General features: G+C 52.0%; 3 protein-coding genes across 6 annotated transcripts; 1 reads left to right on the top strand and 2 right to left on the bottom strand.

Annotated features, from left to right (window-relative positions):
• The first annotated feature begins 11,728 nt into the window (after window positions 1–11,728).
• EXTL1 (exostosin like glycosyltransferase 1) lies at window positions 11,729–27,180 on the top strand. The gene is made up of 11 exons (XM_047727559.1): window positions 11,729–13,604; window positions 19,225–19,315; window positions 19,584–19,691; window positions 20,745–20,864; window positions 21,466–21,598; window positions 21,796–21,902; window positions 22,699–22,788; window positions 23,580–23,666; window positions 24,037–24,197; window positions 25,435–25,606; window positions 25,763–27,180. Exons 1-11 carry the CDS (start codon window positions 12,832–12,834, stop codon window positions 25,931–25,933), a joined length of 2,013 nt encoding a protein of 670 aa, XP_047583515.1. The 5' UTR covers window positions 11,729–12,831; the 3' UTR covers window positions 25,934–27,180.
• A 1,109-nt stretch (window positions 27,181–28,289) lies between these two features.
• On the bottom strand, window positions 28,290–35,749 carry SLC30A2 (solute carrier family 30 member 2). 3 transcript variants are annotated; one of them, XM_047727562.1, is made up of 8 exons: window positions 35,569–35,749; window positions 34,691–34,911; window positions 33,847–33,993; window positions 32,972–33,125; window positions 32,083–32,239; window positions 31,249–31,354; window positions 29,990–30,124; window positions 28,290–29,501 (listed from the first exon to the last, which is right to left on the bottom strand). In XM_047727562.1, exons 1-8 carry the CDS (start codon window positions 35,616–35,618, stop codon window positions 29,356–29,358), a joined length of 1,116 nt encoding a protein of 371 aa, XP_047583518.1. In that variant the 5' UTR covers window positions 35,619–35,749; the 3' UTR covers window positions 28,290–29,355. The 3 variants fall into 3 exon arrangements, with proteins under 3 accessions (XP_047583518.1, XP_047583517.1, XP_047583519.1); XM_047727561.1 differs by having other exon boundaries at window positions 28,290–29,496; XM_047727563.1 differs by having other exon boundaries at window positions 29,450–29,560.
• A 5,701-nt stretch (window positions 35,750–41,450) lies between these two features.
• Window positions 41,451–52,948, bottom strand: TRIM63 (tripartite motif containing 63). 2 transcript variants are annotated; one of them, XM_047727721.1, is made up of 9 exons: window positions 52,643–52,948; window positions 51,615–51,787; window positions 49,375–49,543; window positions 48,517–48,612; window positions 47,066–47,299; window positions 46,283–46,305; window positions 45,861–45,985; window positions 43,342–43,419; window positions 41,451–42,046 (listed from the first exon to the last, which is right to left on the bottom strand). In XM_047727721.1, exons 1-9 carry the CDS (start codon window positions 52,799–52,801, stop codon window positions 42,036–42,038), a joined length of 1,068 nt encoding a protein of 355 aa, XP_047583677.1. In that variant the 5' UTR covers window positions 52,802–52,948; the 3' UTR covers window positions 41,451–42,035. The 2 variants fall into 2 exon arrangements, with proteins under 2 accessions (XP_047583677.1, XP_047583676.1); XM_047727720.1 differs by lacking the exon at window positions 41,451–42,046 and having other exon boundaries at window positions 42,900–43,419.
• Between the last annotated feature and the right edge of the window lie 15,839 nt (window positions 52,949–68,787).

Here is a 68,787-nt window from a genome sequence, read left to right as displayed (position 1 = left end):
CTCATGCACGGATCACTGGTTACTTAAATCGCTTGGATCTGATGGGGTCAGAAGAGGATCCAGGTTTTGTGAGGCTTGGTGTTTATCCAATTTGGGGAGACCCCCTTTAAACAAAAAAAGAATTTTCAATGTCGTACTTTTTCAAACATTGTAAAACATGTGGCCACGTGCACACATTGCTGGGCCCCCTTCCAGGGCCTCGGAAATGACTTGAAAGCTTAAACTTCATTACATTCTCTACAACTCTGACCTTGGGAAGAGGCAAAATTATGCAATAGCTTCATTCTTTTCAAATCACTGCCGTCAAACAAGCTCTCTCCAAATACCCTTGTCCTGGCTGAGATCTGCTTGAATACTCTCAGCTCTTTCTTGTCTTACAGGCTGGAAGTTAGTGGGCTAGTGTAGGAGGAATTGAAGGGTCCTGCTTTGAATACAGCCACATCTACTCTTTTCAGCCTTGGGCCCTAGCTGGAGTCCAAATGAATCCAGCAAGGTCTAACGTCTTGTAAACAGATGGAGTATATGCTTCATAAAGGTCAAAAATAGTAACTGTCCTTCTCTCTTATTGTTAATATAATGATTCTTCTCCCATTCAAAAAGATATTGAGGGGCGCCTGGGTGGCTTAGAGGGTTAAAGCCTCTGCCTTCGGCTCAGGTCATGATCCCAGGGTCCTGGGATCAAGCCCCACATTGGGCTCTCTGCTCAGCAGAGAGCCTGCTTCCTCCTCTCTCTCTGCCTGCCTCTCTGCCTGTTTGTGATCTCTGTCTTTCAAATAAATAAATAAATAAAATCTTAAAAAAAAAAAAAAAGATATTGAGCCCCTGGTATGTCCCAGGCACTGTGTTCAGCACTGGAGATCAAGTGGTGAATCGAGAAATTAATTTCCTACCCACATGGTGCTTTCATTCTGTTTATTATCTGAGAAAGACAGATAATAAACAAACATTATAACCAAGATAATTACACGCTACATTAAGTGCTCTACAGGAAACAGACAGGATGCTTTGATGGAGAACAATGGTCCAGAAAGGATTCTATGAAGAGCTGACATTTATGCTGAGCCCAACCACACCTACCATTTCTTAACTATCTACTATGTGTCAGACATGTCGTTAGGAAGTTTTGAATACTTTACTTCATTTAATCCCTCTGGGAAGTATGGCATAGTCTTTCTGTTTTTTCAGACAAAAAAAATAGAGGCTCAAAAGGTAATAGGAGTGTTGATGCCTGCCTCTTTTTTCCCCTCATCCATTCTCTGAGGTCCCTTGCCAATGTGGTACTTTCCAGCAAGCTGAGGGCCCATCCACTCGAGCTCCTCCTTCTGCTTGCTTCCTTGCCCCAAGAGCTTTCTTGGGCATCTGTGAACCAGGAAGGGTGAGAGGGTGTCATGTTCCACACCTCAAGGGCGACCTTCAGCCATCAAGGAAATCTGTGCTTCCCCATCCTGAGCCAAGGTGATTTTGAGGTGCATTTCACACTGTGTCTCAGAGAGTCCCCAGGGGGACTGAACCCAGTGCCTGATGGCAGCAAGCTTCCCACGATTGTGCCCCGCCCATATTAGCTCCTCTCCCGCCGGCCTCATATTCTCCATGCCTTTATTTCTGCTTCTTGAAATCACCTCCCAGGTAGACTACAAGCACCTAAGTCCCAGGGGTCTGCTTTTGAGGGGACTCAAGCTAAGACAGAGCCTAAGTGATTTGCCCAAGACCACCCAACCAAGTGGCAGAACTGGAATTGGAATTCAGGTTCACGTGGATCACATTCCACAGTCTTCAATGAGCCTGAAGATGGGACCCAAGCCCCTTTAGCCCCACCCGACACCCCTCCCATCCCGAACTTCCCTGCTCCTGTCCAATCTCCTTGTTCTCAGCCACCTCTTGTTCCGGGCACGGCAAACTGCTTGGGGGACATCGCATTCCCCAATCCGGCCACACCCTGTCACCCTCTTTGTCTTTGCAAGTGCTGTGTCCTCTGCCATGGCCACCCATTGTGGTCCATCTAATGTCCATCTTCACCCATCCCTGCGCCCTCCACCTGATGAACTCCAGCTGTGAGTGTCCAGCGCTGGCAAGAATCACATCTGTGCCAAGTGCCACATAATGATCTCATTCCACTGACACGATCATTCTGAGAGGTCTGTAATGCCATTGTCAGTCGGCCGATCAGGAAACAGGGTTCACAGAGGCGGGATGATTTTCCCAAGGTCTTACAGTTAATGACTGGCAAAGCCAGGACCAAAACCCAGATCTACCTGTTCGGCTCCTATGCATGGTACCTGGCTGGAGGGAACGGATAGGCATTGGGGTCTCTGAGGTTGTTCCGACATTTCCCCTCTATCAGACCTAACTCTGCAGCTTAAGGGACAGCCCCCAAGACAGTGGCTAGACCGCCGGCTGAGAGGGGCAGAGACTGTGGAGCCCAGAGGAAGGAGGCCAGGCTGAGGGGATTTCCTGTAAAGGAAGAAGCTCGACATCTTGCCCACCCCTACCTGGGAGGGGAAAACTGGTGAAGGCATTACCCTTTCAATTTCCTGGCTCCTTCTATGCCTTCAGGTGTTTACTTGGCCTTGGCAATGGCCTGCTTCCCAGAACCTCTCATCAAAAATGATTCTTGGAGGCTAGGCCAGTTCGGAAGCCCAGAGGTCAAGGAGGTCCTAACTTCCCACTTTCAATCTTTTCTTCCTGGCCCCCAGCCTGGTTATCATCAAGCCCATCAAATGTCTGGTAAAGGCTGGCCAGCCTGCAGAACACGAGCTGGCCTGGTGAGGACCAAGTTCTTGGCAGCTTTGGGAAAATGGGAGTGCATAAAGATGGATCCCTTACTAACATAAGTAATGCCCTGTCAGTCCCTGCTCAAAATTCTTCTAGGACTGCTTTCTGCCTCCATGACTAAGCCCTGCATCCTCACCAGAAAGCCCAGAAGCCCTTCAAGATCTGAGTCAATTTCCTTCAGCCAGTCAGATTCACCCTTCCTTCTCCTGCAAAGAGACTGCCTGCTTCCTAGACTTGCATGTGCTCAGCCACCTCCATGTGATTAATGCTGTTTCCATTTGTGCCTACTGCACCAGTCCTATCTGCTTCCTGTCCGGCCTTCCAAACCCAGCAGAGACAAATATCACTTCCTCTGGGGGATCCTGATTGAGCCCTCCTGTGATTTTCGGTGCTTCCCAAACACGCATCGGCACCCCATGACAGGTCTGTGTCCTCATATGGCCATGGGCTCCTTGAGGACAAGGATGCCCTCTTATTCCTCTCTGTGGGCCTAGCACAGCGCTGGGCACAGTAGGTGTTGTTTAAGAGAATGAGTGAATGATTAAGAGATACCCAGAGCAGGGAGTTAGAAACACGAATAACTTCGGGGTCCATGCAAGTCAAACGAATTGGTGTAAGACGCTGTGGAATGGGAATGATGGTGGCAAACTGGACAGAGTGATTTGCCTAAAGGAATTTGAATTCCATGGAAGGAAATAGGAGAGGGACGCCTGGGTGGCTCAGTTGGTTGAGCCTCGGACTCTTGATTTCAGCTCAAGTCATGATCTCAGGGCTGTGAGATGGAGCCCCAGGCTGGGCTCCACGCTTAGCAGGGTCTGCTTCTCTCTCTTTCTCGCCCTCTGCCCGTCCTGCCACTCGCACGCTCAGCCTTGCTCTCTCGAACAAATAAATACTTAAAAACAAAAAAGGGGGGGGCACCCAAGTGGCTCAGTTGGTAACGTGTCTGCCTTCAGCTCAGGTCATGCTCAGCTCATGATCTTGGAGTCCTGGGATGGAGGCCTGCTCAGTGGGGAGCCTGCTTCTCTCTCTCTCTCTGCCCCTGCCCCACCTTGTGCTTTCTCTTGCTCTCTCTCCTACTCTCTAAGTACTTAAAATCTTTACTGAGAGTTGCTGGGGGGAGGAGGAGAGAGAGGGTGGTGGGGTTATGGACATTGGAGAGGGTATGTGCTATGGTGAGTGCTATGAAGTGTGTAAGCCTGACAATTCACAGACCTGTACCCCTGGGGCTAATAATACATTATATGTTAATAAAAAATAAAAAAAAAATTGAAATCTTTAAAAAAATACATACATTAAAAAAAAAAAAGAAAAAGAAAATTGGAGCATGAAATTCAGCCTCTGTTAACAATGGCAACAATAGCGACTAATTATAAGCTGACTCTGCCCCAGGAAATAAGTTGCCGTGGTTCAGGGCACCAGAACTCTGGAAATGGGCTGCCAGGTTCGGGTCCCAGCCCTCCTGCCTGTTAGTTGTGAGACTTGGGTCCTGTCACTTAACCTCTCTGAGCCTGTGACCTCACTTGCAAAATGGAAATAATAATAACACCTCCCTTCAGAGGCTTGTCGTGAGGATTCAAAGAGTGAAAACACGGGAAGTGTGAAATGGTATCTGGCACATGGGAAACACCCAAGACGTGCTACTGTTATGATTCCGTGATGGCCAGGATTCAGAGAAGGCTTCTCCATGAAGGCGACATGTACACAGAGCCCTGGATGGGGGAGCCCCTGCTAAACCCTGGGAGAAGAATGTTCGAGGCAGAGAGAAGAGAGAAGGAAAGGTCCCAAGGTGGGAAGTGGCTTTGCTGGGTCTGAGAAGTAGCAATCAGGCCATGGGCTGGAGTGCAAGGAGTCCAAGATACGGGCCGGGCCGGAGACAAGGTCCCGGAGGGTGGCAGTGACGACATCACACACGGCCTATTCTAGGCCATGGAAGGAAGCTCTGATTTTATTCTGTGTGATGCGAACCACAGGGTGGTGGGGGGGGGTTGTTTTAAAAAAGGTTTTATTATTGAGGTATGGCAAAGCCAACAGATTCACAGATCCCAAGAGGAGGGGCCATACCATGCTCCAGGGGATCACATGGGAAAGCACCAGCTCCGTCAGGAGGCAGAGGGAGCAAGGGGGAAAGCCTGGGCAAGAGCCTTTATTGCAGTTTCTGTGGGAGGAATGGATAAGGTAGGGGAAGGTGTGAATAACGTCAGCAGGCTCTGAGACAGAGGGGCGGTCCCCCCTGTTGTCAAGCACTGTTCCTGGGGTGAATAGGGTAAGCAGGGAGTGGCCCTGAGCTCTCCAGGAGGTGTTTGGGGGTATGGGCCCTGGATTGGTCGGCTTGCCTCAAGGCAAGCTCAAGAGTCACTTGCTTATTATCTCCAGGAACCGGCTAGCCTTGGGAGGGGCAGTCCCTCCAGGGTCAGCAAGTCACCCATGTCAAAGCATCAAAATACAGAAAATAAAAACACATGGTTAAATACAGAGTTACCAAGGAGGGATGAGGTTTACACTTTAACAAGATCCTCTGACTGCTGTGAGAAAATAGAAAATGTGATCGCAGGGATTAAATGAGGCAACGTCTCCATGTCTCTATGGGCCCAGCCCTCACATGGGCTCCCATCCATTACAGCCATAATCATCGTATCTTTAGGAATGTCAGCTGAGCCAGGCTTTGGAGGTGGGGCCAAGACTCCCAGAGAAATGGGACTGAGCCCCCTTCATCTCCTCCTTGAAGCCCACCTCTTACCTGATCCTGCCCCTAGCTCTCACTCCTCTGCTGCGCATCTCCTCAAAGAGCCAACAGAAAGCTGTGTTTACTCTGCCAAGTGGCATCCCTAGGGAGGGAGGAGAGGAGAAACAAATCCTCCTGCCTTGGCTTTGAAAAGCAGGCTGTTAATTACCTGGGGTTCCACTGCTATGTAAACACTTGCCAAGCTGGCCTGTCGGTTAACCCCTTGGCACCCAGGGCTGAGGTCGAAGAGTCTGGGTGTAGGCTGATCTGGGACCCTCGAGGAACTTGAGGAAGCTGAGCCCGGCTTTGGAGAGGGACTAATTCAAGGGAAACATTCAGGAGGAGGGAAGAGAATGACTCTGACCAGGGTTTGAAATGTACTTTATTTGACCAGTTTGGTCCTGCCGTCCTCCAGCGTCCACCCTGAGACCCCTGTCCCAGGAATACAGGCCCCAAAGGAATGGCTAGGGCCAAAAGCTCAGCCTGCAGTTTCAGGCAAGGATGGTGCCCTGTTGGTGAGAGGTTGGCCCAGCAATGGCTGCTCACCCAAATCCCTTCTGGCTTTCTCCAACTTCGAGACACCTACTGTGTAAGAAGCAGAGACCCACCTCCGCGGGGTGGGGACCCAGGCCTGGGCTATGTCTAGGTATGGCTGGTTAGAAGGTAGCCTTGGCTGACAATAATTATTTACATGTGCGTGTGCCCTTCCAGTTGGCCAAGACCTTTCCCAGGCATTGTCTCCTTCAACCAGCTTCGCAATAAACCTCCCAAGCAGGAGGGAGCGGCTCAAATCTAGGCCCTGTTACTCACTAGCTGTGTAGCCCTGGGGCAATCATGTCACCTCTCGGAACCTCACTAATGGGGACAACAGATACTCATGCGGGCGATTTTACCATGATGCTTAAATGGAATCATGGATCCAAAGAGTTCTGTCCGTGCCTGGCACTGGGATCAAATGTCCCGGCCCCTCCCTTAAATTCCCTTGAATTCCTCTCTTGAATTTTACCGAAGAGGAAAATGAGGTTCACTGAGGTATCAAATTATAATCTTCCAAGTTTTTATTTTTTATTTTTTAAAATATTTTATTTATTTATTTGACAGAGAGATCACAAGTAGGCAGAGAGGCAGGCAGAGAGAGAGGGGGATGCAGGCTCCCTGCTGAGCAGAGATCCCAATGCGGGGCTCCATCCCAGGGCCCTGAGACCATGACCTGAGCCGAAGGAAGAGGCTTAACCCACTGAGCCACCCAGGCGCCCTCTTCCAAGTTTTTAAAGAAAATGATCGTACAGCTGCATAGCGAGTGCCTGTCAAAGTTGTATTTCTCTCATTCATTAGGAAACTATAGGATGACAGAGCTGGTTCAGGGGACCAGCTCCTGACAAAGTCAAGTGCTCTCAGGATGAGAAAGGAAAGGATTGGGCTTCCAAACTGTCAGAATCACTTCTCAATAAGAATTCCAGATCTTTTCTTTTTTTTAAAGATTTTATTTATCTATTTGACAGAGAGAGATCACAGCAGACAGAGGCAGGCAGAGAGAGAGAGAGGGAAGCAGGCTACCTGCCGAGCAGAGAGCCCGATGCGGGGCTCCATCCCAGGACTCTGGGATCACGACCTGAGCCGAAGGCAGTGGCCCAACCCACTGAGCCACCCAGGCGCCCCAAGAATTCCAGATCTTTTTGCTTGAAAACCCTAGTCCTACTACTATATTAGGGTGATGGAGAGAAACTGAAGGTCCAGAAAAAGGATGTGACTTGTCCAAGGTCACACAGCTATACCTAGGGGAGTTGCAGAGGCCAGATCTGCATTCCCTGACTACCATCCCTGGGGCGCCTGGGTGGCTTCCCTGGGTCTGCCCCAGGTCTGTGTTCCAGGTGCGAGTTCTCCGCTATGGCTAGGAATCGCTCTGCATTGTGTGGGGGTGGTGGGGAAGGCCTCAGGAGGAGACTCACTTTGGAGCTGGGTCATACAGCCCTGTGGGGATGTGCCGCCGCTTGGGGGTCATCAGTGCTCAGGCAAGTGAGAGTTGAGACCCTGGAGCCTTCCATGACCTCCAGCCCCCCACACGTGTGAATTCTGCAGTGAGATACCCAGAAAGCTCAGAGCTAGAGGAAAAAACAGCAGCAGATGAGAAGCAGCAGATGGTTGCCATGGTGATTACCTCCTGGAGCGCCAAGTGTCTTTCTTTCAGAACAGCAATGGAGGTGCAGCAGGAGGAACATGGGCACTGGGGAAAAAGTCTAAGTCTGCACCCTGATCTACCCCATATGGACAGCTTGGGGCAGGCCGGCTCACCTCCCCGGGGGTCCGAGGAGGACAGAGGATGCATTCGTCAGGTGCTGGCTTTGTGCCAGGCATGGGAGGTTGAAAGTTGTCCCTTCATGATCTCACTGAATCCTCTTCCTAGAAAGTGTTGCAGGAATGTGCTACACTCAGCATTTTGCAGAGGCGGAAACAGCAGCACAGAGAGGTGAAGTAACTTGCACAGGAACACACAGCTTTAAGAGCACCTGAGTTAATGCTCCAGGTCCCTTTCTCTTGGAAGACTGGATACATTCCTTCTGGAAATTTCAGTCCCATTCCAGAGAAGGAAAGACAGGAGGGAGGCAGAACCAGGGTGCAAAGAGGGAACACTCCAGATCAAACACAGTGGTGTTAGTCCCCATTTTCTGCCTGGGCACCTTGCCAACACGAGACCTGGCACCTCAGGCAGGGAGCACCCCCGGCCCAGGCAGCACCCCGCCGCCCCAGGCAGTAGGACACACTGTAGCCCCGAAGCAGACACTGCAGTGCTCCAGCTCCAGGGATGCTGTCCAGAGCACCTCCTGGTGTCCAATCCACTCATGGGCGGCTTCAACCCTGCCCTGCGGGAAACAAGAGGGCTGACTTCTCCCAGAAGCCTCCCTGCTGTGAACCAGAGCCCTGGCCTTGGCCTTCTCCTCCTCCTCCTCCCTCTCCCTGCGGTCCTTTCCTCCCTGCCCTATCTCAACCTCCTCTCTCCAGAGTGTGGGTTACTGGGCTGGCCATTGATCCCAGCCCAGGCGTAGCATGGGAGCTTGGGGAGGCTTTGATGAGCCCTGAAGAGCTCCACAATGGAGGCCCGGGAGCTTTTGGCAGAGCCTGGTGATGTATTTTTAGAATGAGCCCTGCTCAGTCCTGACTGCCAGGACGGCCTGCCTTCTCTTCCTCCATCCAAGCCACAGGACAACCCTGTGAATCACAGACCAGACAAACCCAGGGCCCAGGAGCCTCCCCAGGCAGGCTGAAGGTAGGAGCTGGCTTGTGTGTATGCAAGTGCGGACACGGGCAGGAGCCAGCCAGGGTGCCCAGGGCTGGGGGAGCAGGAACAGGAGTCCCCTGCCAAGCCCCTCACCGGCTGGCCTTGGCCTCCTAGCCCTCCCAGCTTTGTCCACCAGTCGGCTCATTCAGTCATTCAACAAGTATTTGTTGGCCATTTATTACCCTAGTGCTGGGATGAGAAGGATGAATGAGACAAAATTCCTAGTCTCAGAACCGGACCCCTGACCTTCTCCCCCGCCCCGGTTCCCCACTCCGGTTCCCCATCTCGATGGATGCAGCGTCCTGTGGCTCAGGCCGAACTTCTCATCCAGTCCAGCAGCAAATCTGTCCTTTTGCCCTAGCTCAGAACATACCCATAATCCAATGACTTCTCACCCCTTTCGCCCCTGCCACCCTAGTCTTAGGCACCATCAGGGCTCCCTGACATGGCTCCCCTGGGCCAACAGGGCTCCCAGCTTCTGTCTCTGCCCCTGCAGCAACTTCTTCCCTGGAATCCGAGCCGAGCCTCAAAAACAAGTCAGGTCCTGTCTCCCACGTTGTCACACATCCACAGCCCCCCAGAACCTGTGCCCTGGCCTCTCCCCACCCTACTGAAGTGACCTGACCTTGCACACACACACACACACACACTCCCTCACCTCCAATGTCAGCTTCTCTGTGCGTCCCTCAGTGTGCCCCTCGTCCCTCCAGACTTGTCCCATCTAACACTGCAGCTCCTCCCCTTCTCCACAGCCTTTCTTGCCAAATAACACGAGATAATTTATTTACATTTTGCTCATTGCCGATCTCCCCGCCCGGGAATGTGAACTCCATGAGGGCAAGGTTTTGTCTGCTTTGTTTCCTTCCCTGAGAACCCACCTGGCCCACAGTACGGGCTCAGGAAGGAGAGTCGTGGAATGAGGGAATGAATGACTTGTGGGGGCGACAGTCATTAAAAAAAGGCAGTCCCTGCCTCCACTTTAGCCGTTTCCTGTCTGCTCCACATAGGTAGCCACAGTGGTTCTAAAAAACATACTGTGTCCTTCAAGTGTTAGGGCAGGTGTGACTACATGAGGCAACCCCTTGGGGAACTCCCATCCTCCCCTCCCACCTTGTCCTGTAATTGCCTGGATCCTGGTGTTCCTCAGGGATGCTGCCTTCTGCAAGAATGAGGTTGTACCTAAATAAAATATTTTTTTTTAAAAGGGGGTGCCTGGGTGGCTCAGTTGGTTAAGCGATTGCCTTCGGCTCAGGTCATGATCCTGGAGTCCCAGGATCAAGTCCCACATTGGGCTCCCAGCTCAGCAAGGAGTCTGCTTCCCCCTCTGGTCCTCTCCCCTCTCATGCTCTCTCTCATTCTCTCTCTCAAATAAATAAATAAAATCTTAAAAAAAAAAAAAGAATGGGGTGTATCTGTCTCACTCAGGGGACAGGATGGTGCAATGGGTGACGGAATGGACTGCCCGGGTCCAAATCCTGGCTAACATTTGGGAATTTAGGCGACTTACCTAAATTGCCTGGACCTCTGTTTTCCTGTCTATAAGATGGGGATAATAACAATACCTTCCTCAGAGTCCCCCCAGGAGAGGACCCAATGAACTAATACACTTGCACTTGGGAGTTGTATGTGGGACATAGTAAGTGTAAAAAGAAAGGTAGCTGTCATTGTTCTTCAGGGTCGTATCTCCAGAGCCTGGTACAAAACCCGGCCCACACTGAGTACTTAGTAAGTACTTGTTGGATGAATGAATGAATGCATGAATGAGGACAGGGATAGAAGGATGAAGAAGTGGCATGAGAACCTAGAGGAGGGCCCAGCCGCAGCCCGAGGAGAGTCAGGAAGGCTTCTTGTAGGAGGGGAGATGATTCCTGACCTATGGCGGGGCGGTGGGGGGGGGTTCACTGAGCAAGGTGAATGTCGGGAGCAGCAAACAGCAAGTGCAAAGGCCTCTCTCCCCTTGGGAAAGCCTGGTTCGTGCGGGAAAAGTCAGTCCAGGACTCAGTGATGGACACTGTTGGCGAAGAGGCCAGGTTTCCCCTGTGCTGGCCATTTTGAGGACATTCTTAGGTAAATGAACTGTGCTTTTCCTTCAGACCTGCTGCCCATGGACGACAAAACATTCCCACGGAGGGCAAAACATTCTCCCTGGTCAGATCAGTGGCCCTCTGAGATCAGGGCAAGGCAAGCAAGGAAAGGAGGTTGCCGCTTGTTGGGGGACCCCATAGGATAGGCCTGGATTTAACCTGACAACCTTCTCACGGTAAAGATCTTCACCTCCATGTGGAGATGAGGGGACAGAGGTCCCACTTCATCCAGCTGAGAGGAAGAGGCAGAGTTTGCTCTTGTCAGCCTGGTCCAGTGTGGCCTCCCTCATCAGACTGGCATTCCTGGTGGCCAGGGGTTCGTGCCTCAGCGATACTTCAGTGGGTGACATCCCCCATTCCTAACCCCCCTGTCAGAGCACAGACTAAGGAACTAAGCAGGGGAAGCCCTCAACAGCCGTGGTCTAATGGATAGCCAAGTTCATTGTCAGGCAGAACTCTCCATATGGACTGGAGGGTGAGCATCAAGACCTTCCCTCTAGGGCTCCTGATGAGGGCAGACCTGGACACCTGACCCGCGGGTGACAGGAGTGGGCCTGAAAAGCCTGCAGCCAGATGACATTGGGGGGCGGTGCTGAAGGAGGAGGGGCTAATCCTGGGAATAACTGGGAGCTTCTTACCCAATACCACCCACCCCATCCCGCTCCCACCTACCCCTCTCCCCATTCGACACTTCACTTTCCTCCTCTGTGGGCTTTCTCGTCCGCTGACTGATAGACTCCGCACACTCGCACCACCAGCTGCGGTGACCGGTGGGGACCTCTAAGAAGAAGGGCCTGGAGTTCAAGGTTCAAGTCCCCGCCCTGCCGCATCTTTGTCATCTTAGGAAGATACCACCCCTCTCTGAGCTTTGCTTCTCTCCTTGTGAAGCATGACATGGCTAAACCTCTGCCTTGGAGCCTTGACGTGTGAATTCAGCGACAGGCTGGGATAGCTTGAGGCATCTGAGAGGTTTGGGTCCTGCCGGGGAGAATTACTGACATTGGAGGAATCTGGTTTGGAAAGGGTTAAGTGGAGACCCCGCCTCCCAGGCAGGAACGAATCAGGGCTGGCAGGGGTGGAGCCAGGCTGGAAAAGAGATCCAGTCTGGCCAGATGCTGCCTCGAGAGGGAACGGGAGAAGACGCCAGTTGGGCAGGGGGCTGCGGGACTGGGCGTGGGGCAGGGTCCTCGGTTTGTGCCCCGTGATAGCTCCAAGTCAGAGAGTGCAGGACCAGCTGCTAGGGGTGAGGGAGGAGGGGACCGAGCTGCCTGCGTAGGGGACAGCCGAGAAGTGGGAGAGGACTAGGACCCAGAGAACTCCCAGCCCCCCAGGCAGGGGGCACCGGCTGCACCCAGGCCTTGACCTCAGCCGGCCCTGATAGCCCACATGGGGTGTGGGGTCTAATTTTAGCTCCAGCCGTAGGGCCCACAGCCCAGGAGTGCCAGCCAGTGGGCTACTCAGGAGCTGCTCAGGCAAGGGGAGGATTGGGGAGGTCAGCGCCCCTTCTGTCCAGCCCTGCACCCTGGCCAAGCCACCTCCTGCGAGAGCCCTGACGGGTTCCCCATGGCCTGGCAGACTGCCCGCCTCTCTGCTGAGGCCAAGGTCAGGGGGTGCAGCCAGGAGGGCAGAAGGACGTGGCCTTGCAGTGTGGTCAGGGGATTGCATCAGCCTGAGCAGTGCCCAGGGGCAGGGGGCCCTGCTGCAGGGGCAAAGCCAAGCTTGGTTGTCCAAAGGCCAAGGAAGCAGATTCCTGACTGCAAGAAGACAAGGCCACAAAGTCGGGTCCTACCTGGCTTCCAGGCGCCTGGCTGGTGACTTGCGGTTTGACCTTACACAGGCCGCCGGTTCTCAATGGGCCTCAGTCTAACCATCTGTGCAATGAAGGCGCTGAACTAGAAGGCAGAGCCCAGCTCCAGCGACTCACCCTCGAGCCCCTGCTCCTCCTGCTTCCCCCAGCCCTGGCCACGGGTGGCCACATGCAGTCGTGGAGAAGAAAGTCCCTCTGGCTGGCACTGTCGGCCTCTTGGCTCCTTGTCCTTCTGAGAGTCTTCCCCCTCCTCCGCCTGACAGTGCCTGCCAGACCCCGGGCGGGTGCCCCCCAAGGCTGGCCCCGCTGGCTGGACTTAGAGCTCCTGCAGAGTTTCTCCCAGCCTGGGGAGCTCCCAGAAGATGACCCTCAACCTCCTCCAGCCCCCCGTGGTGGCAGCTGTGACTGGGGAGCTTGCTTTGATGTCTCCAAGTGCAGGGGTGGTGGTCTCAAGGTGTTCGCGTACCCAGTGGCTGGACCGATCTCTGACACTCAGCGCGGGATCCTGGCTTCCATTGAGAGCTCCCGCTTTGGCTCCGTCAGCCCCAACGAGGCCTGCCTCCTCCTCCTCCTCAGCCTGGAAGCCCCGGCTGGGGAGTGCAGCCCCTTGCCCCAGCAGTGGAACAGTGGAAGGAACCATCTGGTCCTCGGTCTCCACCCAAACTTCTGCCCCCAGACCTTCCAACTGGGACAGGCGATGGTGGCCAAGGCCAGCCCCACAGTGGACACCTTCCGGACTGGTTTTGATGTGGCCCTCCCGCTTCTCCCCGAAGCCCACCCATGGCGAGGTGGGGCCCCTGGCCAGCTGGGACAGCACAGCCCCCACCCTGGGGTGCCCCTGCTAGCCCTGGCAGAGGAGAGGGGCGGGTGGCGCACAGCAGGCACTGAGTTCTCTGCCTGCCCCCGGGATGGGCACTGTAAGCAGGACCACGGACCTGAGCAGTAAGTGGACCTTTACCTCTGCCACCCCGGGGTGGGGGGTGGGTGGAGAGGGTGTTGGGTGGGAGGGATCTGCAGTGGGAGTGAGCCCAGAGGCCAGGGTAGAGGGCGGGATGGAGATGGGACTGGAGAACCAGCTAGGCCTGACAAACTCTGGCCCTAGCTGTCCCAGGAGAGAGAATCAGGTTAGACCAAGAGAAACCCCACTCAGAAGGTCCTTTGTCACACGGGGTATCCAAAGTAGGTTTGGGGGTTCTCCCTTAGGGGTCTGTAAACACAAAAATATGACTCACTCCTACTTACTCTTTTTCTCTTGTTCCAATTCCTCCTTCCCTAATATTTTAACATACATGTCTGTTGGGCTCAGTCTGTGCTAAAGTATAAATAATGGTTATAATAAAATAATACTAACTGCTTTCATTTGTTTGTGTACCAGACACTAAGCTCAGAGAGGTTAAGGAATTTGTCTGAGGCCACCCAGACAGACAGGACACAGCCAGTGTTGAAATCCAGAGCTGCCCGTTTCTAAAGCCTTCAGCGTTAGAATTCTGAGTTTTAACCAAGGGTGTACGATCAACCCATCAAATGCCTCAGAGCCGTGGAGATTAAGGACTAGTCACAGATGGAAGCTGCTCCTGTGTCTAATTTGGAGAATTAATCTCTTAAGGAAACAGCAAATATGAATGAGGTCAGACCAGCAGAAGAACTTCCCACCAGCACGACTGCCTGGAGACATGTAAGGGGCATGGTGGCCTGTGGGACATGGAGAGTTGTTCAGAAACTCCTGTCCCTGGGTTAGTTGGAGTGACAGGCCTCAGGTGATAAAGCAGTTAACCCCTAAGTACCCAAACCCCTCTGCGCCCCTGGAAGGCTGGCAGTGTCCGAAGAGTGGTTGTGCAGGCCGGTATTCCAGTCCTTTTGAGGTTGTCCAGGCCCCGAGCAGCAGCAGGTTCCTTCTCCATGCGTGGGGCAGACCTGAGTTGGAACCTGTCACTCTGGTGTCCTTCCCTTGCTCCCTCCCTCAGGTATCTCCCTGTTCTCTGCTGGAACAACATGGGCTGTTCTCAGCTCACCACTCCTGTCCCCCACGGGAATTCTTCATGTGGCCAAGCTCCCTTTTTGCCTCTGCCTCTCAGGGGCTTCTCTCAGCCAGAGGGCTCTCTTGGGAATGCAATTCCTCTACCCCCTCAAGACACACGGCCTCCAGGGAGCCCCACAGCCAGAGGTAGGAATGCAATGGCCTCTTTAGCCCACAGGCCCTGCTGCCCGGACCCATCCCTAGCAGGCCTCCTCCTCGGAGTGATCTGAAAGGTCGGGGATCACACCCCGACCCCCACCGGCCGCGCCAAGCCCCTGAAGCTCAGAGCTCAGACAGAGCTTACCTTCAGTGAACAAGTTTCTCTTGTTCACCATGGCCCCTCCTGACCTTCCTAATTAGACTTCTAGCTGTTCTTGCTTATAGAAGTTCTTTTTTTTTTTAAAGATTTTATTTATTTGTTTGACAGACAGATCACAAGTAGGCAGAGAGGCAGGCGGATAGAGAGGAGGAAGCAGGCTCCCTGCCTAGCAGAGAACCCCATGTGGGGCTCGATCCCAGGATCCTGGGACCACGGTCTGAGCCGAAGGCAGAGGCTTTAACCCACTGAGCCACCCAGGCGCCCCAGAAGTTCTTCTTTCGGCTGACTTTAATTACAGCACTGGTGAATCTGAAAGCTATTTCGGTCTGAACTTCTTTGAGAAACTGGAAATTAGGGAGCTTCACACAGGAGGCGAACTGTGAACTTGCTGAATGTGTTCCGATGAAATCCAAATTGGCCAGAACTGGTCAAGGCTTTCTCATCCGTGGGGGCCGCCCTCTGAGTAGCATGGTGGGTGAGTTTATTTCCAAGGGGTGAAGCCTGGCAGCCTCTGACCGTCCTCTGCAATTTCCCAAGTTCTGTCTTTGACCTCAGCTCCCACCCCCACTCCCTGCAGGGAACAGGCCTTGTAATCTCTGGAGTAACGTTAAGCCTCAGTTTCCCTGAGGTGTCAGGCAGCTGCCTGAAGCAGCCAGACAGTATAGGGACAGAAGGAGAGAGGGAGGCCACCAGCCACAGGGCAGCCCCCGGAAGGTGGCCTGAATAAAAAAGCACTGGCCCGAGAAAGAGGCAATTCACAGTCCCTGCCACTGTCCCACAGCCACTGTCCCACATTCACTGGGCGGGCAGGGCGGCAGAGGGGGAGGGGAGTAAGCGAACACGTGGAGCCCGGTGCTGTGCCAACCCCTTTGCACAAGTCACACACCCTCAAGTACCCTGCAAGGGAGGCATTTTCATTCCCATATCAGGGAACAGGAAACTGAGGTTCAAAGTGGTGGAGGGAGCCAGCCAAGGCCCTTGGGTGATGAACTCCTTGACTCACCATGGCCTCCCTCGAGTTTGTGATGGAGTGGCTGCGGAGCTGGGCTTCAGCCCTGTACTTCTGGCCCCCAAACCCGTATTTTTCCACCTTCGGTGAACAGTCTCCTATTGCTTTGGAATAAGCCTCCACCCTTTTAAATTGTTATTTATTTATTTTTATGAATAGGGAATTCATTCACAGGGTACAAAATTCCAAAGGCACAAAAGGGTATACAGTAAATCTCCCTCCCACCCCTGTCTCTGGCCACCCAGTTTTCCTTCCAGGAGCCAAACACCGTTTCTAGTTTCTCTCACGTCTTTTCTGAGGTACTCTGTGTGCACAAACAACGCATGTGTGTGCTTTCCCCCGCTTAGGGTTTTGTTTTGTTTTTTTAAACATAAATTCAATGCATGTTTAAAGGTCTCCTTTGGATCTAGGAGGCACAGTGCCTAGGTCCTGTGGTACTTTCAGGGACCCAGGAAAATTTTTATTTTGATGAAATGATTTTCATTTCTTTGAAAATCAGAAGAAAAAAACCATACATTTAAGTGGAAGAAAATGTTTTGATATATATGTTTTTAAAGATTTTATTTGACAGTGAGAGAGAGCACTAGCCAGGGGTGGGGTGGTGCAGAGGGAGAAGGAGAAAGAGACTCCCTGCTGAGCAGGGACCCCCCCCACCACCACCACCCCGTGCAGGACTCAATCCCAGGACCCTGAGATCCTGACCTGAGCTGAAGGCAGATGCTTAACTGACTGAGCCACCCAGACAACCCTAATATATAATATTAATGCTTTCATTTATTTTTAAGTAATCTCGACCAAAAGTTGCACACTCCACCAACTGAGCCAGCCAGGCACCCCAGTGTTTTTGTTTTTATACCAATGATATCTATGGCAGAGAGACCCCAAAGGCCAAAGAGCCTAGGGCACACGGAAGTCACAGTGTGGCCCTGCCTATAGCCAGCCTGCAGAGGGCCCAAGGGAGCCACACTGACTCCATCCTTGGGCACTGAGGCCCTGAGTCTGTGGCAAACACCTTATAGGGTCACAGAACCCTAAGATCTCATTGGCAGTTCCCATGATGTCCCCTCCCTAACATGCACACAGACACACCCACACAGTGACAGGTGCACCTCTACCAATGGGGATCTCACCATCTCCCAAAGCCACCCCCCCGGCTACTGTCAGCCAGATCCTTTACTAGAATTTGTGCAGAAACTGACATCTTGGACACCTGGCCCCCAGCTCCTGGGTCTGTCATTTATCACACACTGAGCATATGTTCACTGAGCAGCCATTACGTGCCCAGTCTCGGCCAGGTGCTCTGCCAGGCTGTGCGGACGTAGGCCCGGACCTCAGGCTGCTCCATCTTGTGGGAAAGGTAGACAAGTTCCCGGTTAGGACCCACATCATTAAGCAGAGGGACGCTGTACAAGCTGCCTTGCTCACTGGCTCCTTGACTTCTGAGCTGTGAAGCCCCTCCAGGCCTCCATTCACTCATCTATAAAGCAGGGGACTAGCAGCCTAGTCCTAGACCTAGACCTAGACCTCCCGTCTTTGAGGGAGTGCTGGGAGAATGAAATGAGTTACTGCCCCAATGCACTTCATACAGTGCTCAGTAAAGGTCGGCTGGCTCATTACTACTGTGGGCACACAGGCTGTGAGAGCAGAGAGGAGGGAGCCATCTTTGGAAAGATCAGGAGGGCTTCCCAGTGAGGGTGAGGTTTGAGCTTGGACCTTTAGATCGAGTAGGAGGAGGGGCACCTGGGTGGCTCAATCAGTTAAGTGTCTGCCTTCAGCTCAGGGCATGACCTCAGGTCCCGCATCGGGCTCCCTCCTCAGTGGGGAGTCTGCTTCTCCCTGTCCCTCTGCTGCTCCCCCTGCTTCTGCTCTCTCTCCTACTCTCTCTCTCAAATAAATAAATAAAATCTTAAAACAAACAAAAAAAATTATGAAAAAAAGATCGAGTAGGAAGAATCCCTTGGGTTGTAAGGCAGAGAGGGGTGCTCGAGGCTGAAGGAGGACGTACGGAGACACAGAGGAGGGAACAACGGAGGTTAGTGAGGACTGAGGAGTACAGTTTTTTCAGAAAGCTCTTTGGATTCTCGGAGGCCTTGAACTTAGGGCTTCTCAGTCCCTTAGGGCTTTGTTGGAGAGGGGAGGAGGGCTGTAGCTGGCTGGTGCTGTGGCAGCTTCTGTTAGAGTTAGAGAATGTTCTGTTGTTTAGCGTGTAAGTTCTTTCAGGAGAAGCCTGGTAGACACCTGAGCAGTAGAGACAGAAGCGGGGTAGGCAGAAATAACCCAGGGGCAGGAGTCAGCCTATTTGGTTCTACTTCCAGCCTTAACCCTGTGTGAGACCCTAAGCTAGTCCTTGGGTCTCTCTGAGACTCAGTCTCCCCATCTGTTCAATGGTTCAGACTCAGACCAGACAGGATGTAGCTGAGGAAGGTCCTGGGATCTCTGGGCGCTTTTCGTCAGTCCCACTGTGAGCAGGCCTGTGAGCATGCCCTCCTCATGCCTCCCAGTAGCTAGGTCATGGGCATGGCTTCCCTGGGTGGGCAGTCGCAGGGAGGTGGCTTTGGGGAGGCTGTAAATCAAGCCCCCCCCCCAACACACACAGCCTGAGTGTGGCCCTGGGCTTGGGGGGAGAAGATGGGAGGAACAGAGGAGGCCTGTCCTCTGGGTGAGGGGGCCTCTGGGCAGCAGCTTCCTGTGCGGTTCCAGGCTGGGAGCCCAGCCCACCTCCTGACAGAGTTGCTTTTCATGGGCCTGGGCTCTCTGGATGGGGCAAAGGCAGGGCACGGAGGCCACGCAGGTGAGGGCTGCCTCAGAATCTTCGTGTGGCAGAGCAGTGGGGGGTGGGGGCAGCGAGCCTGTGCCTCATCCAGTCAGACTAGGCCTTGGAAACAGCTGGTCCCGCCCCCTCCCATTTTGCAAATGAGGAAACTGAGGTCCAGAGAAGAGAAGGGGGAGATGCCTGAGCCCCCCAAGGGCAGAGGCAGAACTAGAACCCAGGGCTCCTCTGCCTCCCAGCCCACCGTGGGTGAGGGGCAGGTGTGAAGCTTGTGTTCATGTCAGTGTTCGTGAGTGTTTATTAACATGTGAAGCACAGATGGTGGGTTTGCACACTGAGAACTGGGGAGTGTTGGGGGGGGTTGGGGGAGCATTGAGGGAGCCAGGTGGGGTGAGGGGCAGATATCTCAGGCCTCACCTGTGCGGTACCCCTCCTGTATCTCCTTAGGACCCACCCTGGGGCAACGCTCCCCAATGCTACCTTCTGCCTCATCCCTGCCCGCCATCCTGATGCCTTGCACTTCCTCCAAGCCCTGCAGGTACAACCCCAACCTGGGCGTCCCCTGGCCCTGTCCCCCCACATTCGTGAGCTGGTGGGCTCTTTCTGCCAGGCCCAGGGGAAGGGACCGTGAGCTGCCCCCACCCACACTCACCACACCCTGTGTAGAACAACCCGCTGCCCAAAAAACCGCCTTTCTCTCCTCTGGGCCCCTTGCCCCCAATGGAAGCAGCAGCTTATTTGGAACTGGGGGAGGGGGAGTGTGTGTAGGATGTGACTGGGCTCCCCAGTGCCTCCCTTTCCCCCAGGCTGGCTGTATCCCTGTGCTTCTCAGCCCTCGGTGGGAGCTGCCCTTCTCCGAAGTCATCGATTGGACCAAGGCGGCCATCGTGGCTGATGAGAGGCTCCCATTTCAGGTAGCTCAGGGCCCTGCCCACAGGGTGGGGACTGGACCTAGGATGTGGGAGAAGCCTGGGATCTCAGCCTCCAGGCTGATCTCAGTCCTCATTCCTATCTCCCCATATGTGTATATTCATGATTTTGCTCCAAACCCCAAGCTTCTGGGGCTCCCACAGCATCAGAGAGAGGCAGAGACTCCTGATGGCTTGAGAGCAAGTCCTGAGCCTTTTCCAGCCTCAGTTTCCCCAATCTGTACAATGGGATAAGTTAGACCAGATGATCTCCACGGGCCCAGCTGATGACTCGACCAGTTTAAGGGAAAGCCATAAAAATCCAAAATCTGAGCACCTCCAGGGAGGCTGGGGTGGGAAAGCAAAATGCACGGTGACTTTTCCAGCTGATGAAACTACTTTCGCCCGACGATGAGAAAACTGCGTATGCCTTGAATCCCCTGAGAAGCGAGAACAGTACGGTAGTTGCTAATAGCAGCCGCCTGCACTGAGCTGCTACCATATGCCGAGCACTTAACGCATATTGTCTTATTTATTTATTTATTTTTAAGACGTTAAAAAAATTTTATTTGAGAATGAGAGAGCACACAAGCGGGGGGAGGGGGAGAGGGAAAGGAAGAGGGAGAGGAAGAAGCAGATTCCTCGATGAGCAGAGAGCCTAGGCAGGGCTCGATCCCAGGACCCCAGGATCATGACCTGCACCGAAGGCAGATGTTTGCTTAACCAACTGAGCCACCCAGGAGCCCCTGTATAATCTAGCTTAATCCCCACAGCCGCCCTATGAGGAAGGTACTGTTATTATCCCCACTTTACAGATGAGGACACAGACTCAGAGAGGTTGAGTAGTTTGTCCACAGTCACACAGTTATTAAGTGGCATTTAGGCTCAACTCTGTGTGACCTTGATTATTACCTGGGACTTGGCCAAAGGTGGCTGCTTGGAAAACTGTGGGGAGACGGTTTCTGGTTCCCAGATCTCCAACCTGGGTGGTCCCATCTCAGAGTCAGTCAGAGCCTGACAAGACCCCATGCCTTCTCCTTTCCTCCCTCTGTACCTCAGGTCCTCGCTGCCCTCCGGGAGATGCCCGCCACCCGGGTCCTTGCCCTGCGTCAGCAGACCCAATTTCTGTGGGATGCCTACTTCTCCTCAGTGGAGAAGGTCATCCATACCACTCTGGAGGTGAGGGGGACTTCCATGATGGGAGCCATGGTGCTTGGCTCCTGCCTCATCCCCGTTCCCTCTCCACACCCCTCTCTCCGGACACATCTTCTACCCTGCTGTTTGGACTTCTCCCCTGAAGGGGCTTATGGGATGAATCTGAGGCTTGACTCTGAGCTCTTGGACAAGTTGCTTCTCCAGTCTTGGCCTCAGTTTACCCCATCTGTAGAGGGATAGCTCTGGCCAATAGATTTCGAAGCCTGTGCCAAGGTGTCAGTGTCAAGGTGTCAAGGTGATGGTCTGTGGCTGCCTTCAGTGTTGTGCTAAAGGGGAGTCTGGGTCTGGAAAGAATGTCACAACTCGTTAGCCACATCTGCCATGAGTGAGGAAGGAAAAGGAGGCAGCAAGTTCACCATCACTGGCCTCTTCTAGACACCATCACTGAGTGCCCCCTACTCTGGACTTCTGCACCTGAACCCTTCGGACAGTGATGCAGCTGTTGCCCTCCCAGGAGCCTGAAGGGGGGCGGGGGGGTGGGTGGGAGGGGTGTGGCTACACCAGGTCTGAACTTCCCCAGACCCTGCCCATGACCACACCCGCACAGCCCTCTCTCATTTCACAGATTATTCAGGACCGGATCTTTGGAGCACCTGCTCACTCCTCGCTCCTGTGGAACAGCCCTCCAGGCGCCCTCCTGGCCCTGCCCACTTTTTCTACAAGCCCCTCGGACTTCCCCTTCTACCACCTACAGCGGGGTATGCCTGGGGATGGGACAACTTGAAGTCCCCTCACCAACTCTTCCCAAGTCTGTCCCAGCCTCAACCATAGAGCCCTGCCATGCCCTTCCCCGATTCACCCACATCTCTCCTGGCTCCTGGAGTCCCCAGCTCAGGCCACTCTTTAGGGGGTCCTGTCCCCTCCCACCCTAACAGCCTGTGTCTCATTTCCCTAGGCTCTCGGCCTGCTGGCAGGTTCAGTGCTCTGATTTGGGTGGGGGCCCCAGGCCAGCCCCCACTGAAGCTCATCCAGGTGGTGGCAGGTTCCCAGCATTGTGCCCAGGTCTGTCCCCTTTGCCAGTGGGAGTCCTGGGATCCAGGGTGGGGGCGAGGGAAAGGGCAGGGCCCTTGAAGACATCTAGACCCCAAGCGTAACCACATGTTTTGGGGGGAGGCACAGGAGGGGTTTTCAAGGGGTTTTCACTGCCCTCTTTTTTAAGTCCCAACATTCTTGTTCCTTTCCTTCTCCCCCTCACCCCCCGCAAAGGAAACTGATGAAATCATATAAAAAGCAGGTATCCCTTGGGGCCACTGGAGAGGTAAACAGGTGATCAAGCACGTACTCACCCATCAGTCATTTTCTCAGTGCCAGGCCCTGGGGGTGATGCTGAGGACTTAGAGAAAAAGCAGGAAAGGATTCTGCCCCGGATTCAGATTCAGTTAGCACTTTCCGGCACACGCTGTCAGGTGTCACTTCCAGAGAAGCCACATAGCCTCCTGAGGGGACTTACAGGGGAAGCAAGCCCTTAGCTCAGCCAGGGACAGACAGAGCAGCTCCACAGAGGGGACATTTGAGCTGGGCAGCGAATGATAAAGGACCAGAAGTGATCAAAAGCCTTTGAGAGAAGATGGGGATGGGACGAGGGGCCAGGAGCCAGGCTAGGGGCTACCACAACTGACTGTCCCCAGTTCCAATGCTGTAGGTAGCTACCTTCGGGTCACACCAGAATTCCTGCCTTCCTGATGCCCAGAGGTAAAAACAGGGCAGCAAAGAAAGGACTTGGCTCTAAGTAAACTCTCCCAAACTCAGAAATACAGCTGTTCTCCCAGCCTTCAGGAACACCCCCTTTTCCTCCTAGATCCTGGTTCTCTGGAGCAGTGAGAAGCCACCCCCTTCCAGGTGGCCCAAGACAGCAGTGCCCTTGACAGTGCTGGCTGGGCAGAGGAAGGTGAGGAGTTGGGGGGTGGGGTGGGAGGGAGGACTCCATCCCCCACATGCTGGGAACCGGGGAGGGCACACATGGGTGCTTTGCTTGAGCCCAAGCCAGATCCGGACTTCCAGTCGGGCCCGAAGCTGGTCAGGAAGTTGCGCCTCACTTGTCCCTTATGGATCTCCCCAAGCAGACTGCTTGTGCCGTGTGGGTGCAGCAGAATTCCGTGGAGTGGACAGTGGGCTGTCTGACGTGGGTCTCAGCTGCGGGCCCGATAGAGGTGATCCTCTCCCACGCCTGGCCCTTGTGGGTTGTGCCTCCAGAGAGCTGGGGTTTTATGTGATGAGGGAAGGCAGAGGGAATATGTTGGCTGCCATGGATGAGCCAGAGGAGAAACGTGGGGTCTTGAGGAAATGAGGACAGATGGCAGCAAACGGAGCCAGAGGAGGGTGGCTTCTGAGAACCCGGGATGCTGGGAGCCCCCTGTGTGCTGTGTGGCTCTGGGCAAGTCCCTTCATCTCTCTGGACCTGTTTCTTTCAAAGGGAGGATGTCTGACAGCCCCTCCCAGGGTTGAAGCGAGCATGTGATGTGACAAGAGGAATTCCGAGGGGTCGAAACTGGAGGGGCCCCTGGATACCTTCTGCCCTATGTGCTCCGGGTCCCAGGTCCGGGCGGCCTGGCTGTTATCGCATTCTGCCTTCTTCACCCACGCGCCCAGGCTCCCACTTCGTGGCTGCGTAGACAGTCATGGTGGGAGCCCGGGGAGGGTTGCCACGGCTGAGTCGGCCTCACCTCCCTCCCACTACAGGCCAGTGACCGCTTCTTCCCACACCGAGCCCTCAGCATGGATGCCATCCTCAGCCTCGATGCACAGAGCAGTCTTACCACAAGCGAGGTCAGGACACAGCCCAAGAGGACCCCAGGGTGGACGGGGGACAGAGACACCTCAGATTCCCAGATCAGGGAGGAGCCGAGTACCAGTGCCCGGAGGTGCAGCCTCCTGCTTTTGAAACCACCCCTGAGAGCCTGTCGCCCTCCTCCTTAGTCCTCTAGCAGAAGCTTTCAGCAAACTTTTAAAAACAGTTTCCAGCTCCCTGTTGGGAAACCCCACCCCACCCCACCCCAGCCCAGCAGTCCTGGAAACTTTCATGCATGTACGTCCTCTTCCAAGTCCCCCAGGCAGGGCTGGCCTGGCCTCCATGTTTCTTGATGCTCCCCGATGGTTGGGAAGTCCCTCCTCATACCTCACTTCAGTATCTCCCCAGGTGGACTTCGCTTTTGTGGTGTGGCAGAGCTTCCCGGAGCGGATGGTGGGCTTCCTGACATGGAGCCACTTCTGGGATGAGGCCCGGGGTAACTGGGGCCACACTGCTGAGAAGGCCAATGAATTCTCCATGGTTCTCACATCGGCTGCCTTCTACCACAGGTACGGATGGCCGGCCTGGCACTGGGAGCCAAGGGCCAGAGCACCGCCCCCCACCCCGCCTTGATCCTGGGCAGGGCAGTGTGGGAGTGAGCACATCAAGCTAGGGCCTAGAGACCCAGGTTCTGGGCTCAGATCTGCCACATCCGAGTCGTATGATGGGCAAATCTCCTCAGCTCTTGTGAGGCCTCAACTTTCCTTGTCACCTCGAAGGGCTGATGTGATAATCTGATGAGAAAACCATATGAAGGCCTTGGCACACAGGTGGCCAACAAATGGTAGCTAGTGTCATTTTAAACAGAGCTAGGCAGGGGTACGGATTTGAATTTGGTGATAGTGATGGTGATGGCAAGGGAATGGCCCTGAAGACATTTTTTTTTTTAAAGATTTTATTTGACAGACAGAGATCTCAAGTAGGCAGAGAGGCAGGCAGAGAGAGAGGAAGGGAAGCAGGCTCCCTGCTGAGCAGAGAGCCCAATGCAGGACTCGATCCCAGGACCATGGGATCATGACCTGAGCCCAAGGCAGAGGCTTTAACCCACGGAGCCACTCAGGCTCCCTACCCTGAAGCTTTATAAATGTGTGCGGTGGGCTGGGGACAGCCCCAGGCCTTCCAGAAGTTGACTGAAGCACCCATCTTTGGGGTAGGGACTGAATTCTGGAAGGCCCCTTTGGAAGGGTTCCTTAGATGTGTTTAAACCAAATATGTGTGACCTGGAACCTCTAGTAGGTTTACCCAGGAGCTCTGCAAGGGAATCTCAGCAGAGTGAAGACTACCCCTAAGGTCTACAGGGTGGGCCTAGGTTGTTCTAGAAGGAGGCTGAGTGGAGCAAGGCTCACCCTGAGCAGCATCGGTCTGGTTAATCCACAGCCTTCCTGAAGCTGGTCTTTGGGGCTGCCATTTTTTATGGCCTTGGAACCAGCTGACCCGCCCCACCCCATTCTGGCTGAAATCAGACCTCAGAGGCCGGGGTGGTGGCCCCATGGAACTATAACAGAGGGGGCAGGGAGGACACCATGTGCTGCAGACAAACCCACAGAGTGCAGGACAGCAGAGAGAGATGTGTATTTCTGGTGTGAGCTCTCTGAGGCAGTCAGGGCTGGGTGGGGGCGAGCGGGATTTTCTAAGGAGGCATGGGGATTGAAGTCAAAGGAGAGTGAGGTCAGGAGGAGAATGGGGCCTGGCAGGGAGTAGAAGTGGGTAAATTTGACTGCAGCCCCTCCGTCTCCCCATGCCCAGATACTACCACACCCTCTTCACCCACTCCCTGCCCAAGGCTCTGAGAACCCTGGCAGATGAAGCACCCAGCTGTGTGGACGTCCTGATGAACTCCCTGGTAGCAGCAGTCACCAAGCTGCCCCCTATCAAGGTGCCCTATGGGAAGCAGCGTCTGGAGGCCAGCCCTCCCCTGGTGAGGATCCAGGGGGACAGGTCGGCACTGGGAGGGCGCTGGCGGTGGAAGGGATTCCCTCTCATTAACCCCAATCTTTTTTGCTGAAGGTTTCAGGGGCATGGGGGGTGGGTTTAGAGGACAGAAGACCTCCAAAGCGTTTTTCCTCCCCCTTAGGCACCTGGGGGCCCAGACCCGCAGCCGCCGGCCCAGGACTGCATCAATCAGATGGTGGCCGAGTTTGGCTACATGCCTCTGGTCTCCTCTCGCCTCCGTCTGGACCCAGTACTGTTCAAGGACCCGGTCTCCGTGCTGCGCAAGAAGTACCGCAGCCTGGAGAAGCCCTAGCTTGGACCAGCAGAGCCCCCAGTCCTGCTCCTGGGGGGCGTTGCTTCTGCAGAGGGGTTAGGAGGGGCTCAGCCCCCTCCCTTCGGACATCTGGAGAGCCAATCAAGGCTGCCAGTTAGCCAACACGTCAGGTCCCTATTAGCCAATCAGCCCAATGCCCGGAGCTGTGGGGCATCACCCCACCCTCCAGTCCCAACGCTCCTGGCAGGTCACGGGTGCAGGGCCCTTGCTCTAGGACTGTGCCCTCAGCCGTCGTGACCTTATGCCTGGAATGCCTTTCCCAGCTTCTCTGCGGGAGCTGACTTCCACTTGTCTTTCAGATCTCCGCCTCCTTCACGGACTTGCCTGACCCGCATCCCCGACCCAGATCCTCTGCTCTTTTACAGCCGAGTGTTCCCCACTGTTCATGCTGCTTTGCAAAGTACACAGTCAGGCCCCAGGACCAGCCTGGAAGCCCCGGGAGGGCAGGGCTATGTCCTCTTCTCTCTGGCCTGGCAGGTGTTTCACAAGTATTTGACGAACAGATAAAAAACCTCAACTGCGTGCCTGGCCCTATGCTGTAGTCGAGAGTGCGGACAGTGTGCCAAGTGAGACAAAACTCCGTCCTCCCCCACCTTCGGGGTTCTCAGTCCGGCAGTAAGGCAGCCACCCGCAGATGCCTGGGTTGCCAGGCGCGATCTTCGCACAAAGAGGCGCAGAGAAGCCAGTTTCGGGGCTTCCTTCCCGAATCTGGCAGAGCAGGGGCCGGAGGGGAAGAAAGATGGGAACGCCAGGGGTCCTGCCAGCCCAGCCCAGGGCTCTGCATTATCGGACATGACCACTAGAGGTCAGCGCCGCCCCGCGCTCTCTCTTCCGGGAATGGGAACGGAGTTTTTAGCGCCCCTCCAGTCAAGGGGTGACCTGGCAAGGGGCTGTGGAGTGTTGATGGGGCGCAGCCTGAGGTCCGAAAACTGGGGGAAGGAATTCGAAAGAACAGTCCCACTCCTTTGGCCCTCATACTCTGGACTAAAAAGCCATTTCTAGGTAGGCTGGGTGGGAGATGGGGTGGTCCAGAGCACCCTGGGGGGGGGGGGGGCTGTGGAGTGGGGTAAGGGCTGCTGGGTTCTCCAGGGTTCATCCACCTGGAACTGGAATTATCACTTCCGAAATAAAGCGCATGTCCTTGCCCCCTCGTGCTCGGGCTATAAATAACCCCTACAGCAGCTGTATGGGGAAGGGGAACTCCGGGCTCACAGGAGTGGGGTGACCCTAGAGAGGTAGGGGTGCTGGGTCCAGCCCAGGTCCAGGGTGTCAGGTGTTTTCCTGCTTTGACGGCCTCACTGCTTTGGAAACACTCCTGACTAGCTCACCCTGGCCAGCCAGAACATGCCGTCCACCAGGGCTTCTCCAAGGCCTCCCACTCCCATCCTCCAGCTTGACCTCTCGCCCCTGGATGACTTGGGTCCTCCCTGCAACCAGTCACAGCTGGGGTGCAGAGAGGACTCTCCCTTGGAAAGCATGGGGTTGCTAGATTATTGAGGTGGATGGGGGCCTGGGAGTTAAAGAGGAGGGAAGGCATTCTGGCCCAGGGTCAAGAGCAGTTGAAGGTGGGTGAGGAAGCAGACAGCTGTGGCCCAGGCAACCTTCCCAGGGCGGGGAGGGCTCTGAGTGCCAGGCCCAGCAAAGAGAAAGAGGCACGCTTCCCCTTCCCACTCATAGCTTCGGCACCCAGACACTGAACTGCCTGGGCATGGCCTTACCCATGGAGGGCACTGCCAGGCCCAAGGGCTCACACTGTACCAACATGCAGCCCAGAAGGTTTTCAGCTCCTGCTGTAGAGGGAGGCCCAGTGACTGAGGCAGAAACCCCAGACCTGCTTCACAGTGGCTATGTGACTTCAGAGACTCAACCCCTCTGAGCTTTGGTCTTCTCATCTGGAAAAGTAGACCCTCTTGAGAGGTACACAGCCTCTCAGGATCCAGGTTCCTGGGGCCTGGAAGGGAGAAGGGGTTTGATACCCCAGAGAATGGAGCAGAGCAGAATACAGCCATCAGCAACCCCCTGCCTCACACTTCCAGGCCCGATGACTTCCCACAGATTTTGAGGGGCTGAAGAAGCCACTGACCTTTATCACAGGTAAGCCCGGATGACAATGCCTGAAAGACATCAAGAGGTTATTTTGTAGATGGGAAAAGAGAAGCACAGAGGAAGGCCAAGTGACCAAGCCTTCCACATCCTGCCCCGAATCAGGGCAGAGGAAAGACAAAGTCAGTGCTGCCCCTGGGGAGGCTAGAAGCCCATCTGGCTCTTTGGCAAGGTGGCCTCAGGCTGCTACCTTTCCAGCATGATGGTCAAAGTACGCACTCTTCAGGCAACACCAGGTGCTTAACAGACTTTGGTTCCAGTCCTCACAACAACCCTGTGAGGTAGGTTCACTCTTAGTCTCTCATTCTCTGAGACCGAAGCGCCACCTAATGAGTCGGGTGGCTGCTTTCTCTGTGAGACTAGGGACAAGTCTCCCCTCTGCATCTTGTCAATGCAAGCAGCCCCTAATTCAGGAATCTACCTACGCCTCAGGAAGCCAATGCCTCCCACCCGTTGTACCACCAACCCCTCTGTCTTCCATCCTCAAATTCTGAGCAGGTCAGGCCACACCAGCCACAGCGCTGGCCCACGGAAGTCAGGTTCTGAGATCCCTGAGACCCTATCAGGACAAAAGAAGTGGGCCAGGGACTGTGGGGCTGCCACCCACCCCCAACCAACCAGGGCAAGGGTTCCTGGGCTGGGGGAATAAGGAAAGAAGAAACCGGCCAGGTCCTGACATGGTCAGAACCCTCCTCCCTCCAGGAAAGGGAAATGTGGCTCAGAGCTGAAATGACTAAGGCACAGGCAGGCCTCAGGTGCCTGCTGGTTTCCCATCTCAGGGGGACAGGTCGGAGAGTGCAGGGTCTTCACAACTCCCAACCCCCAAGGCCTAATCACACCACAGTGTTAGAAGCAAAGGGAGAAGGGCTTCTTCACAGATTCATAAGGCAAAGGCCAGACTGACATGAGGAATAAGGCAGGCGGGCAAGGGGACGTTGGAGCCAGTCTCCCTTCTGTCCCCCCTCACTGTGCTTCCCTGCCTTTCCAGAAGCTGGGGTAAGAAGGCATTATGTAAGGATGGGGCCCAAACCCAGCCCTGCCAGGCACCAACCCAGAAGCTGGAGGAGGGGGGTCATACTCGCTTTACACTTGCCACATCTCCGTCCTTAAACTGGCTATCTAGTCAGATGGGGGAGGCAGGGGATAGTTCCTTCACACTCAACACAGAGCAGAGGTCAGGAGAGGGACCCACTTTATAACACAGCCAGGGGAGCCCGAGTCCCAGCTGGGCCTGGGGAACACTCAGCCCCACCGCCTGCAAGTCCTGTCCATGCCTCCGCTGGCACCTGGCTAGGCAGTCAGTCCGAGGGGCCTTGGCACTCCTGACAGTTCTTCATGTCCTCCGAGTAGTCTTCGATCTGGATGGTCACGGTGTGGAAGTGGAACTTGCCCTGCAAGCAGGTGCTGGCTGCCTTCAGCACAGCCTGGCCATCTGCATTCTGAGCTAGGGGCAGAGAGGACACACCAGGGGAGGCACTGGACAATAATTTACTCACTCGGGCCCTGAGGAACGATCAGGAGCCTAGCATTCCCTACCCGCAGCAGGACATGGTACAGGCATCAGGGAGCACCCCCCACCCAGTCCCATTCCTGCACTGGGCCACCCTCCAGTTCCCACACCTGGCCCAATCCCTCCAGAGCAGGGGCCACCCTGGCTTTAAGGCTGGGAATCTTGGCCCTGCCACCTAGGCACTGTCAGAGCCTGGGCAAGTGACCTGACCACCCCACCCAAGCCCCAGTCTCAGTTTCTTCATCTAGAAGCGGGATTGTGATGACCAAATGAACAAGGTCTATAAAGTACTCTGCGTGGGGCCAAGTTCAAAACCAGCCGCGCTGCTGCAGACTTGTGAGGCCCTCAGGTGCTTCGGGGATGGCCCCAAGCCTCGGGCAGCCTCTGTCCCTCACCCCGCCCTGAGGATCCTGGCCACTCACCGATGGCGATGTGGACAGACAGCACAGGCTGGGCCACGGTCAGGGCCCAAATGTGCAGGCTGTGCAAGGCTTCCACCCCTTCCACCGACAGCAGCAGGTCCCGGACAGCCGTGAAGTCCACACCCTTGGGGGTCCCTGAGTGGGGCGGGGATAAGGGCTGAAGGAGCCTGCTCCCTCCTGCCCCTTCTGGTTTCTGCTGTTCAAATGTCGTCTCCTCAGAGAAGAGCACCCTGGCCAGCAGATCTGATGTTGCCCCCACACCCCAGATGATCTCCATCATACTACCCTTCTGTATTTTCCTCCTCATGCCTGACCCTATCTGAAATGACCTTGTCAGTCCCTTCCCCATGTCCCCCTCTAAAACGGAAACTCCACGAGCACGGGACAGTCTGCTTTGTTTACTGCTGTATCCTCAGTACCTGGCCCAGAGCAAGTGCCCAATGACTGTTTTCCAGAACAGAAAGGAGAAGGAAAGATGGGAATCAGGGGACCCCCGCGCCCACACGGGCCATCAGCAGCATCATCACTTTTATCTAGGGCTGCCACACCCTGGGGGAAAATGCTCTGAATCGCAGCCAGACACTCCGGCTGACTCCACATCAGCACCCAACTTAGGACTGGACCCTGGCCACACAAAGCCCCAGGGTCCCGTGACCCTGGGGCACAAGAAAGCCGGTGACTGTGGCAACTCAGGGTGGACCATTTGCCAGTGCAGAAGAAGCCCTCCCGCCCCCAGCCAAGCCATGTGCTCCTGAGCAGAGGCCTCAGAAAGGAAGGCAACGAGCTAGAGGGGATTGGGGAGTCTTGTCCAACACCCACCATCCTTTTTTTCTGAGCCTCAGTCTGCCACCTGTGTAATGGGAGGCAGAATCCTCATCCCTCTCTGCCCAAAGGGAGGCAGCTAGAGACTGCGGAGGTGTATGGGGGAGGGGCGGAGCAGCTGTTGGTACAGACACCACCTATAAGTTAACCTGACTAGGCAGGGAGGACACACGCCAGCAGGGAGGGGACACCTTGGGACTAGAGGGGAAGGGAAGGTTCAGTCCGGGTCATATTTCCAGGAACAGTCACACCTGAGGGCTCCAGCTGATGCCAAGACTGGCCTGGGGCCCCAGGAGGTTTTCCAGCCTGTGCCAGGCTCCAGACCATGGCTCCCTGCCAATGTGCTAGGACTCCCCTGCTCCCCCCACCCTGATCCCCACCAAACTTGTTAGTGCTGGAGAGCCCAGAGCAAAAGGAGAGCCCCAAGCCCAGGTTACCTTCCATCAGCACCAGGATCACATCTCTCAGAATGGTCAAGGTTGTCCCCAAGACCAGGATGGAGAAGAGGAAGGTGCAGATGGGGTCTACGTACTTGTACTCTGGCTACAGAAAAAGGGGAAGGCAGAGCAGCGGCTCACCACCCAACACCCTCAGACTCTCTCTCCCTTCCCACCCAGTGCTGCGGCGGGGAGAGGAGCTCTCTGCGGGTGGGTACAGGCCTCACCCTGGCTCTGCCTCCCAGTTCTCTGCCTTTGTGCCCACAAGAACAGGCAGGAGAGATCACAGCTCAGGATAAGACAGTCCCTTCCCACCCCTCCTTGCCCAAAGGACTGAAGTGTAAACAAAACTAAAAGGAATCCTAGATACCAATGGTCCACGATCTCATTTTATAGATGGAGAAACAGGATCAGTGAGCGTGAGGGACTATCCATCACATGGCTTGCAGGGGCTGGAGCCAGGCTTCAACCCTAAGGCCTGGCTCTTTCCACTACACCACTCTGCCTCTGCGCAGTGGGCAATGCATCGGCAGCCCACAGGCCTGGGGGTTTGAATCTGACTCCACAATTTCCCAGCTGTGTGACACCATCTAAGTCACTGAACCTTTCTGAGCTGCAGAAACACCACCAGCTGCTCTTCAGGATTACTGTGAAGATCAGAGGTGCTGACACTTGGTAGGCACTGGGTAAAAATGTTCCTTCCTCTCCCCATACAGCGGGGAGGGAGCTAGAACCTGGGAAGGGACATGTGCAGAGAGGAGCCCCCACTTGATCTATACTCTTCTGCCCACTCCCACCCCACCCAGCCTACCTCCCTCTGTCCCCAGCTCTGACCTTGAAGTATAAAATATAGGCCGCCACCAAGATGCCTATGCTCTGCAGAAAGTCTCCAATCACGTGGATAAAGGCAGCTCGGACACTGGGGTTCTCCTGCTGCTGGCTGGGGTCGTGGCTGTGCCAGTGGCCAGACGGGTGAAGAGTCAACCCCATTCTGCAGAAGCAGAGACAAAGCCAAGGGTTCACTGACATAGCAGGGAGAGGCCCCCCCAGTAGGGCTGGCCTGCCTATGGGACAAAAATCCTAATCTTCAAACTGCCTGTCCCCTGTGCCTGGTGAGGATCCCAACCCCCATGGCCTTCGTTCAGAGCACCATGGGAGAATGGGCTCAGTTCCAATGCCAGGCTAAATCTGGGAACACAGACGCCAACTCTCAGGACAGGAGGGCACCATGGAGGTCATCCTGTTCTCCCCATCCTTTCACAGAAGGGGAAACGGAGGCCTAGAGAGGGAAGTGACTTGCCCAAGCCCACTGAGCCAGGAGAGGAAGGCCAAACATGACACCCAAGTTCCACATACTCTTCCTCTCACTGATACCACTTTTAGGCCCATCGGCTTGAAAAAGAACTTGAATTCTGCCCTTACAGACATCTGCTCCTGTAAGAGCTAGACCCCCTTCCATTTGAGGTATGAAGGCTCCCTGTTTATTCCCGCATACATATGGTGGGGAGGTGGCCGAGCTGATGCCACCCCAGACTCCCAGCTCTCAACGGCTCCAGCCTAGGCCTAAGGCAGAACTGAGGTATTCCAGGAACTAGAGCTCAGACCACTAGGGGAATTCTCATCCTGTGGCCTATGCATGGCCTCCTTCTGCTGAGAGCAGGCATGCAGACGTGCATGTGAAAAGTGGGAAGGAGGACTCACAGGGAACAGAAGCGACACTCACATGATATTCACTGCCACAGCGCAGCCCGACGTGATCAGCATGGTCCCCCCTTCGATCTCATAGTCCCCAGAGATTAGCCTCTCCACTGCCAGGAACACCAGCACTCCAGTCACGACCCAGATGGACAGTACAGAGAGCAGGGCTCCCAGGATCTCTGAGGAAGAACCCAACACCCATCTTAGCATGCGGTCCTAAGACTGAGGAGGCCTCCCCAGCCCTCCACGATCCTCCCGCCCCATCCCTGCAAAGTCAGGGTCTGGAGCCACCTGGGCTCTGCCAAAGCTATGGCTGGCATGGTCACACCTTACCTCACCACTCATCCATCAAAGGACGTCAGAGCTAGAAGGAACTTAAGTCACCTGGGTCAACCCTTTTTGTTTTACATGTAAAGAAACTGACTTACTAAAATATATACCTTGCTCAGCTGACAAACAGAGGCTTCTGAGGAGAGACTGGGGCATCTCCCACCAAGAAGAAAATGATAGTGCGGCCCAGAGATGAACTAAAGGGGGCTTAAAGCCTTTATCTTCCAGTAGGTTTTGCTGACCTTTCCCTGCCCGGGAAATTATTCCACATGGAATTATGTGCAGAGTTAATGACATAGTCATTTGTTCTTGAAGTCTGGCCATTTCATTTCTTAGAAAGGTGAACTCTCCTTCTCTGCAGACTGGAGGTTCCCAGAGGACAGGGGACCAGGGTTCCCCCATCAGACTGGGAGCTACCAAATGACAGAAGCTAAAACTGACATTCTCTTCCCCACCCCAAGTCACTCTCCTGGCCTCACTCAGGGATCTACCTGTTGTAGCCACGAAAGAACCCACATCTTGACCTGCCTCCTCTTCCAACCCCATTCCCACCCCAACCAGGGTCCTCACCAGCTCGCTGCCAGCCGAAGTTCATCGTCTTGGTGGCTGGTCGGGAGGACATCCAGAGAGAAAAGAGGCTGACCAGCATGCTGGCAAAGTCAGTGAGCAAGTGGGCTGCATCAGTCATGACCGCCAAGCTGTGAGCTAGGTACCCACCTGCAGGGGCAGGACCCGAGATGGAGGGGCCTTATCAGCAACCCATGGAGCCAACTTCTCAGACTGTGTGTGCAGCAGGCAAACCATGGGGTCTGGAGAAAAACCATGGATTTGGGACCTCTCCACCCATTAGCTGTGTAACCATGCATAAGTCACTAACTTCCTGTGAGCCTCAACTTCTATCTGTGAAATGGGACTGACATGATCTACTAAGAGGGGAATTGTGAAAATCAAGTTCAGATAGGGCCTGTAAAACATAGGAGGCACTCAGTAAATGCTCTTTCCTTCTAAGCATCCAGGCCATCCCTTACACACTGGTTGTGCATAATCTTGGGCAGATTACTTAATCCTAACATGCCTCCATTTCATCATCTATAAAATAAGAACACCACCCATGACAGTATGAGCATGTCATGAGAACTGGACGAGATAACCTGTATGTAAAAGACTCAGCATAGTGAATGTTCAATAAATGGGGCTATTAGTAGGTTCTTTTTAACTAAGTAGGCCCCACACCCAACGTGGGGCTTGAACTCACGACCCTGAGATCAAGCCATGCATGCTCTGGGCTGAGCCACACAGATGCCCCAAGGCTATTAGTTAATTAATATTACTGGGAACATCCTGGAGAAAAAACTTTTAGATCATGAGACTATCCATGCACCCAATTTCGTTTAATTAGGACAAAGGTTCTTACCAATGACTTCCCCAATCATGAACACCAAGCAGATGGCAGAGGCCACATAAAGCTGTCGCCGTGCCCGCTCCTTCTTGGGGTCGAAGTGGTTGCCAGGACCCTTCTGGGCATGACAGTAATGATTACTCTCAGTGACTAGCTCAATGGCCTGCAAGTCCAGGCCAGATGGGGGCAGAGGGATCCAGCCAGTCCCCTCCTGCCATAGAGATCCCGTGTAAGACCTGGCCAGAGAGGATGGGAGAGGGCGGACTCAGCTCTGAGTTGGGGGCAAGGAGGCCAGACTCCAGTCCCATCTCTCTATGGGGTCTTGGCAAACGTTCCCATGCGTCCAATTCAAAGAATAGCTAAGGGCACTCCAAGCTGAGGAGTGACCAAAAACTTGTGTTTGGAGTGGGGTACTGGGGAAATGACCAGTCGAGGAGTCTTGAGGTCTTGGCCGAGGGTGTTCCTTCCTCCCCCACCGCACCCGGGTCAAAGACGGAGAAGGAAAAGACCTTGGGACACGGCCAAGGGGCAGGGCCAGTGCAGCCAAGCACGGAGAAGGAACAGAGCCCAGGCTCAAGGAGAGCAGACGCCCCTCTTGAGCACTTGGGGACACACGGCCTCCTAGGGCGGAGCTGCCCCGGGGGCAGTATCGGGCCAAGGGCGGGGCTCCAAGCATGCGACTGCCCACTAGTGGGCAGGGGTCAGGATCTGCGCTCAGCCGCGGGGGGCGGGGGAGGAGGGGTGGTCCCCCCGTCCAGGTTCGATTCCCTCTTTCCTCTCTCCTTCCCCGTCCCAGTTCAAGCCTCCGGCAAAACCGTCCACTGTAAACGGCAAACCAGGAGATGCGTCCGGAGCCGCTGAAATCCCCGCCGCTCCGCAGACTCTCGCCTTACCGGGCTCCCGGCCTGGCGTCCACCAGATGCTGCTTCTCCGTGGGCTCCATGGGGCCCCGCACGCCCCGCGCTCGGTCCGGGAAGGCGCGCGGCCGCCGTGCCCAGTGCGCCCTGGAAGTTGCGCGCGGGACGCTGCGCAGCGCGCGCCCACCTGCCCGGAGGGCCCCGCGCGCCGCTCCCCGCTCCCCTGAGCCCGCGCCTCCCGCCTGCCTGCTGCTCCGCGCGGCAACTCCCGCCCGGGCCGCGCTGGGGTCCGTCCCGCTGCCGCTCCGTCCGCTCAGGCCGCTCCAGCCAGTCCGCGCCCGCAGCTGAGCCCCGCGCCCGCCCGCTTTATCCGGCCCTGGCCACCCCGTGTGAAGCCGCTCGCTGGCGTCGTGTGCAAAAGCCCGCCGGGAAGGGGGAGGGGAGGCCGGCTGCACAGGGTTTCCCGGCGCTGACCCCGAGCACCAGGTCTCCAGCGCCCCTGGGGCCCGAGGAGCCCACCCCGCGTGATTTAGGACTAGGCGACGGTTGCGCGCACTGTCCCCTGCGCCCGACTGTCCGCAGCCTGCCGAGGCTCTCTCGGATCTCGGTTCGTGGAAATCCGCTTCGGGTCCCCTGAGGGCAGGAATGTGGCTCCTGAGGTTAGGTGTGTTGTCCCCTCAGGCTGAAGGCTCCCGGGGTTGGCTGCGTCCTTCAGCTCAGACTAGGGCGGAGGTGAGGGGGGCTCTCCTGGGGGCGGGGTATGCGTACCCTCGGGCTGGGGCAGGAGCCCTCCCTAGGACTGGCTGTGACCCACGGGCCCATCCCAGCCACTGCAGCTGCGCCTCTTCCTCCCCTCCCGCGCGCTCGCGCTCGGATTACTATCTGGAGTAGCTTTATCTCCACTCCTACGTAGAGCAGTGTGGCCTTCAGCTGCAGTCCCCATCTTCAGAGAACCGACACCACCCTCCCTCCCTTCCCCGCCCTGCAGCCGCTCACAGAAGCCCCTGGAAGGTGCTGTACGTGGTGTTCCACCGGAGACGCTGGCCCGACTGGGTTGGCTTGGTGCCCTACCCACTTTAAGCTTTGTCTTCTTGCTGGGGCTCGGCGCGTGTGTCAGGACCTTATGGCCTAGCCTTATGGATGGAGTCTGATAGGGACCTATTATATAGAAAACTCTTTGGACTGCTGACCTCTCAACCCAGTCACTTCATCATCCCCAGTTACGCTTGGTCTAGGGGACCATGGCTCGGCTACGTCCCTTCACGTAGACAAGTGTCTAAGTTGCAAGCTACTTGCCCACACCATTGGGGATAAAGAGGTTCCTTCAGTCTTTCCTGGACAAGAGTCACTTTATTTGGAGACCAGGTGCACGGAGTGAGGGTGGCAGCACCATGCCTACCCAGACTGGGTACCCACTGAGTGCCTTTCCACCTTCCGTGGTCAATGAGTGTGAGAAAGGTCCACCTTAAGCTTTGTGGTTTACCTGGTACAGTCTAAGAACCAGGAGATCCAGCATTACCTGGAAAAGGTGTTAAAATGCAGGTTCCCAAAAGGCTGCATCAAATCAACTCAATCAGAATCTTGCAACTTGGGGCACTTGGGTGGCTCAGTGGGTAAAGTGTCTGCCTTCAGCTGGGGTCATGATCACAGGGTCCTGGGATCCAGCCTCAGAACGAGCCAGGAATCACATGGGGCTCCTGCTCAGTGGGTGGGGGGGGTGGGGGAGTGGAATCTGTTTGTCCCTCTTCCTCTGCTGCTTCCCCCCACTTATCCACTCTCTCTCTCAAATGAATAAATGAAATCTTAAAAAAAAAAAAATCTTATAACTTATTTGATGGCAAATGTTTATGGTTTAAAAAGCATATTTTTGGGGCGCCTGGGTGGCTCAATGGGTTAAAACCTCTGCCTTTGGCTCAGGTCATGCTCCCAGGGTCCTGGGATCAAGCCCCACATCGGGCTCTCTGCTCAGCGGGGAGCCTGCTTCCCCCGCCCCTCTCTCTGCCTGCCTCTCTGCCTACTTGCCATCTCTCTGTCAAATAAATAAATAAAATCTTTTTAAAAAAAGCACATTTTTTGTTCCCTTCAATTCAGAGCACATTGTAAGTCTTAATAGATGCAGATTTATAAGTTGGATTCAGATGTATATATCCATTTTATAAAAACCTTTTATGTCAATTTTCCTTTAAATTAATACTTTCCAAGATGTACTTTGATTTGCAAGAGTCAGACCAGTCAAGACTTTGATACAGTGAAAAAGTGCTAGGTCCCCTTATTTTATGCCAGGAGGCCCAAGGGAATGACCTAGCAATTCCTAGACCTCAACCTAAGGAATTTTATTTTAAAAATAGAGATTGCAGGGGCACCTGGGTGGCTCGGTCTACTAAGTGTCTGACTTTTGATTTTTGGCTGGGGTCATGATTTTAAGCTTGTGGGATTGGGCCCCGTGCCAGGCTCCACACTCAGCAAGTCGTCTTGAGATTCTTTCTCCCGGTCTCCCTCTGCCCATCCCCCACTCCAGCACCTGTTCTTGCTCTCTCCCCTCTGTCTCTCTCAAATAAATAAATCTTTAATAAAAAAAAAAAAAAGTACCTTTACCTAAAGTATTGAAAGATAAAATGATTTGATATCTGGGATTTGCACCCCAATAATCCCAGTGCTGGGAATGGGTAATGATAGAGAAGAAACAAATGTGTCAAAAACTGTTGAAACTGACTGATGGGTACATTATACTATTCCCTCTACCTTTCCATATGCTCGAAATTTTCCCAAATTAAAGGGTTAGGGAAAAATAAACTTTTTCTGGGGCACCTGGGTGGGTCAGTGGGTTAAGCCTCTGCCTTCAGCTCAGGTCATGATCTCAGTCAGGGTCCTGGGATCGAGCCCCACATTGGGCTCTCTGCTCAGCTGGGAACCTGCATCACTATCTCTCTCTGCTTGCCTCTCTGCTTACTTGGGATCTCTCTCTCTCTCAAGTACATAAATAAAATCTTAAAAAAAATAAAAGATAAAGATTAAAAAAAATTAACTTTTTCTGGTGATTCGAATGCAGCAGGCTATGGAACCATATTGAAGATTCACTGGCATAACCCCTTTGAAGCTTTCCTTTCTTACAGCAATGATCTTAAAGGAAGTTTTTTGTTTTTTGTTTTAAGATCTTATTTATTTATTTGACAGAGAGATCACAAGTAGGCAGAGAGGCAGGCGGGGGGGTTGGGGGTAGGGGGGAAGCAGGCTCCCGTTGAGCAGAGAGCCCGATGCAGGACTCTATCCCAGGACCTTGGGATCATGACCTGAGCGGAAGGCAGAGGCTTTAACCCACTGAGCCACCCAGGGGCCCCTTAAGGGAAGTTTTTGATCAAGAGCCTTCCATTACTACCCTTAAGTGTTCTGGTTTTCGAGAATAAGCAGAGCCCTTTTTGTGGCCAAGTAGAGACCTTCCCATTTGCAATCAAGAGATACCTCCCTGGAATTAAAACTTTGTCTACTAGCTTTGACTGCCTTCCCTGTTCTTTCCGATAAGAGATCAGTCCAGAAGATAGTGGACTGATATGCCTTTTCTCACGTTATCAGCAACTTAGAGGCAGAATGTGGTAATACTGTTTACTGTGTAATTACAGTTGTAATACTGATTCTTGTGATTTCAAAATGATGGAGACCTCTCTCTTTCTGTCCGGAAATTCCATCGGTCATGGCCTATCGGAAGATACCTCAGGACTATAAAAAAAAGCAAGTGTGTGATTACCAAAAAAGGCACAACAGTGGCTACCTCCAAGGAGGGGGCCCTCTGAGGCTTCCAGGGGCTGGCAGTGTTCTCTTCCTCGCCTTGCACAGTCCCAACACAGAATTGCATTATGCAGCAGTTTCTTAAATCTATAGCCCGTTTTGTTTATTTGTGTGTAATATATAACACAATTTGTGTAGGGGCCGCTTTTAGGCAAACGGGGACCCCCCCCTTCAAAATATCCATAGGCCTGAAGTAACCAATGGGCCACTTATAACACGGCATAAGTACCAAAAAGGGGGAAGTTTCCATACCTCACCACACTGCCTCACCTTCCTCCTTTATAAACAGCGGCCACCCCTGCCTCCTTGCAGACAGCCTGGCCTCTGCTGTCTTGCCCTCTGCTCCCTTCCAGGTATATTCAGTAAACTTCTATCTCCTTTATTCTGCCTCAGGTGATTTTTTCTTTTTTTTTAAAGTAGGCTCCATGCCCAGTGTGGGGCTTGAACTCATGACCCTGAGATCAAGAGTCACATGCTCAGGGTGCCTGTGTGATTTAGCAGGTTAAGAGTCTGCCTTCAGCTCAGGTCATGACCTTGTGGTTCTGGGATGGAACCGATGTCGGGCTCCCTGCTCAGCAGGCAGTCTGCTTCTCCCTCTCCCTCTGAGACTCACCCCTGCTTGTGCTCGCTCTCTCCCTCTCTCAAATAAATACATAAAATCTGAAGAAGAAGAAGAAAAAGAAAAAGAAGAAGAGGAGGAGGAAGAGTCACATGCTCTATCAGCTGAACCAGCCAGATGTCCCGCCTCAGGTGAATTCTTGTCACGACCTGCACCACTGACTTCCACACATTGTCACCCCACATGTGGGGGCCCTCATCCTCTCAGGAGATACATCCCACTTAGACACCATGATTGGTTTAAAAAAATAGTAACTTGAGAAAGGATTAGAAATGAGAGAAAATTTTAAAATTCAAAGTTAGAGACTGAGTTAGTCTTGGTCCCAGAATAAAAATGGGCAAAGGTGTGATGGGTTTGAAGCACTTTTGTAAAGTGAGCTCCACAGGACACTAGTTCTGGATGACATCACGTGAATGAATAAGCTGGGAAATGTTGGGTTAAATACTCAATCCACCAGGAAATATCAAGCGGCGGTATTTCAAACACCATTAACTAGATGGACCGATCACTGTCTAAGGTTAAATAGCCTTCTTTATGGCAGGACTGCTCAGAGCTCTTACCTTGCTGCTGTGTTCTCAATGTTGAAAACTTGGGACAGACTCTGCAGTGTTTCTCAAATGTGTAAGTCTGCAGCATCTCAGACCCAGTAAGTCCCTCTTGGATCCGCTCAGCCTCACCTCTCTACTGGCTCCTTGGCTCCTTGTTCCCGGAGACCCTGGATGCTATTTCGGCCTTGGTCTCTGCCTCAACCCATCCCCTAGCTCTGGTGGCTGGCTTGGCCGGGCTCCCGCAGAGCTACTCTTGGGCCGCCTGAGGTGAGAGCAGCAGCCGCGCCAGCACCCATGTCAAGCCAGCACCCATGTCCAACCTAACTGGGCCCAGAGGCTCCGCTCATCCCAACACTGCAGTCAGGTGCGTCTTCTAGCCTCCCCACCCCACCCCTGCAGCTGCCCCAGGCGGGGGTGGGGGGTGACCCGGAAGTGCATCCCGGAAGTGCAAGGGAATTAACACTCTGGGAGGCAGACTTCTATACTGAGACAGAGACAGAATTCCCTCCCTCCTTCCCTCTGATGAACTGGTTTGAGCAGTGTTGTGTTCCTTAGGACCTGCTAGAAACATCTCAGGGACTGAGCAAGCAGCAGGAGGTCTCTTGGTGATGCCGTGGCAGGCTCAGTGATGCCCCAAGTCCCATGTCATATTTGCTTCCCTCCTTTCCTGTCCCGCTGCCACTTCCTGCTCCTCTGGCTGCCCTGGGATCGCACTGAGGCTACAGCATTGAGGCTTTGCTTCTGTCCCAGTGTTAGGGAGAACCAGAGAACAAGGCACTAAACCTGTTTCTAGGGGACCCCCTCTCAGGGTCAGTTTTCCATGCCCCTCCCAGTGGGAAATGCTATTTTAAAGAATTTCTTCTTTGGTGGGGTGGAAACCAAGCCACGGCACACTTCTCATCAGGCCGTCTGTCCATCCGCTCTAAGATCATCTCTCCAGAACAACAGGCTGAATGAAACCCCAGCTCTTTGGTAATAACAGAAAGAGAGCGCTGTGCATTTATTGAACAACATGTAACACAAACTCAGGTGCCATCCCCTACGTCAGTGATGGGCTTTGACACCTGTTCGGTACAGTATCCCTTTCTAGGCCTGTGAGTGATCCCCAGCCCTCCCTCCCAGGAAAGGAAAAGGGCAGCTTTGTCAGTCTGACTTCCCTCCCCTCTTTCTAACAATAGCTGGTCACACAATGACCAGACATTATCATACAAAAGTTCCTTTACAAAAAGCACCAATTGGCATACATATACAAGTATATACAAAAAAATCACATTTAAAAAATGTACAAAATATTCCATTTTGCACCAACGTAGAAAAGTGTCCTGTGTGGTTGTTTCAAGCACGTTACCAATTCTGGTTCAGTGGCTGCTGGACACAGCAGTGGGGGTCCTACTGTTAGTCCCTGCTCTCTGAGTGGAGAGAAGATACACCTTCACATTGTCCCTCCAGGGGCCCGACCTCTCCCTCCCTGGGCCTGTCACCAAGGCGGCTGCGCCCCTCCCCACCCTCCCCAGCATCTCTGCATCCAGAAGGTCTCTCCCTCCTCCAGTTCCTTACTGGTGTCCTGCAAGAAAAAGACAAAGAAACACAAGGTGAGACAGGGCACGGGGGGATCCAGGGTTTACCAAACTCCAGTGACAAAATTATCAGACTCCAATTCCTTCCAGGCCTCTGCCTTCTTAAGGAAAAATAGAATTTAGTCGTCAAAACACGATGGATTGCAGATCCAACACAAAACTCCGAAAGAGCATCCTGTATTTTTCAACTGTATTGGAATTTAGTTCCAATAGTAACTTGGCTTGAAAAATCCTATTAGCAAACATGTGCTAATCAGCAAACACGTCCTTTCTATGCGCCACTGTGTTAAATGATCACATCTACTCTTCATCAGAACCTTTTCAGGTCAGTAGTATCACTCCCGAGTGCACAGATAGGTAGCCTGAGACTCTGAAAAGTTGTGAGCAGCCCAAGATTATACCATTCGTTTTTTGGGAAAGCTGCCATTCAGAACCCAGGCACTTAACCAGCTCTGCGGCTCAGAGAGTTTTCTAAATGACTTGCGGGAGGGCACGTGGGTGATCAGATGCTCCCAGCAGCCGGCAGAGGACCAGACTGAGTGGCAGTGGTGGGCGGAGCAAACTGGCAGAGGGGGCGGTCCCTACCCAGCGCCCGCTCTCTGGGATTGGTGGGTCGGGTGGGGGCAAGCATTGTTAGCTCTTCCCAAATTTTTACAAGAAGGTAGAGGTCCAGATTCTTAGTTGAAAGTTCCTTAAAACAAAACAAAACAAAACAAAAAACAGGGGCGCCTGGTTAAGCCTCCAACTCTTGATTTTGGCTCACGTCACAGTCTCAGGGTCGTGAGACTGGGCATGGAGCCTGCTTGGGATCCTCTCTCTCCCTTTCCTCTCTCCTCTCTCCTCTCTCTCTCTCTCTTAAAAAACAAAAAACCTCTCCCCCATCTCCTACTTTTTTAAATGTTGGCAACTAATTTTTAAAAATTTAAACATTGTGCTGGCCAGACAAAAGTTAGCGGGCCTAGCCTGGCTCATAACTCCCTTGTCTTTTACGTTTTTTATGTTACACTGTATTGCTTTCCACTCAGGAAGATCATTTAGAGAGCTTTCTATTGTGAATAATTTTTTGGGTTTTTTTTTGTTTTGTTTTGTTTTTTGTTTTTTGGTTTTTTTTTTCTCTCAAGATAAAGAGAACAGGACTTTACCCTCAGAAGGGATAAAACACATATCAGGGCCATCACCACATACTGGCCTCATCCCCGGGGTCCAGCATAGGACTTTGCATACAGTCAGGATTTCGTGGTGTTGAATGACTGAACGAACAAACAAACGATGAATTTCTTACCTTCTTCCTTTCTCTCTGTGGACTCTTCCCCTTCCTGATCTTCTTCTTCTTCTTCAATGAACTCTTCCTCTTCCTCATCTGTGTGTGACAAAGAACCACTGTATTAGGATGGGGCCAACTCCTCAGAAGAGCTGCTCGAAGGGGCACCAGGCTGGAGACAGCACTTATCCAAACCCCTGCTGACCCCCAGTTGAGACCCCATGGCCATGTGGTGACATGAGTGGTCCCGGAGGTGACAAGCTTGCCGAACCTAAGCTACACGGAGACCCACTTCCTCCTCCCCCTGGCATCCTCCTTCCTTCTCACACACCTCCAAAGGAGGGAGGTTCAGCACACCTCTGTTCTAGTAGCAACAGCAGCTCCTATCGCTTAACCTGCCAGTGTCCAGAGGGGACTTTGGGGGGAGCACGCTTTGTGCTTCTGCAGGCCTCCCATTTAGACAGAGACACACCACCTGAGGAGACCCAACTCCCTGGGTCTCAGGGATCAGAGTCCTTGTCTTGCAGGAATTTGCCCAGTCTTTGAAATCTGCTTGCCTAGCACTCCTTGTCCAGTTTTCCTCATTCCACAGCCTACAAAGGGGTGGCTGGGGGTGGGGGATGCTCCTGGGCCGTCTCCTTGATAGTTCTCTGAAGCTGAGCCCCAGACAGACAGGCAGCGACCTATGTCCTCACCTTCCCATCCCAGGACATTGCCATCAAGCTCCACTAACAGGGAACGTGTCTGTTCTCCACCCCCACCCTCTCCCAAGCCACTTCCTTAATGCTTTGGGGCCCTGCGGGAATCACCAGAGAGCAGGGCATTTGTCAAGAGTGTGTAGGGAGAGGTTTGAAAGAGTTCATGCCTCCAAAACATCAGTCCAATTTCCAGCTACATAGCCGGGACCTGTGCATAACCCAGTGGGTTTTGTTGTTGTTGTTGAATTATTATCACAATTAAGTGCTCTTAGCGGCATCTGCGAGCACTTACTATGTGCCAAATGTTGTGCCAAGCATCGTGTGTGTGCACGGGCACACACGCGCACGCCAAACGCTTTACACGCATCGTCTCATAGACTCCTCCCTAGGGTGTTGGGAGCCAAATCCCTTGGTGGAGTCTGCTTGGGCTACTTACTCGCTGTGTGGCCTCCAGCAAATTACTGACCCTCTCTTAGCTTTATTTCCTTAACTACAAAATGGAGACAACAATAGAAACTATCTCATTAAGTTAAATGACAGAATTTAACGAGTGGGGTATTTTGGATTCTGAGTATAGCTTCAACATCAGATTCTGAAAGCCTGTGTGGGACGGGCCAGCTCTGTCTTTCCCAGTGGGTCATTGGAGCATCGCCTCTCAAATCAGTACAACACTTGGCAAAATTGGATCCGCTCTCTCTTTCTAAATAGCTACCTTGCAACTGTGTGACCTTGGGCAAATCATTAAATCTTTGCTCTTCATCTGGTTTCCTCATTTCCCCTTATTACTTTCTCCTAATTATTGTTATGGTTATGCTGTTATAATTATTATAGGTACTCTGTGGTAGAGTAATTACAAACAGAAACGAGGACATAATAATAGGTAAATCAAGGTGCCCAAGTATCAGAGATGGTAGGATTAAGAAGCGGAAGCTAGGGGCGCCTGGGTGGCTCAGTGGGTTAAACCGCTGCCTTCGGCTCAGGTCATGATCCCAGGTCCTGGGTTCGAGCCCCACATCGGGCCTTCTGCTCAGCAGGGAGCCTGCTTCCTCCTCTCTCTCTCTGCCTGCTTCTCTGCCTACTTGTGATTTCTCTCTGTCAAATCAATAAATAAAATCTTTAAAAAAAAAAAAAAAAAAAGAAGCGGAAGCTAAGCCCAGCCTTATAACTACTTTTTATCTAGTACGGGGCAAACTCCCTGCATCGCTATCTTATCTGTTGCAAGAGCACCCTGGTGTGGTCACGACGAGTAGGCCCACGTTTTAACTTAATTTTTAAAGTTAGAAAATGCAGTTCAGGGGCGACTGGCAGATGCAGGCAGAGGAGCGCATGACTCTTGATCTCAGGGTCATGACTTTGAGCCCCATGGTGGGTGGAGAGATTACTTAAAATAAATAAGAATTTAAAAAGAAAAAGAAAATGCAGCTCGGAGAAGGAGAGGGGCTCACCAAAGGTCACACAGATAACAAGTAGCAGAACGAATATTTGAACTTAATCTGCCTGACTCCAGTTGCCGTGTGCCTCCCAGCAGCAGGTCCATCTGTAATTGACTGAGCGATAACTATGTGCCAGGTGCTGTGCTAGGCTCTGGGCTCTTGAAGAACTTGGCTGTCGGAGTTTGGCTGTTTACTAGTGTACCTGCGTCCAGGTGGGGCTCAATGGAAGGGAAGCAGATTACCAGGGGTGAAATAGACATGTTATTAGGGAAATATTATTAATATTATAATATTATGTTATAATGCATAACATAATATTATATTATTTTACAATATATATTATATTTATATTATAATTAATATTAATGTTATCGGGGAAATAGACATGTGGCACTGCCGCCTCCTTTACCTGTCCCAAAGTCGATGGCCCTAAGGGCGTCTGCTATGTGATCCAAGTCCAAAGTAAAGTAGTCCATGTTTTCAAAGCCCTGTTCTGTCTTCCCCAGCTGGCAACCCTTGGAAGCTTCCACAATGCTGTGGGGGTGGGAGAGAGAGAAAGGAGGGGCAGGGTGAGAGAAGGGGGTGTCTTAGCTCCAGTTCACATCAGTGCATGTATCTACACCCACACCCAGGCTTTGCACCTAGAGGCTCCCCCTGGAGGGTGGGGTATTTCTCTTCTCTCACAAAAGGCAGGGGATGCAAAGGCCAGGAAAGCTAGACTGCTGAGACCTTCCCAGCCGACCTCATGCACAGGGGGAGGCCCACTGGGCAGAGATCAGAGGCCCTGGTGGGAGCTGGGGCCTTGGATCATAGTCCTGGAGAGATACTGACCTTTTGATGAGTTGCTTAGCACTCTGTTGGGGGAAAGAGAGAAAGAGCGAAGGGTTAGGAATACAGAAGAAGTGGCCCCAAGAAATCAGCAAAAACAGTGAATGGGCCACAGGTGGGCCTTTGGTGCCATTCCGTAGCCTCAGTGGGACCTGCTCCCTGCCCTGACTTGAACAGCACTTGGGTTTTTTCCTTCTGTTCATGGTCTGCATGGGTTTTGGTCATCACTCTAGGACCTTTCCTTGGTCATGGCAGGAAGCTTGGATTTTCAGAGTATCATTCTAAACACTCTTAAACCCCCAAGTCTCCAAGATGAGAGTCATACCCTAATCACCTTTTTATGCCCAATGTCTAGCCCAAACCCTGGTCCACAGTATGTGTTTGGAAATTTTTATTGAGCTGTGAAATCTTATCGTTGATCCTTTTCTGTGCTCTCCCAACAAGCTTTTCTAGGGCAGGGCTGTGTCTCGTTCATCTCTGTTGTCTCTGCTTCTGTGGTTGACCCATAGAATGTTCTCGATGAACAGTCTACATGGACACTGTATTTCACAGTTTACAAATACGAGGATGTTTCACAAACATCCTCGTATTTGATCCTCACAAAATGGGTTAAGAGGAAAGAAGGTAGGAATCATTGTGCGCCCATTTTACAGATGAGGACACTGAGGCTTAGTGCCTTAAATGGCTTTCCCAGGAGCACATGGGTGACCAGTGACAGCGCATGACTTGCACTTTAGTCAGACCCGTTGGTTGAAGTGACCGCCCACAACCTTCTGTTCCGCTCACCAAGAGGAATATGGCCCCACCAGGCTCGTCCAGGGACTGGATGGCCGTCTCCACCAGCTTAGTGGACTTGTCCAGCTGTTCCCGGTACTGCTGGATGAGAGCCTCGATGAAGCTGAGCTTCTCCTCCTGCTCCCGTGTGATCCGCTGTAGCAGCTCGCTCTTCTTCTCGTCCAAGATGGCGTACAGTATGTCAAACTTCTGGCTCAGCTCTTCCTTCACCTGGTGACTGTTCTCCTGGGGACAGAATTCTCGGAGTCGTACCTTGTGGGGTCCTCCTCCCTATTCCCGGCACTTCCTTCCTGGGATGGGTGTGCTAGGAATCAGAGGTCTGAAGCTGGGAGAGATCTATGTCCCCATTTTGCAGAAGACAAAATGAAGGCTTAGCAAAAAGAAAGCACTTGCTGAGGTCTCATAGCTACTTAGCATACCAATAATGTTTGGAGGCTGGTGTCAAGGAGAAAGCTAGCCCCTTCGTCAAAAATAGAGACTCCAGGGTCGGATGGAATGATCTACTCGGGGCCCTCTATGTGCGCCCAAGTCATTCTCTTCCTCCCCACAACCCCATTTTAGGATCATGACTGGATTCAGGAAGCTCTGCCTCAGTTCGTCCTAGCAGCAGGGCCTCTTCTAGTGGCCTCCTCATTGAGGCTCCCTTCTCTCCAACACAGATGCTACCTCTTAGTTTGCTTACCTATAAAATAGGAATAGTAATAGTATCTCATCAGACTGGGGGCCTCTATTACCCTCTCTCAGACTGGGAGCATCTCATGAGTAGTAGCAATGCACCCCTCTTTCCCTTGAAGCCTCCCTTCACACAACTCTTCGTCCACCAGGAGTAGGATGATCCTTCTCCCCATCTCCTCTCCAGCTCCCCCACCTCAAGTGGAGATGGAAAATCACAGCTGCTTTTGCAGAGATAGAAAATTTTCTTTCTGCTTCTATAGTCTTGCTACTCACAGTGTGGGCCATGGACCCACAAGCTGGGCAACACCCCAGGAGTTTGTTAGAAATGCAGAACCTCATGCCTCTCTCCAGACCTACTGAATCAGAACTTGAATTTTAATAGGATCCCAGGGTGATCTGAACCACTTTTAAGTTTGAGAAGCTTTAGTCTGCGACACATTGAAGACAACACTCTGGAAACTATTAGTGCTGAAGAAATACTGAGAATTATTGCTGGGATGCTCCCTGAGGTCAGGGATCAGGTCTGTCTTGGTCACCACCCCATCCCCAGTGCCTTTGGCAGGGCCCAGCCCACAGCTGTGCTCCAGAAGCCTTTGGTGAATGAGTGGATGAATGGAACAGTTGGTCTCCACCCCACCAACCCCGCTTGAACACCCCAGCCTCTAGGCCCCAACCAGCAGCCACTACCCCCAGGTGAACCTTGACCTCAGAAACCAGGTTGCCCCGAGAGGCTTCAGACCCCCAGACAGAACTCCTTTCCCCCTCACCTTGGTCACTCGACAGGAGTCTTCCAGCTGAGTGATGATGGTCTGCACACGGTCGTTCCCCGCCACCAGCATGGAGATACAGTTACTCAGCTCAGTCTAGTGGCAGGAGAGGTGGGGTGGGGGATCAGGAGAGGAGAGACAGAAATAGTCTCAGAGCCTGTCTTCTCAGGGGTGGCACCCGCCCTCCCCTCTGCCAGAAAAAGCCTCTTTCTGAGCTGCTGCTCGGGGCCAGAGCAGAGAACATCAGAAAGATACTGCGTCCCTGATGTTATAGATGAGGCCCAGAAAAGGGGACATGACCAAAATACAACAGCAATGTACTGTCAGAGGAGGGGTCTGTTTCTAGGAAAGAAGGGACGCAGAAAAGAAATAGAGTTGGAAAGTTCTAGAAGAGAGAGATCAAGAGAAGAGTGGGAGGCAAGGAAGAAGTGTCCAGAAAGAGGGGCCACAGCTTAGTGCATGGGAAGGATGATGGGACTCCCGCAGGCCTGGGGGCCCCGGTGGGGGGTGGGGGTGGGTTCTGGGTCACTTTCTGCCACAGGAGAGGTAATCAGCACAGCACAGAGGTATCTGGGACCCGAAGCACCCTGGGATTTAGAAGTCGTGGCCTGAGAGGACCCTGGTGGCCTGACCCAGGGGTCTGGTCGCTCCCCTGTGGCCACACCCAGGTGCTCTCAAGTGGCTCTAAGTATAACCCATGAGCTCAGCCACCTCCTCCTGTGGCCTGGGAAGTCCCTCCACAGGGACTATTCCTGAAAGGCCGGCTCAGCAGATCGACAGGGATCAAATCCACATCCTGAATCCTCCAGCCATGCCCCTAGGGCCCAGGCTAGGGGTGGAGGTCACCCTGGACAGTACCTTCTGTCCCTGGAAGACACTCTGCAGCGGGGCCACCTCGCAGGCCTTGTGAGCCCCAAACACCTTGCACATGGAGCACGTGGGCATCTCACACGTGAGGCAGTAGATGTTGATTTTCTCGTCCTCGTGCTCCTTGCACATGGGGTGGCTGCCCTTCTGCAGGGGCCGACTGCAGTGGAGAAGAAGCACAAGTCAGATGGGGGAGGCCCTGTCTCCTCCCCAGCTCCAGCGCCCCCTCACCCCCGATCTAGGGCCTGAGCTCTCAGTGACTGGCTGTCTCCAGTCCTCTTCATTTTCTGGAGACCCAGAAACAGGAAAGCCAGTGACACCAAGGCTGTCCTCATATCCTGGGACTCTGATGCTGGTGGTGGGCCTTAGGCCCCACCAGTGCTGAATATGGGAAAGGCTGTAGAATCCCAGGGTTGGAACTGGACAGAAAGGTGAACTGACTTGCCCAAGGTCACCCATCCGGTCAGGGCAGGGGAGACAAGAGTGTACTTGCTCTAATTATAGCCCCTGTAGCTCTTGGTGACTGCAGGCTGGACTCTGAGCGTGGCCTCACTCATGGCCTCACTGAATTCTATATTTAATCCACCAGACTGTAACAGCCATCAGAGCAAGGAGACTTGCCTCTCCTCATCTCTGCAGCGTGAAGCACATGGCGTGGAGGCGGGCGTGACTCGGGGCAGGTGGCGAGAACACATCTGTAAGCACGTCGGGAGGGTGGCCCCAGGTTCAGCAAAGGAAGCCATGTGTGGGTCCCAAGTCACACAGCCAGAACACGGGCAGCCCAGGGATGGCTAACAGCTCAGCCTAAGCCTCAACTTAAAGTCCAGAAAGGTTTTTCCTTCCCAAACACACATTCTTCAAATGCTTTTCTCCCTCGGTGGTGTTCTCTCCTTTGGGACTCTGGCATATTATTTGTGTTTCTCTTGGGGCATCAGTTTCTTCCCATCTGAGGCTCAGTTTTGGGGTCTCAGTCCTACCTCCCCAGCTAGACTATACGCCATTTAGAGCCAACCCCGTGCCTACACTGCCGCTGCTTTCCCACCCCCTAACACAGCTAGTATCTCACAAATGTCAGCTGATGACTATCCCCCACCCATGGCAATGCCTCACCTCTGAACAGCCGTGCACAACTGGTCACACCCCAGGCATTATTATCTCCCCCATTCTTAAATAAGTTCCTTTCCAGACTTACCTTCCTTTCATCCTTTAGCCCAGGGCCCCCCATCCTGGCAGGGGTCTCCCTTTGCCACCTGGCTCTACCCCCACCCTCTGACCCTCTCTGAGCCTCCATTTCTTCATTGGAGAACGAGGGTAAGAATGCTGCATGGATTACCATCAGAATTAAACCAGGGTCACACACTGAAAATGCTTAGTATGGTGGGTACACACAGGAGGTCCTCCACAAATATTTGATACGTTTAACATTTCCCATCAAAACCCTATTTGAGAGTCACAAAAACAAACCCCACTGTCCTCTTCTGCAGACAGGGAAAATGACTCACCCAAGTTCCCACAGTGCCTTAGTAGCAGTCAGACTCGCCAATGGTTCGCCCAGTCAGGGCTTTTTCTCACTAAGATTGGACTGTCCCCTGTGCTTGGGAAGGACACTGCCTGCAGGCAGCCACTGAGTGACGGTTTGGGACCAAAAGGCCTGAGGGCAGCAGCCTGGAAGATTTGTCGGAGCTGTTTCCGGCCACTTCTCTTCCCAGCTGGGAAAGCTTGGCAATTGACATCATCTCTTTAAGCCTCAGCTCCCTCATCCGTGAAATGGGGCTGATGAAAGTCATGCCTGATCCACAGGATTGTGGTGGGGCAGCAAGAGGAAGCTTCCCCAGGGCCCACAGTGATAGCGGTCACCTTCGCCATAGAGAGACCGGCTGTGTTCTCTCTGGGCATTTTTCTTTGCTTGTCGCGGCCACTAAGCTGGCCCTAGTGCATCCCTCTCCCTGTCACATCTCGCCCTTCCCCTGGTTCCTGTCTCAGTCTCTGCTAGGAGGGCAGCCTAATGTCTGGGCTCTTCCTATTCCCTGAGTGACACTGAGAGCCAGGGCCAGGGGATAGAGATGAGCCTCCGCTCTACTCGAGGAAGAGGGAGATGGCTCTCTAGACTGGAGAGTCTAGCTCTTCCAGCCAGGGTTCTGGACCCCAGGCAGATGGGAAGGAGCCTGGGAGAGCCGGGCACAGACCGGCTGGGGAGGAAGGTTGGGCTCCTGGCGGCCAGGTGGACTGACCTGGAGCACTCCTGCTTGTAGATATCAATGATGTTCTCCACCAGCAGATTCCTCTGCAGGCCGTACACTCCGTGACGATCCATGATCACCTCGTGGCGGCAGGAGGGGCAGCGGAAACGGCCTCCAGACATGGACACGGAGCCAACCCGGTTGGTCCAGAAGGGATTTGCAGCCTGCAGGTGACAAGGACAGAGGTGAAGCCTGGGACAATCTCTGATTGTCCTTCTTCCTGCTCCCCCCAACCATTCTTGTCAAACCATTTGACCTGGAGCTCCCCGCCCTGAGATGAGAGCCAGCCACTCACAGTGGGGAGCACCTAAGAAACAGCTAAGCGAGTCTGGGATCAGCAGACCTAGGTTCAAGTCACGGTCATCTTCTGAGTGACTTTGGACAAGCAACCTTCTCGCTCCAAGGTTGGAGAACCCATTCATGCAAGGGGCATGATTATTAGACCCAGCTGGGAAGGCTGCTAATTCAAAGATCAAACTGTGAGAGAACATTTTGTAAAGTGCTTCTGGGAACCTTGAGTCCTGCCTCTTCCCATTCCCTTGTGAAGCACATGGATTCCCTCTAGCCCCATATTATATGGAACCGGCCTCGAGAAGGAAGACGCCTCTACTGCCCAGTGTCTCCTGGCCACCTTCCTCCTCCTAAAGCTCTGGGCCCCCTGCCACCAGGGAGCTGGCTCCAGCCCCTGGGGTCTGGTTTCTCTCTCCTCTCCTCCTGCCTCTCCCACTTATCGCTTGAGGCATTTGACTCCTGATTGGAGAGTCAACTGCAGGCTCAGGGCAGCGGTGGGGGAGCTGGGGGCAGGGTGGGGACGGGAAACACGCGTCATGGAGAAGGAATGGGGCAGCCAGAGCTGCCCCCGAGCCTCCTTCAGCCCCTAGGTCTCCTCCGGGACTTTCTCTGTCCGGGAGAAAGCCAGCCCTTGTTTAGAAGCCCTTGACTAAGAGAGAATGGCTTTCCACGACAGGAATGCTGAGCCGCCACCTGGGGCCCGGGACTCGGCCCCACCCGGCACTGACCTGGAAGATGTCATTGGCACACTTCCGGCAGAGGTTGTGTTGACAAGGCAAGATGACCACCGGCTTGGTAAACATCTCAAGGCAGATAGGACAGATCAGCTGCTTCTCCAGGTTCTCCATGGGGTTCCCATCCTGGATCAGGCTTGATTTATAATCCATATTGTCGGGAGCTGTGGGGGTTCACCTGGCTGCCTCCTTCACCTGCTTCACTCTACGCAGACCTGGGGTCTTGCCTTTGTCACAAAATACCCACACAGAGCCTCTTTGCCTTCTTCTCCTGGCGCCCGAATTCTGTCTTGGTCTGAGGCCCCTCTGATATTTATAGCCGGGTCCCGGTCACATGAGCTCCAAGAGGGGACCAGCTGAGCATTCCAATGCCAAGTGGCTGGCTGGGGCTTGAGTTTCCTCCAGGCCTGAAAGACCGGCCCTCTCAAATCACATGGAGGGATGAGCAATCGCTGTTCTCCCGGGAGGAGGGTCGTAAACAAGAACAGCCTGTTCGTGGGCGGGCGTGGGGGGAGGAAAGGCTACCAGAGTTTCCTCCAGAGACTAGTCTCCCAGACCAGGCAGGTAAGCTAGCAAGGGGACCCAAAGAGTGGGGCTACTGAGATTTGCAGCAGTAATTGCCAGAGGTCCCTCACTGCCCTCAACCTCCTCCTCTAAAGTACTGAGTAGCTCCCGAGAAGAGGGGTCAGGGCAGCCCTTCTCTCTGAGCCCATCCCTGAGCACAGAATATTGCTGGACATCTTGAGACCCCACCCCAGCGAGCCCATCCCTCCTGCACCCATTGGCCACTAATTTCACTCTAATGTTGAAAGGGCTTCCTTGAGACATAGTCCAGTGCCCTTGTGGGGACCCTGAGGTCCAGAGAAGGAAAGGAACTTATTCACAGTCATTTAGTAAGTCAGTGGCAAAGCCAGGAATCTTTTTCATTCATCAGACATTTCTCTGAGTACTAACTATACATCAGGCACCAGAGTGACAGCTAAATGAGTAATCCTTCTCCCTGCCCCAAGAATCTCACAGCCCAGGGAGGGAGGCAAACAGAAATTGCTATCATGGGTGCCGTGAAGCCCTACCTGGACACTTAGAGGTTATCCAGATGTTCCCCTTTGCTCTCTGCACAAATTTAAATTTTTCTCTACGTTATTCTGGATACCTTCTGTGTTGGCAGGTAGAAATTATTAGAGTAAATTAAAGATTTTATTTATTTATGTATTTATTTGACAGACAGAGATCACAAGTAGGCAGAAAGGCAGGCAAAGAGAGAGAGGGAGAAGCAGGCTCCCCGCTGAGCAGAGAGCCCGATGCGGGGCTCGATCCCAGGACCCTGAGATCATGACCTGAGCCAAAGGCAGAGGCTTAATCCACTGAGCCACCCAGGCGCCCCCCAATGGCTATTTTTAAGGTAGAATCTCACACAAAGGGATATAGGGTCAGCCAGTGTCAGGTGCTGGGGCAAGAGTGGGGGCAGTGACAGTGGGCCTAAAGGATGAGCCTAAGATACCATAGAACATACAGGAATGTCCAGGGTCTCACGAAAGAAGGGTGGTAGGAGAGGAGGTTGGATCCCCTCCACCTGAAGAAAAGTTGATGGTTAGAGCCCTGAGAGAAGACATAGAGGAGCCAACTGTGGGGTGAGGGGAAGAAGTGGGAGGGAGAACCAGTCACAGAAAGAGGAGGAGGCCCAGAGGACAAGAGGCTAGGGAATTTTTTTTTACAATTTTATTTTTTAGTAATCTCTATACCCAATGAGGGGCTTGAACTCACAACCCCGAGATCAAGAGTCCCATGCTCCACCAACTAAGCCAGCCTGGCACCCCATGAAACTGCAGAACTTTAAGGAAGTGGTGGTCCCCACCAAAATGTTAATGGCTAGTTTTTGCTGAGCACTTACTGAGTGCCAGGCACGATGCTAAGCGCTTCGTAAGTGTTATTTCATTTTATTACCCCAACAGCCAACAGCGTAAGACCTGTTCCATCCCCATTCCACAGATGAGGAAACTGCAGTACAGAGCATAACATAGCTGCCATGAAGTAACACAGCTTTCAAGAAATGGCTCTAGGACACGAACGCAGGCATGCTTGACTCAAGAGCACAAGCTCCCTTTGTTATTTATTTATTTATTTATTTACTTACTTACTTATTTTTAGAGAGAGTGCACATGTTTGAGCAGAGGAAGGGGCAGAGGAAGAAGGAGAGAGAGAGAAAAAACCAGATTCTTCGCTGAGCGCGGAGCCCAATGGGATGTGGGGCTTGATCCCACGACCCTGAGATCATGATCTGAGCCAAAATCAAAAGTCAAAAGCTCTACCAACTGAACCATGCAAGTGTCCCCCAACCCCACCCCCCAACCCCACCCCAAACTCCTTCTATCTTTCTTCTCTATCTACTGAACTGTAGGTCAACACTGCCAGGCCAGCTACGGGTTGGAAAATGGGGAGGGTTGGAAAAAGGCCATCCCTTCTTCCTTGCTCACATCTCAGTTTTGTTCAGATATCAGACAGCACTGTTCTCCAGGAAGGCGGACCTCTCCAAGGCTACGGGAGACTAAGGCTTAAACCTATCATGCTAATCCCATTCTCCTTTGCCTTGGTGATATAGCTATGGCCTAGGAGACCCAAAAGGCTGGAGGAAGTGGGGGAAGGATAAAGTGAAGGGCAAAAGGAAAGCTTCATTCTTGCCTTTGAATGGGGCTGTGAGAGGGTGGGGCAGCTAGCTTACAGCCAAGATGGGAGACAAGTCTGAGGGACACATCCACTCCCTGAAAACAACAAGAAGGTTCTGTAGAAAGCACAGGGAACATTGATGCCATCACTGTGCTGCCAATTTACCCATCCCTGGAACTGCCCCCCACCTGACTATTTAAGATCTGAGATAACAAATGTGATCGTAGTGGAATTACTCTGTTACTTGCAGCAGAGAACATTGTGTGTACATTCAAGGCTCTACCTCCCATATGCCAACAATTCTCACATCTCTTGTTCCAGTTCAGACCTCTCTTTTCCTTAAGTTGAAGATTTGTTGGAGATCTCTACTGGGATGTCCCAACAGCCCCTCGACTCCTCATACCCCCCAAACAGACCACACCATCTTTCCCCACACCTAGCTCTTCCTTGCATTTTCCTTGTCTCGTGTCTCAGTGAACACCACCACCATTCACCCATTTGCACAGACCAAAAAGCTGAGAGCTGGCTTAGGGTTCCCCATCCCCTCATTGCACACCTGGTCAATCTCTGCATCAAGCATGGGCCCATCTTTGCTTCCCACCTGTCATCTACCATCATCTGTTTGTGAGTCTGATTCTCCCTCTGGACCTTGAAAACTTTGAGGGTAAAGGCTGCCTCTGTTGATTCTGTACCCCCAGTACCTGGCACACAGTAGGCACTCGACAAATACTTCTTAAATGAGTGGGGAGTGAATGAGTGAGTTCAGTAAAGGAGCAACAGGGTCACTGTCAGACTAGGGAAAGATTAAGGTACTTGAGCAAGTTTTTTCGGCGGACACGTTGGAGAGAAAGTACTGGAAGATTGGGAGGGGAGGGATGGAGTAAATGATCCAGCCTCAGAAAGGAGGACACTCTGTGTCTTAAGTTGGGAGGACAGAAAAGAGAAGATGGAGGTGAGAATCAAATGCTGGGAAGGGGAGAGAAAAGTGGTCCTATGATGATCTCAGACAAGAATGAGTTGAGGCCAACTTCTGAGGCTTAGCAGGGGGGATCAGAGCATGAGTGGGCAGACCAGCCAGTGCGGGCCCGCAGGAGGAAGTCCCCTAGAGAGGGCTGAAAGGGCTGTTCGAGGGCAGAGGAGCCTTGCTGGTGTTTCATAACCATAGTTTTCTATTTGCGAGCGGCCATTCACATGGTTCCGTTGACTTTGTCCAGGACATTTGGCAGTCCAGGTGCAAAAGTCACGCAAATGGACAGTGGGATCCACTCCAGCCTGGGCCTGGGCCAGGCCAGCGCTGCTGAAAGTCAAGAGGTGAGGAAGGGGAATTCCCACGTGGGCCATGCTGGGCATCAAAACATGTCTTGTCACTTAATCCTCCCAACAGCTCTGCAAGGGTGTTATTATGATCTCCGTTTTATTTCCCAGGAGGAAACAAGGCTAAGAGAGTTAATTGGTCAAAGTCACAGAGCCACAAGTGGCAGCACAGAGCTGGATTTCACATCTAAGACGGATTGACTTCTTACCCGGTGCTCCTCATGCTGAAGCATTTACTGAGTGTTTCTTGCATGCTGGGCATTGTGTTAAGTCCTTCCCGTCCATCCTCTCTTTTTCAGTCCTCAAAATAACTCAGTGAGGCACGGATCATGATTTTCCCTGTTTTGCAGCTGAGCAAGGAGGCTCAGAGAGGTTAAGTCACTTGGCAAAGTACCCCAGCCAGTAAGTGGCAGAGCCAGGATCAAAACCAAGATGTTACAAACTAGTATCATTACCAGTTGCTGGAACATACTGGAAAGCTATGGGCTGACAGATGAAGAGACAAACAAGGAGTATCAGTGTTGGTCTGATTCAGAGCTTTCGACTACTATGTTTTACTGTCTCCCTCTTTGCACGTCTCCTTGCTTATTTATTTATTTTTAAGCTTTAATTTATTTATTTGAAAGAGAGAAAGTGAGTGAGAGAGAGAGAAAAAGCATGAGCAGGGGAAGGAGCAGACGGAGAGGGAGAAGCAGACTCCCCTCTGAGTAAGGAGCCGGACATGGGGCTTAATTCAAGGACCCTGGGATCATGACCTGAGCCGAAGACAGATGCCCAATCGACTGAGCCACCCAGGTGCCCCAATTTTTACTGTTTATTAATGAAAATTTCAAACCCACAGAAGTAGAGAGAAGAGTATAATCAACTCATGTAACCAAATCCAGCTTCATCTGCTACCAACAGTTCCCCAATCTTACTTCATCTACACCCACACACACTTCTTTGGTCTGAAACATTTTTTTAAAGATTCTTTTATTTATTTGACAGAGAGATAGAGTGTCACCAAGCACAAGTGGGGTGAGGGGCAGAGAGAAAAGGAGAAGCAGACACCCCGCTGAGCAACTTCCTGTTATTCCAGAGTCCTGGAATCATGACCTGAGCTGAAGGCAGACTTAACCGACTGAGCCCTGAGTCTAATATATTTTAAAGCAAATCTTAGACATCAAGTAATTTCATCCATAAATACTTGAGTAAGCATTTCTAACCTATAAGGATTTTTTTTGTACATAATCGCAATGCCATTATCATATCTAACAAAAATAACAAGAATTTCTTGATATTATCTAGTTTCCAAGCCATTTTCAGAGGACACAGATTGCCTCAAATGTCTTCTTACAGTTCGTTTGTACAAATGAGATCCAAATAAGGTCTTAACATGGCATTTTGGTGATTTTGTCTCATTGATCACTTTTAATCTATAGTAATTGCCTTCCCTCCCATTCTTCTGTGCCATTGACTTGTCAGGAAATGATTCAGGGTATTATGATTCTCATTTGGACTTATTAGGAACTGAAGTCCAGAGAAGTCAAGTGACTTGCAGAATATCACCTAGCTAAGAGATAGACTTCATTTGGGACTGCCCCAAAGTCTGTTACCCATGGGAGGAGGTACCCATGGAAACCCAAGGGGTTCCCAGCTGGGTAGGGGTTAGGCAAGGCAGTGGGGGGGGATGGTCTGGACCTAACAAGGAAAAAGAGAGTTGGAAGGTAATAATAATTAAAACACTATTATTTTTGATTGATGGCTTGCAAGTGGCTGGACATCTACTAAGAGCTCATGGCACTATTTCATTCAGGCCTCACATCAGTAGGTCATACTTATGCCCATTTTGCAGATAAGGAAACTGAGGCACGGACTGACATATGGAGTTGCACCAAGTCCCACGACTAGTGTAGGCCGAAAGTGAGCCGAAAGTGGCCAACTTAACTCCAAATTCTATGCTGTTTTTGATTGTTACCAGAGAGGGGACTTTTGGAAACCTGAGATTTTGAGGTTGGTTGGAGAAAACCTTGCCAGAGACCAGCAATGTGATGCCCAACAGCCACACCCACCTTCAGTTTCTTGTTTGCCAAAGGCAGCGACCATGAAGAAATGCTCTTCGAGGGTCCCTCCATGTCCTCAGTGGCTGGATTCTTGGAGGAGCTCTTCCAGGGATGGATGACTGGCTGACGCAGGCCTGGGGGTGGTGATGCTGGAGAGGAAAGTACCCGCCATCTCCGCTTTCATTTCCGCATAGCTTGGGGCTTGCTTAAATATTTCCTTGGTACATTGTGGATCGGATGCCCTCCATGTGTGTGTTGTTCTCGCCCCTGACCCCATGACCTCCCCAGGAGGATGGGGGCGGCCCCGCCTCTTCCTGTGGATTTCCCCTCAGGCCTCCGTGGTGCCTGAGCACCCTCAGATAGGGTGTGGGGAGGACAAAATCTATTTTTCTTACAGCTTGAGATCTCTGTCACATGCTTCAGGGTCATCTTCAACAAAGAATCATCCCAAATCACAAGATCTAACCGGTAGGTACTTAATCCAGAGGCTAAAGACAGACCAGCTGGCAGAGGCAGGTCAGTGGGGTCTGGGGTATGATGCAGTGCCCCAGGTGCAATGCCCACTGGGCCTGGCCCACATGCCATGGAAGGGGACCAGAGTGTTCTGGGCTCTCAACACTCAGGGCCCCAAACATCTCTTCCACTGGCCTCGGGTCCAGACCTCCGTTGTGGGCAGTTATGAGAGCTCTGAGCCATGGATGGCCTTTAGAGAGAAGGACTGCCCAAGGGGATATGAGACACCTAGAGGATCTGGAGGGGATTCTGCACTGATGATCCCAAAATAAAGTATGGAAAGCACTTCATGCGCTGTGAGAAGCAATCGTCCCTCATTATAAGGTCTTTGAGAGCAGAGCAACTACAAAGAGGCCACCCAGGCACCGGCAGATCTGAGTTCTATCACCTTGAGTGAATTGCATAACCCCTGTGTCTCAGTTGCTCAACTGTAAAACGAGAGTTGGGTCAAGTAATGATATCTCCAGTCTTTTAAGCCCAAGAGTCTAGAATTCTGGGTGACTGTCTGCCCCCAACATTCTATGGGCTGAAAATCGATGGCACAGAGGTAGGAGTCCATTTGCCCAGCATGTGGCACATACTTGGCGCATGACAGACACTTGAAAAACACTGTTGCTAATATTTTCACAGTCAGGGGAATAATATGGGCTGGAATTTACCGAATGGTTTCTATGAATAACCCCATGGTCTGTGTATTATTTATTGCTGCAGAACAGAATTTCCCCAAACGTAGCAGCTTACAACGATAATAAACATTGATTATCTCAAGTAGTTTCTGTGGGTTGGGAATTCAAGAGCAGCTAAGCTGGGTGCTCCTGGCTCGGTGCGTCTAAGGACCTGGTAGTAAGGACGCTGGCTGGGGCTGCAGTGCAGTTTATCTCAAGACCTGCGTGGAGCTGGAGGATCCACTTCCAAGATGGCTGACTTACGTGGTTGGCAAGTTGGGGAGAAGCCTCCATTCCTTAGCATGAGAACCTCTCCACAGGGTTGTTTGAGCATCCTCAGAGCATGGTGGCTGACTTCCCCAGACAGAGCGATCCAGAAGAGCAAACGGCCTTTTATGACCTAGCCCCAGACACAACACACTATCATTTCCATCATATTCTACTGGTCAGGCAGACCAACCACAATGGAGTGTAGGAGGAGACCACACAGGACACGAATACCAAGAGGCAAGAATTATTGGGAACCATCTTGGAGGCTATCGTGGTCTGCTCTTTGTGTTTTATAGCTATTAATTTATTTATTAATTCATGAAGTTGATACTATTATCATTCCCATGTTATAGAAAAGGAAACGGAGTCACGGAGAGATTTAGGTAATTTGCCTAAGGGTTGTACTTCTAGGAAATGGCTTGGGGCATTGTTGTGGATTTAATGTCCCTTTCTCTCCAAAATTCGTATATTGAAGTGCGGATGCCCATTGTGATGGTATTTGGAGATGGGGCCTTTGGGCGGTATGGATGAGTGCCCTTAGGGACACAAGGGAGGCTGCTCCCTATCTCTCTCCTCACACTCATGTCCTGAGGAAAGGCCATGTGAGCATGAGGCAAGCTGGCAGCCTTCTACAAGCCAAGAGAAGAGGCCTCAGAATGGAGACCACCTTGCCCACACCTCCTTCTAGGACCCCCAGAACTGTGAGAAATAAATCACTGTGTGTAAGCCCCTCAGCCCATGGTATTTTGTTATGGCAACCTGAGCAGACCAAAACAGGATTCGAACTCAGAGGCATGGGCTTCTCAGCCCTTGCTCTCAAACTTTCCCTCCCTCTACTGCCCAGTTAACACTGGCCATGACTTGCTCTGTTCCCTGCCTGGCCCCGGTGCTGTGCAGAGAGACTCTCCTCTGACAGTGGGGTCCAGATGGCGCTGGGAAGACTGGCAAGGGGACTGGAGGAAGCCTTGTGGCAAACTCAAGGTCTAGGGCTCAGTGCTGGCCCAGATGTTCTGGCACTTGTATCCTCAGAGAGACAGTCCTGGGGGTCAGCTGCCCACCCAACCTGGCCCGCTGCTCCCCCTGACACCAGCGTGCACCTGGGGTTTGCCACACACACCCTCGGGGCAATCCAGATCATAAACAGTAAGCGGGAGGAAAACAAACTATATTTAAACCAGCAGTTGCTCCATAAACAAAGCTAAAAGACAAGTGACGGTCGGGAACAGTAGAAACACTTGGGAACACCAAGTGTCAATGCTCATAATACATTAAGGTTTTAGAAACAAGCAAAGAGTACAAAAAGGCAATTCACAAAACAGTAAGTGCCAATGCCTCCTCCCCCAAAACAAAAACAAGCAAGAGGCTTATCCTCACTAATTTTTAAAATCTCACTAAAACCACAATAAAATCTGATTTTTCCTCTATCAGATTGGCAAAAAACTCTTAAAGATTAATAATATACAAGTTTGGTGGACATGAAGGGCAATGGATACTGGCACTACCCTTGACCTTGGGGGCGGGTGTACAGTTTTACAAAATCAAAATGTGGAGTATGTACACATGTGACAGAGCAGTTATATTCTGAGGCATCTGTCTTATCCAAAAACTAGAAAGATAACAACCAAAAGATATATTTAGCTGTAGCTAGACAGAGAGATAGGAAATCAGCTATATAGATCCATTTAAATACAAAGATGTTTTTTGCAATCTGGCTTAGAGTAGCAAAACTTTGGAAACAACCCAATGTCCTCAATGAAACAAATAAATAAATTGTTGTCTGGTCATATAATGAAGACTGCACAGAGGCAAGAGTGAACAATTATTGCCATGGGCAACGACGTAGATGAATCTCAAAGACTGCTGAGCAAAAGAGCACATACATAATGGTTCTGTCTGTATAAAGTTCCAAAAGCCCAAACTAATCTAAGCTGGTACAAATCAAGATTGTGCGGCCCTTGGTCTGGGGTGGAGAGGGTGGGGAGTGGGGAGGGGGTGTGTAAGCCAGAAGCCAGGCTCTGGATGTTTTGGTCAAGGTCTGGTTCTTGATCTGCATGTGGGTTATTCAAGCACACCCTCCTTTGTGAGGGTGCTTTGAACTGTACCCTTGTGGACTGTGCCCTTTTTGGAATGCATATTATACTTAAAGGAAAAGTTTATTTAAAAATAAAACAAAGCAGGGGCACCTGGATGGCTCAGTCGGTTAAGTGTCTAGCTCTTGATTTTGGCTCCTGTCATGATCTCAGGGTTGTGAAATCGAGCCCGGTGTTGGGCTCTGGGCTGGGCATAGGGCCTGCCTAAGATTCTCTCCCCTCCCCACCACCAAAAAAAGATTCTCTTTCTCTCTTTCCCTCTGCCCCTCCCCCCTCTCTCCCTCTCTAAAAAAAAAAACAAAACAAAAAAACAAAGCATATTTCATGTATGCATATGTAAGTGTTCCTCTAATTTAAAAAATGACATTGAGCTTTCTGTAGTGAATACCAATATGAAAAGACGTTAGCAATGTATTGTTAGCAACAAGAAGAAAAACAGATGCCATTTGTATGTACTCTGATTCTTTTTGGTTAAAATTATATATATGTTTACGTAAATATACTTATATATGAGAAATATTGTACAGGCATAGAAATGGCTGGAAAGAGATCCTCCTGTTAAAAAGTCACTGTTCCTGTGACGTTTTAGGTTTTTAGGTCTCAAAGAGCAGAGGCTTCTTACTGAGGCCCTCTGAGGAGGCCCAGCAGGAAATCAGGGCTGGAGCTGAGTGACCTGGGCCCTCACCTCTGTCAGAGCTGGGCCCTGGCCAGCAGGCCAGAGAGGACTTAGAAGTAGGTTTCTGGAAGCACAGTAAGAGGTGGGCAGCCTGGGACCCCTGGAACAGTCAGGTCAAGGCCTGGGAGAAGGCATGTAAGAGCTCCTGCCGGGCAGGGGGAGGACAGGAGAACCAGTCCTGCCCAAGGGGCCCTAGTGGTGGTGGGGGAGGGGAAGAAAGGAGTAGACCCCATTTAATCATCACAGCCCTAGGAAGGATGTATGAATATCTCCATTTGTAGATCAGGACGCCAAGGTTAAGTACCTTGCCAAAGGCCACTCAGGTAGAAATTGGAATGGCCAGGCCCTGAACCCAAATCTGTCTGAACCTGGAGTTAGAGGCTGTGCACGGGGCTGAGGAGGGAGGCGCCTAAGATAGCGGAGATGAACTGACTGCTTTCAGCAAAGACTCAGAAACCCAGCCCACAGGTCTTTGCCGGGGTCACCTATTAGGAATTACAAAAGCGGGTCCTGTCCAGTGCCTGCAGCCATGCCACCCACCTGGGGTCAGAGCTCAACCACTAAATCTGGCCCCAGGGGCTGCCGTGTTAACTCAGCCCTAATAACCTCCAGCTCTGGCTGCCAGCAGCCTAGAGGCTGGCTCCACCCAAAATAGATCCCAGGTGTGAGAGCGTGGTCAGTCCACTGTACCCCTGCCCGCAGCCACCCGGTGACCTCCCAATGCCCCTTCTACCCCCTCATTCCTCTGCCCCTACTCTTGGGAAGAAACAAGGTTGGGGCAGTGGGCAGTGGTAACTAAAACAGCCTAGGTCTTAGATTCAAGTCCCTGAAGTCTGAATCCAATGTCACCTGCCTAGTTGAGTAGCTTAGAACAAGGTATTTACGGATTGCTGGGGGTAAGGGATGGGGGACAGCAGCCAGTGGTTGGGAGCCTTGTACGTAGCAGTTTTATTCAGTCCTTAGGACTGCAAGAGGTAGGTATTAGTATCTCCATTTTACAGATTAAAAAAACTGAGACTCAGAGGAGAAGCCATTTGCCCGAGGTCACCCAAAGCTTTGGCTCTGGAACCAAGGAAGACCTAGATTTTGAGCCTGGTTCCGTTACTTGGTGGTCCTGGGCAAGTTACTTGACCTCTCTGAGCCTCAATTGCCTCTTTTATAACGATGATATTAAATTAATATCCAGGGCGCCTGGGTGGCTCAGTGGGTTAAGCCGCTGCCTTCGGCTCAGGTCGTGATCTCAGGGTCCTGGGATCGAGTCCCGCATCGGGCTCTCTGCTCAGCAGGGAGCCTGCTTCCCTCTCTCTCTCTCTCTCTCTCTCTGCCTGCCTCTCCGTCTACTTGTGATCTCTCTCTGCCAAATAAATAAATAAAATCTTTAAAAAATAAAAAATAAAAAAATAAATTAATATCCAACTTGTAAAATTATTGTAAGGATTTTAAAAAGTAATGTTAAAAAAGTTAAAAATAAAAAGTAATGTTAAAACTCTAAGCATGGTATTCGGTACAGAGACGGTCCTCTGTCAACATTATTATGATGACCAATGCAAGGTTTCATTCTCCAAGAGTTCCACTACTCTAGGACTAGGGAAAATTTTTAACCTTCCCAGATCAATCCGAGAGGTCTTCCTGAGAGAAATAGCATTTCTGTCCTAGTTTACCCTGAGACCGTTAAGTTCACTGAGCGTGAGTGTGGCTGTGGTGGGGCTGGGGCCGGGGGTATTTGGGAGAGGGTAGAACAGCTGAGGTAGAGAGAATTGCCTCCATGTGGTGTGTGGGGGTCAGATCAGGTCTAAACATGGGCAGGCCACCAGACCTCGTTCTCGGAGGATGTCCCAACTGCCTGCTTGGGCACCTTGGATGATAAACAGGTTGTCACCCTCCGAGCCCCAAGTGAAACTGATAAATGCTGGCAGAGCTGAAGGGAAGAGTGGAGGCCCTTCTATAAATACTCCTGACTCAAGTTCAGTGTCCTGTTGAAAGAGCCGCTTTGTTTATGACTCTGTCACCCTGGGGAAGCGTTCCAGCCCAGGGAGGAAAGTCTCGGCCCCCCTGAGGTCTTAGACCACCCAGTTTGCTCTCCTGGGGCGGATATGGGTCTGTGGCTTAGTGTCCAATCCCTTTCTGGATTTGGGAAATCGTTCACCTCTGAGCCTTCTTTTCTTTTCTTTTTTAATTTTCTGTTTATTTTAAAGAGAGAGAGTGGGGGAAGGGCAGAGGGAGAGGGAGAGAGAGAATCTCAAGCAGACTCCCTGCTGAGCATGGAGCCTAATAACACGGGGCTCAATCCCACGACCCCACGATCATGACCCAAGCTGAAACCAAGAGTCAGATGCCCAATCAACTGAGCCACTCAGGGGCCCCCACCTCTGGCCCTGCTGTCACCTAGGAAATGAAATATGTCTCTCTACTTTAACCAGATGGGCTGTTGGGCAGGATCATCTAATGGTTGGGCACACAGGGTTTCGTTTTGTTTTAATTATTTATTTTTTGTTAATTTAAGCTCAATTAATTAACATATAATGTATTAGTTTAAGAGGTGGAGGTCAGTGATTCACCAGTCTTATAGAATACCGAGTGCTCATTACATCACGTGCTCTCCTTAATGTCCATCACCCAGTTACCCTATCCCCCCACTCTCCTCCCCTTCAGCCACCTTCAGTTTATTTCCTATGATTAAGAGTCTCTTATGGAGGGCGCCTCGGTGGCTCACTCAGTTAAGTGTCTGCCTTCAGCTCAGGTCTTGATCTGAGGGTCCTAAGATTGGGCCCCACGTCAGGCTCTTTGGTTGGCCGTGAACCTGCTTCTCTCTCTCCGTCTGCCTGCTGCTCCACCTGCTGTGCTCTCCCTCTCTCCCTATAAAAAAAAAAAGAAAAAAAAAAAGAAAAAGTCTCTTAGGGTTTATCTTCCTCTCTGACTTCATCTTGTTTTATTTTTCCTTCTCTTCCCCTGTGATCCTTTGTTTTGTTTCTTAAATTCCACATATCAGTGAGCTCATATGATAATTGTCGTTCTCTCTTATTTTGTTTAGCATAATATCCACAAATTCCACCCATGTTGTTGCAAATGGCAAGATTTCATTTTTTTGATGGTTGAGAAGTACTCCATTGTATATATATACCACATCTTCTTTATCCATTCATCTGTTGATGGACATCGGGGCTCTCTCCATAGTTTGGCTATTGTGGACATTGCTGCTACAAACACTGGGGTGCAGGTGCCCCTTCGGACCACTACATTTGTATCTTTGGGGTGAATACATAGTAGTGCGATTGCTGGGTTGTAGGGTAGCTCTATTTTCAACTTTTTGATGAAACTCCATACTGTTTTCCAGAGTGGCTGCACCAGCTTGCATTCCCACCAGCAGGGGCACACAAGTTTTTATGGTGCCAGAAAACCATGGGCTCAAGTCCCAGTTTCATCCCTCAACTAGCTATGTGACCTTAAACCAGTGACTTTACTTCTCTGCATCCCAGTTTCCTGAACTATAAAATGGGGATAGTAATGGAAATCCCTTCATAGATTTGTCGTGAGGATGAGAAAAGAGGGTCTATAAGGCACTTAACATGGTAACCAGCATGCAGCAAATCTTCGGTTAATAGTAGGTATTATACTGGGGCACCTGGGGGCTGCAAATTAGTTGAGTGCCTGACTCTCGGTTTCAGCTCAGGTGGTGATCTCAAGGTCACGAAATTGAGCCCTCATCAGGCTCCATGCTCTGTATGGAGTCTGCTTGGGATTCTCTCCCCTTTCCCTCTACCCCTTTCTCCCCAAAGTACATAGATAAATCTTTTTATTTTAAAAAGTAGGTAGTAGGGGCACCTGGGTGGCTCAGTTGGTTAAGCGACTGCCTTCAGCTCAGGTCATGATCCCAGGGTCCTGGGATTGAGCCCTGTGTGGTGGTCCCTGCTCAGCAGGGATCCTGCTTCTCCCTCTCCCACTCCCCATGCTTGTGTTCCCTCTCTCTCTGTGACTCTCTGTCAAATAAATAAATAAAATCTCAAAAAATGGAACAAATAGAATATTAAGCAGCCATTCTAAAATATCATTTTGAAAACTAAAGCCTGGAAAAGTAAAATAAAAAGGCAACCAAGATGATCACTATGACAGTTCATGTGCACACCTCGTCCCAAATTTGCTAGACAGACAAAAACAGTCAGAAAAGTGAAACAATTGATTTATTGAGTGGCATGACTGTGGGTGGCTTTTTAAATTTTTTCCTTTTTGAAAAATACCTGCTATTGTCACATGACTATTTATCTCATTTTTTTTTTAAATCAAGAAAAAAGAAGCATCATTCCAGGCATCTCACACGGACCAAATAAGACGGTTCTCTGGTTACTGTGAAGGCTAAGCGCATGAGATGGATATATCATTGGAGGGAATTGTTGTGCAGTCTCGAGCAAGTTACACTCCCTCTCTGGGCCACAATACTGAATACACAGGTTGCTACACTGCCTGGTACATCTGCCAAAAGTGGGGTCTCTCCTAGATGAAGGCATTGGCAAAACCAAGCCACATGCTATTCATGTAACACACATTTATAAGACTACTTGTTTTTAATGGCAAGAAAAAATGGAATCATTCATAACAATTAGCAGGAGAATGAGAAAACCAGTCACAGACAGGAAGAAATATTTGCAAAAGACATAGTTGATAAGGAAATGTGGAAAAAAGGGGCGCCTGGGTGGCTCAGTGGTTAAAGCCTCTGCCTTCAGCTCAGGTCATGATCTCAGGGTCCTGGGATCGAGTCCCGCGTCGGGCTCTCTGCTCAGCAGGGAGCCTGCCTCCTCCTCCTCTCTCTCTCTCTCTGCCTGCCTCTCTGCCTACTCGTGATCTGTCTGTCAAATTAAAAAAAAAAAAAAAAGAAGAAATGTGGAAAAAAAAAAAAAAAGAGGGCACCTGGATGGCTCAGTGGGTTGGGCTTCTGCCTTTGATTCAGGTCATGATCTCATGGTCTCAGGGTCCTGGGATCAAGCCCCGCATCGGGCTCTCTGCTCAGCAGGGAGCCTGCTTCCCCCCTCTCTCTGCCTGCCTCTCTGCCTACTTGTGATCTCTCTGTCAAACAAATAAGTAAAATCTTAAAAAAAAAAAAACCTCAAAAAAAAAAAAAGAACTGTGATCCAACATCTACAGAGAACTTTTAAAAGTCAACAATAAGAAAATGAACAACTTGATTAAAACCCGGGCAAAAGATCTGAAGAGCTCACCGAAGAAGATATCCAAATGGCAAATAAGCACGTGGAAAGATGCTCAATTTCATATGCCATCCGGGACTTGCCAGTTAAAGCCAAAATGAGAGACTGCAACACACTCATCAGAATGACCCAAATTCCAAACACTGACAACATCAAATGCGGGCAAGGATATAGAGCAACAGGAACTTTCATTCATTCTAGGGGGAAAAGTAAAATGGCCTAGCCACTTTGGAATACGGTCTGACAGTTTCTTACAAAACTAAACATACTCTTACCATAAGATTCAGCAATCGTGCTCTTTGGTATTTGCCTAAATGAGTTAAAAACTTAGGTCCACACAAAAAGCTGCATGTCGATGTTCAGAGTAGCTTACTCATCATTGCCAAAACTTGGAAGCAACCAAGATGTCCTTCAGTAAGTGAACGGGTTAATAAACTATGGTACAGCCATACACTGGACATACCTGCACAAAAAGAGAGCTAGAGGGAGCGAACTATCAAACCACATAAAGACATGGAAAAAAATTTAAAGGCATATTACTAAGTGAAAGAGGCCAATTTGAAAACGCTATATACCATATGATTCCAACCATATGACATTCTGAAAAAGGCAGTATGGAGACAGTAAAAAGTTCAGTGGTTGTCTGGGGTTTGGGGAAAGGGAGAGATTAGTAGGTGAAGTATGGAATTTTTAGGATAGTGAAAATA

This window comes from Lutra lutra, chromosome 4 (genome assembly GCF_902655055.1).
Source record: "Lutra lutra chromosome 4, mLutLut1.2, whole genome shotgun sequence".
NCBI classification, from domain to species: domain Eukaryota; kingdom Metazoa; phylum Chordata; class Mammalia; order Carnivora; family Mustelidae; genus Lutra; species Lutra lutra.
This window is presented reverse-complemented; position numbering and strand designations above follow the sequence as displayed.

Excerpts from the sequence above, each read along its gene's own strand:
- EXTL1 (XM_047727559.1), top strand. The coding sequence starts at position 12,832 with ATGCAGTCGTGGAGAAGAAAGTCCCTCTGGCTGGCACTGTCGGCCTCT. Across the intron at positions 21,599-21,795 it reads CTTCTACCACCTACAGCGGG|GCTCTCGGCCTGCTGGCAGG; the intron begins GTATGCCTGGGG and ends TCATTTCCCTAG. Across the intron at positions 23,667-24,036 it reads GCAGTCTTACCACAAGCGAG|GTGGACTTCGCTTTTGTGGT; the intron begins GTCAGGACACAG and ends GTATCTCCCCAG.
- SLC30A2 (XM_047727561.1), bottom strand. The coding sequence starts at position 35,618 with ATGGAGCCCACGGAGAAGCAGCATCTGGTGGACGCCAGGCCGGGAGCC. Across the intron at positions 34,912-35,568 it reads GACGCCAGGCCGGGAGCCCG|GTCTTACACGGGATCTCTAT; the intron begins GTAAGGCGAGAG and ends CTCTCTGGCCAG. Across the intron at positions 30,125-31,248 it reads GATCCTGGTGCTGATGGAAG|GGACCCCCAAGGGTGTGGAC; the intron begins GTAACCTGGGCT and ends CGCCCCACTCAG.
- TRIM63 (XM_047727720.1), bottom strand. The coding sequence starts at position 52,801 with ATGGATTATAAATCAAGCCTGATCCAGGATGGGAACCCCATGGAGAAC. Across the intron at positions 51,788-52,642 it reads GTGCCAATGACATCTTCCAG|GCTGCAAATCCCTTCTGGAC; the intron begins GTCAGTGCCGGG and ends TGTCACCTGCAG. Across the intron at positions 45,986-46,282 it reads GCTAAGCAACTCATCAAAAG|CATTGTGGAAGCTTCCAAGG; the intron begins GTCAGTATCTCT and ends CCACCCCCACAG.